This window comes from Ruditapes philippinarum, unplaced genomic scaffold (assembly GCF_026571515.1).
Source record: "Ruditapes philippinarum isolate M1 unplaced genomic scaffold, ASM2657151v2 ctg4295_1_1_1_1, whole genome shotgun sequence".
Lineage (NCBI taxonomy): Eukaryota > Metazoa > Mollusca > Bivalvia > Venerida > Veneridae > Ruditapes > Ruditapes philippinarum.
The window spans coordinates 100,325-165,964 of record NW_026854072.1 but is presented as its reverse complement, the minus strand read 5'-3'; the positions used below and the strand labels follow the sequence as shown (position 1 = coordinate 165,964).

The 65,640-nt window shown below is 31.9% G+C and overlaps 1 protein-coding gene across 3 annotated transcripts; it reads right to left on the bottom strand.

Moving 5' to 3' along the window:
• Positions 1-11,418: 11,418 nt before the first annotated feature.
• On the bottom strand, positions 11,419-37,665 carry LOC132738859 (uncharacterized). 3 transcript variants are annotated; one of them, XM_060726467.1, is made up of 12 exons: positions 37,527-37,665; positions 30,833-31,208; positions 30,036-30,350; positions 29,490-29,580; positions 28,037-28,179; positions 19,272-19,352; positions 18,376-18,432; positions 16,893-16,922; positions 15,700-15,729; positions 14,979-15,023; positions 14,286-14,482; positions 11,419-13,651 (listed from the first exon to the last, which is right to left on the bottom strand). In XM_060726467.1, the coding sequence occupies exons 2-12, from the start codon at positions 31,161-31,163 to the stop codon at positions 13,577-13,579; spliced, it is 1,395 nt and encodes a 464-aa protein (XP_060582450.1). In that variant the 5' UTR covers positions 31,164-31,208; positions 37,527-37,665; the 3' UTR covers positions 11,419-13,576. The 3 variants fall into 3 exon arrangements, with proteins under 3 accessions (XP_060582450.1, XP_060582448.1, XP_060582449.1); XM_060726465.1 differs by lacking the exon at positions 37,527-37,665 and adding an exon at positions 35,619-35,750; XM_060726466.1 differs by lacking the exons at positions 16,893-16,922; positions 37,527-37,665 and adding an exon at positions 35,619-35,750.
• Between the last annotated feature and the right edge of the window lie 27,975 nt (positions 37,666-65,640).

Sequence of the window (65,640 nt, the reverse complement as noted above, 5' to 3'; positions counted from 1 at the left end):
GAATTTTGATCGTCGTCATCATCATCAAAACTTTTGTCATCATCATGACGATGATGATGATAATGGCGTTAATGGTGACGATGATGATGATGGTGTTAATGGTGACGATGATGATGTAATTGATGATGATGACAATGGTGATGATGATTGGGGTTTGATGATTGTGATGATGATAACTGCGATGTTTATCGGCCGATGATAATGATTATAATGATGATGATGAAAAAAGTTTTTTATTATGTTGACGCCAATGATTACCGGCCGCCGATGATGATGATGATGATGATGCTGATGATGATGATGATGATGATGATGACGATGATGATTATTTTCATGATGGTATTGATGACGTTGATGCAAATTGTAGTTATGATGATGATGATGATGATGATGATGACGACGATGATGATGACGATGACGATGATGATGGTGATGATGGTGATGATGATGATGATAATGATGATGATGATGATGATGATGATGATGATGATGATGATGATGAGTTGACGATGATGATTATTTTCATGATGGTATTGATGACGTTGATGCAAATTGTAGTTATGATGATGATGATGATGATGGTGGTTATGATGATGGTGATGATGATGATGATGATGATTGTGATGATAATGATGATGATGGTGATGATGATGAGATAACGATGATGATGATGACGATGATGAGTGTGTACCATATTCGGAACGAATGTGGTACATTTTTCATCCGAATATGGTACAAGTTTGTACCATATTTGGTCAGGCATTTTACCCCAAAACTGCAGATACGTATATGGTACAATTAGACAGTTGTACCATATTCGGCCGAATATGGTACAAATTTGTACCATATTCGTTTTTGTACCAAATACGGTCCGACAGGCTTAATTATTTTGAAAAATGACCCTGTATTAAAAGTTTCTGATTTCATTATTATTTTTGAATTTGCACATAATTCTTTGTATATTTTTATTATACATTGGACTCGTTTAAATAAAGAATTCGTATTGTATTTATAATTTTAATGCGTTGTTCCTAATCGATAATAAATAATTTTTCAGGGATGCGGCCATGAAACTGTGGAACTGACCACGGACATGTTTTAAAGCAGCATGCCTCCAGATTCATGCTAATTTTCATGAAAATTTTGAAAATTAATTTAAAAGTAAAATATTGTGACTTGAAGAAAAAAAGTAATTTACACATTGCAAACGGCACTAACAATTCTCGTTAATTGCCAAATACACGTCAAATAATGCAAAAATAGCCTTTAATATTGATGTTATTTTCAACAAATATATCAAAATATGCATAATATCTTCTCATATCATTTAAATTTCTCATTTAAGGATCTCATGTACCCTTGTAGTTGCTCGTGCGTGACATGCGATCACGTGAGGAAGCTGATAATTTAATGTGGCATGCACTAGGTCAGTTGATTTCATTTTCGGTGCCTGTATTTAAACAGAAAAACAGACCTTAGGTCTACCTCCACCAGTTTTCGACCACTTGTGGGGAAATTGGGAACTATTGGCTAGTGATCCAGGAAGGCCGGTTAGGTGGATTGTCTACCGAGATAGGACAAAAAAATGTGTTAAAATTGACTTTAAAGCTGCATGCCTCCAGATGAGCCAACATATTTCAAGGAAATCAAACTTGAGAAAAACTCTTTAAGATATTAAGAGAAGTAAAATGAGTTAAGATTCAAGTTTTAATGTTCATGTTATATGCGATTAAAGACCGATTTTGCAGTATTTATCATCACATGTCTACTGCGTGACTAACGCAGCAAAGGTTATTTTTGCATTATTTGACATGATTTTGGTAATTTACGTAAAATGTAAGTGCCTTTTGCAATGTGTAAATTACTTTTTTGTTCACGTCACGATATATTACTTTTAAAATCATTTTCAAAATTTTCATAACAATAAGCATGCATCAGGAGGCATGCTGCTTTAAAACCAGAAACCCAAGCAAGTAATAGAACTAGAATAGCTGGGTAGTTGCTACATTAAAATTAAAATGTCTGCATGACTTATACGTCAACAAAATTATGATTTATAAATATGTATATATGTATCTATTTTTGTCTAGTTAATTACATGTGATGCACTCATGGGTTGTTAGCCATTTATAACATCAAAGGACACACGTAATAGTAACAAATATTAAAACATCACTGAAATGAAATTATCAAAATATTTACGTTCTGAATAAACAAACTATGGTTAATAAGTATCGATAGTGTGACGATATATGATTGTACTAATTTGCTTTATCAAAACATTAAAGTATATTTTATTCATAAACTCAATCATGCATCTACCTGAAAACGTGCGCATACGTTTTGAATATGTTAATAATTAATTATTCACGAGTACGTCAGCAGGTAGTGCGAATGTACTGCCTATTTGAAATGTCATTTCACGACCCTATTCTTCAAATAGCATGGTGCGTAATTTTATGTATTTTCTCTCCGAGGGCGCCGGACGAAATACACGATAATACCTGTTACCACTCTGTAGTACTTTCGATCTGCGGAGCGCAAGGCAGAAACACGATAATACAGCAAAGTCACCACGTGTTTTCGCCTGTCGACCCATGGGTCGAAAATACAAAACTCGAAAATACGACAAAATAAATACTTTGTCATATTTTCGCTCCGCAGGGCGGCTGAAGACTTTGTGGTGATTTTGTGTTTTCGTCTTGCATCCAGCGGAGCGAAAGTACGACAAAGTCGTCACTTTATATTCTGTCGTGTTTTCGCCCGTCGCCCCGCTAAGCGAAAATATAACATGACACAAATTAGCCACCGTATATTGCTAAGATTATTAAAATATAACATTCTAATAATATTTTGTTTGCTGCTAATCAAATCTCTTCTACAAGTTGTATGAGAATATGCTATGTTTGTTATAGCTGTATTCAAGATGAATTAAGGAGAAGAATTCTAATAGACTTGTCTTTCATTCTCATCCTTTTCCATTGTGTAAAAATGTTTTGTTTGTTATATATTTGTATGTACTTTATACAATGTATATACTTTCGGGAAAAAATATGTTTAAACTAATATGAATTTCATTCGGTGTTTGTCAATGTTAATATAGAGACTGTCTTGATAAGGTTAATTTTAAATAGATAAAGAATATATTAAAATGAGTTAAACTTTAATAAATAAACAATTTTATTAAACTTGTATCTACATAAAAATTTATGCAGAGAAAATTCTCAAGATTGTTTTTACTTCCATTTTTTGGTTTTTCTTTTCTTTTCATAAATTAAAATGAATGAATGAATGAATGAATGAATGAATGAAAAATATGAGTGATAATGCCATGTTAAGATGCTTCAAATATAAGTTAAATGTATAAACAGGTATTTATTTCAATTCGTCATATGATTCAAATCTGTCTTAAAGAAGCCCAAACTGGAATGAACTTTATATACAAATTTGTAGACAGGAGATGAGGTTAACAATACACTTGATAGTTTATGTGCGCATTTAAAGCTGCATGCCTCGAGATGAGCCAAAGTATGTAAAAAAAGCAAATTTCAGGAAAAAATGTACTAAGAAAAGAAAAATGATTAAAAATTCAAGTGATAATCGATAGGCTATATGCGATAATTGACTAATGATATGTATTTATAACCATATTTATACTGTGTGACTAACACATTATACTGTGTGACTAACACAGTAATGGTCATTTTTGTATATTTTGACCTCGTTTTGGAAATTTACGTGGACAGAACGTGCCGTTTGCATTGTTGAAATTATTTTCATTGTTCATTTTATTTTTATGAAAATCTGTATGAATCTGGAGTCATGCTGCTTTAATTAATTGTGACATGCCGGTTGTAAAACAGATAAAGGATTCAATCCCCATCACGGGCAAGCCATTGTTTCCTCGAGCAAGCAACATCACACTTATTGCTCAGTACTGGTTGGTTCGAGAAACGGATTCGAGAATATATCTAATAAGCTTATAGCTTCCTGTATCACACAAATAAAAAACAAAACCACAAAAATAATAATAATAATAAATGCTTAAAATTTCTTAATGCGTTTAAAAAGTAAAGACGTGGTTAGAGATATAATTTTAAAAATAGTTTAGATAATTGTTGCCTTATCACCATGGCTTGAATGATTGCTATGAATTCACTATTGTGAACAATTTAAATAGCGGAATAAAAAAAGGAATATAAATAATTTATGAAAACACGTAACATAAAAAAACTGCTTTTGTTCGATGATGATTTAATGTAAACGGATCGTTTGATGTGGATTTATAAATTATGCATATGATTTTGCGAAATGCGATAATAACTTTGGTATTCTTATCTATTATATATAACAAAGTTAGAGCCCTGTGAAAAATTATTACCGTGACGACATTTTTAAAATGAAAAATTACTGATATTAAAAATTCTGAAAAAAAATTTATTGGCAACGCATTGAGTAAAATATATCAAATAAAATGTAATGTTTGGAAATAATTTTAAATTCATGTAGCAAATGGCGGTGTGTTTGGTTTTTAAGAAAGAACAAAACCAATCCAACGGATATATAAAGGTTATAAAATGTATTTAGCACAGGTGAAAACAAAACACACTTTGAATATGATGGTGGCACTTTGTTCCGGGCACTATTCTAGTCAATTAAATATGAGGTGAATAATCTTGTGCTGATAATTCTAAAGTTAGTTGAGTTTAAATTACAGTGACTCTATAAAGATTATATGCGACATTGCTTAAAGTAAAGGCAGAGCTTTTGTAATGGTCAGACACAAGTATTCCCGACAAGTAAAAGTAATGTGGCATTTTTGCTGAAAGTTATGGTAGATCAATTATGGTAAGGCACGAATATACTCTGTAAATATTATTTTGCGATTTTTGCTGAAATTAATGGTAGTGAAATTGAAATGGTATATTATGTTTATATTCAGTTTTTTTAAAGTTATATAACGTACGGAAGTACCTACTTCGTATTCAACATCCCGGAATAACACAAATAGAACGTATTGGTGAAGCTATTGTTATTTTGCAACTCGAGTAAACATGTATAAACTCGACTTTGACATAGTTAATAGGCGACTTTGTTAAAAAAAAATCCCAGCAGAAAGTTTGATATGATAGGATATGATTGTACAAGTATATTAAACGGCAGTGGACAACTAAATTAAAAAAAAGTATAACATTAAAAAAGTCATAAAAATATGAAATATAAAGTGCATTGCATTTTAGGTAAGAAACCGATTTACCAATCGTAAGAACGGATTGTATGGAAATTGGGCATTAAAATACAAGAAAGGCGCAGTTTAAGAAATGAAACTGCATACAAACTACATGTATATGCCATCCTAGGAATTATTTTCATAACACATCCTTTTAAATATAGGTATGTACGTAACATAAACGCAGAATTACCTTACTTATAACCATCATATTATTTAATTTGACTCAAATCTAATCAATTAGTTGTTTTAACTTTATATTTATATACAAAGATTTGTAATATCTTATTGTTAATAATTTATGAAAGAAACTGTCACTTTTGATTAAAAATTTTATTATCATGCATCTTTCATATATTTTTTCTAAAATTATTTACTCCTAATTTACATCTACAAACCAAATCATTTGGCACAGAAGTAAAAAAGCGTGTTATGTGTAATTAGCAACACATCATTTTGCCAAAAGATGTCGCATCAAATCCTCGCAAATCTGAGTTTATTATCCAATGTTCCAAAACATCAGAATTTCCTAGCGTTAGCGAATGTGACACGTGATGGTGGTATATATTTGGTATTTGCTAACCTTTAAACTTCTGAATCTGTACACAGTTTTTAAATAGCATATTATAACGTGAAGGGGTTTTGTTATTTGAATATACGAAACCACTTAATTATCTCGTGCGCACGACATAGTATCTCGTAGCAGCAATTAGTAACTCGTGCGCACCATAAAGTATCTCGTGCGCTCCATTTCATGATCTCGTGCGCACGAGGTAAAAAAACAAACTTACTCATGTCACTTCTGTGCTACTGTAGTTATTGCGTTCGTTACGCAGATGAAATATAGTAATAATTAATCGCAAATATCATGTAAAGTATAACCTAAATCTTTTTACTTAAAATTTTAGCACATTTTTCCTAAAGTTTGATTTTCTTAATTTTGTTTGAAGCTTTAAACAGAGATATCATTTTAATTGTTTTATTTAATAAAACGTTTTATCCCTTGGTTCCCTTTGTTGCTTAGGTAAAGAAAAAGAGCAAAAATAGCTATGGAACATTTGTAAAATGAATTATCGGACAACTGAAAAGGATAAAAAATGGTTCTTGAAATAAATTTGCAAATAGGCGAAAGTATGAAAAGTTTGCATGAATATTTGTTGTTTTAGTAACACATTTTGTTTAAATGTATCTTGCCATATTTTGCTAGAGTTGACAACTTTTTGAAACACTTTCTCAATAAAACCAAGTTTGTAGTTGAAGAATTGGTTTTATTCACTTAATTATAAACACTTAAAAATCAAATTTATCTTTGTACTTTACAATTTAATTTTTATTTTTTCCTTTCGTGAATAGACGCCCTTATTCAGTAAAGATATGATAAGATAACATAACATAAGAAAAAGGTATAGATAACATTAGATAAGATAACATAAGATAACATTAAATAAGAAAACATAAGATAAGATTTCACAAGAAAAGATATAGATAAGATAAGCAATATTTGCTCTCAGGCTTTTATGAAACTAGTTCTTTGCATAGAATTTTACTGTATAAGGAATTTAACTCTTGCCAGAATACGAGAAATGTCAAGTAAGAGTGAATGATATTTGTTTTTCCAAATTGTTTGCGCACTATGGTAAAACGTTCTTTAATTGTAAGTTTTACGTGGGATTTTGATGTGTTAAGTATTAATTTCAAAATTTTAAGAGTAACATAATACATGTATTAATAAAAGTAATAAAGAAGTCTACTCCCAGTAAATTTTCTTGATAATTTAAACAAGTTTTTACTCTTTTCTTTTTTGTACTTTTTATTCTACTATATATCTTTATAGTGTTTGGTTTATGTTTGGGTAGAATAATGCACGGGACACGAGATTTTCATGAGTTCTTTCGCGGTTTTAAATCATTCGAGGTTTTTAAAGCACGGTTCACGAAATTTCTTTAATTTCATAAATTGTATATTCATGAGGAGACGGTTGATACATGTTATATATATAATAATAGAATGTTTTATAAATGAATATTTCAAGTTAGCAAACAAAGACTGGATATAACATTGCGACTGATCAATAATTGTATTGGTTCGGGAGGATTTGTCAAATTGATTTATTTTTCTTAAAATGTATCCGGTTGTGCACTAATTCTTTAAAATAAAAAGAATATTCCGAAAGCAGGGGCCGAGAGAGCCTGTTTGCTGGCCAGAGCTTTGGATTCCCCCTACCTCCCATCTTTTAAACAATAAATGATTCAAATAATAAAAATAAAAATAAAAATAAAAATAAATAATAATAATAATAATAATAATAATAATAATAATAATAATAAATAATAAGAGTTGGGGTTTGGACAGCCGGCTCGCAGCATATGATTAACCTGTGTTTCGGAATCAGTATTCTTAAATGGTTGTTTTTCGTTTTGTATATTTGTTCGGCTGGATTAAAAAATAAAATTAAAAATAAAAATAAAACCACTTCAATTTCACAGTATTGATCCATTGATTTCAAATTCATCAGATGAAGTATGTTTATAGTATAATTATAATCAACATTGTTGCTATTACAGAAGTAAAGGAATGCTATGTACTAATAAAGGCGTTCTTTTGATGTAACACTATGAATAAATGTGCAATAAGATTTTAAACCCAGTGAACTGTTTTAATTTCTATTCAATTGTGGAGATAAGCAACATGTAACGCGCGCTATGTAAGTATATTACTAACATCATTCTTCCAATCAAGTTTATAAATCAATAAAAGGTTTAAACTTTTGTTATTTGGGATATGTCGTCACGTCATAAAGAGGGTATGACATTCGTTGCATGGGGCTAACATAATATTCTAAATATCTTGAACTCGTGCCATAAAAGTTTTTATCAAATATGTGCGATTGAAACTTCAAATACTTAAATAGGAACACCTCATTGTTCAAACATTCATAACGTAATCAAAACTGTTTGATAGTGACTTCAATAATAGCTTTATTTCTCACTTTATTTTTAGAACACATGTTTTCATTACCACAAATATCTCAATTGAAACATTACCATGTACATATACACTATACTAGAATGTTACGTTTCCGCGCTGACTAACGAGCTCTGATTGTAACATTATTCTACATATAATCTGGCCCATCATCAGAGAAAGTGACGCCAACTTATGTCAAATGTATTTACCAGCGTTTTCCTACATTTCATAATATAGAGTAAATGCTGTAAAATCTCTATGAAAATGATAAACAAAAAAAGCGACCACTGGTAAATGTAGGTATTTTCTAGTGTATGTTGACATATGTTTTTATAGTAGACATTTATCAGTCGAAAGGTGTTACCCTGTTTAAATCAAAAGAAAATATATAGGTCAAGGTTGGTTCATCAGGAAAAAACGCTTTTAACGAAAATTTGTATATTCTATATACATAAACAATAAATCACCGCTTTGACTTACGACCATGCTACGTCGGCATCTGGCGGCCATGTTTTTTTAGACTTGCACTAAGTGCCGTTAGTTACCGTCCACGGACCCATTATAATTCTCAAAATCAGATCAGTAGGCTAGCTAGGTAACGGCGGACTCCGGATAAAGATCTTTTTTACGAAAATCCGTCTAGTTTTATGAAAATTCATATAGTTTATCAATGATTGACCAATAAATAGATAGAAAATGGTGCTTTGTACCGACAACTTTTTGAAAGCGTTTATATAAAGAAAAGAAAATCACCGCGAAGGTTAAGATGCCTATGGTACGCATGTTGAGGCCGCCACGTATCGCCCTCAATGGAATCAACTACCTCCAGACAATGTTGTTTTTTTTACAAAAAATCTAAAAGTTTATACAAAGTAATGAGTAGATCGTCGCGCAGGCTGAGGACAGTTTAAGCTGCTGCACTGTCTAATACGCAAAAAAATAATCGGGCCAATAGGAAAATTGGACATTTTGTTACGAAAGTTGCTACTGTTTATACTCGTATACTGTAAAAGTTGGGCATTTTGTCATTGTCTTTCAGTACGAAAAATAAATATTGCTGAAAATAGATTTCACACAAACCTGAAATTGCAACCTGATCGATCCAAACCTTTCGCATTATGCCGCTCGACATAGATTGTGTAAGAAAAAATAATTCTTTTTTGTTATTAAAAGTTTTCTTCAGGCCATCTTTCAGATCACACTTGTACAATAGACGTCCTGGAGTTTAAGTATTTGTACAACTGAGATTTATTTCACCCAAACTGTCTGTCACAAAGTGAAAGTACGTTTGTAAAATCTTGCATTATATTTTCACGCCGAACCTCATTTTACTCTATATTCATTGATGTGAGATTGCATCATCTTTTGTTCAATTTAAAGTTTTCGGGTGAAATTATTATTTAGAGTATTTTTATGGTTTGCATAAATTTCCATGTCTCAATTTAAACATTTTGCCGTTTATTTCACAAAAATCCTTTCAGTAATAAGAAAGTTACATTTTTGTTTTATGAACCAGATATATGTATTATGTCTGTATTTGAAGGACGGGCCTTTATTTTACATAACTATTTTTCCCGCCGTCCCAGCTTTATTTCGTGCAAATCGATTTTTTCATGTTTTGCACGATCTGTTTTCCCGCTCAGTACTCAGTAGTTTGCTATATAATGACTAAATTTTAAGTGATATATTGCAATGCACAGGTCACTATGACGGTGACAGACACATTATATTTGTCATAAAATTACAGCTTGTACAAGGTAAATTTAATTTTCTAGTGATTTTGTTTCATAAATTTTTGCTATTTCGTAAAATACTATTTTCTATTAGAATTATAGTTTATTTGATTCAGGTTTAGTTATTTGACAGTAATTTATTGTTTTCTAAATTTTCTAAATTTTTGCAGATTAAATTTTAAAAGCTCTTTTTATTCTAGTGTTTAGCTATTGCAAATTTATACCGAGACATGTTAATTGATGGATGTTAATTGAAGTTTTAATCATATTGTAATTGTATAGGAGCCATGAATATTTTACATAGGCACTCGGTTCCAAAACCTTTTATGATTTTAATTTATTTTTAAAAAATTTTCATATCATGTATATAAAATACTACTTTATATACATGATATGAAAATTTTTTAAAAATAAATTAAAATCATAAAAGGTTTTGGAACCGAGTGCCTATGATATTTTATAGATATATATATATATATATATCTATTCATAAATAATTTATTATGGTTCTACCGTATTTGTGTAACTTTATGTAAATGCTGCAGTATCGTAATGATTTGTTTCAATCAATTTAATTTACGTTATCGTCTTACTTCATTTCATTTATCATCAGTTTTTGTTATAAGTAAATACAACGTATCAAAACTAACGTATCTCTAGAGAAGGATCTTCAGGGGCATGATTTTGGAAGACGTTTATTTATTGGTGGTTATTATGTGGCATATATTTGAATATATTTGAAACGCAGTATTATGCGGATGTGATTGAATTTTTGTTCCACGGAATGTATGGTGTACTATAGTGGACATTTTGTTTATTCAAAGAAGCACGTTATTTTATTGGAAACCGACAAAGGTCGAGTCTTTTCCAAGGGACTTTATTATACCCTTATGTTTGATTATCATGGAACTTACCATGTTTTATACTTTGTAGCTTCTTATTTGAGGACACACCCGAAGATGACACGGGCCCTCCACACGTATGTCCATGGCTAAAGGGTGACGCATGTCCTTGTTCAGGATCCTATCAACTGTGCCAACACTGTAGGAAGTACAGTTACGCTTGATAAGATTTTATACAAGACACCCGCCATTGTGACTAATTTTGTTCAACAACGCCACCACTTTATTGAAACATCATGACAGAAACTTTACGGGAGAAATAGACTGAGATACGTTGATAGTGTTTGTTTGCGCAGTGACTTTTCATATATAATCATTTTTCATTTATAAATATTCATTTCTGTAAATAAATTTGTATATATTTTTCTGTTCTGAGTTGTTGGTTGTTTAGATAGCAATTGTGGTCGGCCTGGTATCCCATCGTAGTCCCTATTGTGACACTGTCAATTGTAGTGTTATGATTTATCATGGGGTTATAATAGTTAAAAAATGAAAAGGAAATTTAATGTATAAACCTACAAGGTGTATGTTTAAATGCGATAATATAAAACACAAGTACATTTTATTTTGACCATTCTTTATTGGGCTCTAAAATGAATATTGAGCAAACTTGATAACCAAATGGTTGTATCCCTGCTTAAAGTAAACAATTGATCTATGAAAAGCTTATATATTATCATATAATTGGATAAACCATTCCATAGCATCCAGTTTAACAAACATATGGGACAAACATGATATAATATATCAATAACAGAAATATTATGAAAGCAATGGCAAGACTGTTACCGAACACACAGGTTTATATTCTTCAGTTCAAACTGAACTCGCTTGAAATGTAAGCTACATTGCTAAATGCTTGACAAATCAAGTTGATTTTGTTAAACTAGGGTCAAGTATAATTTGTCAAAATGATCAAAGTTACTAGGACTATTCAGTACTAGAAAAATAGTCAGATAATTTAACATATACGCATTGGAATTGAAATGTTACACATCGTTTAGCATGTCTAACCTGCCGAAACAGGTGTGATTGATTAAAAAGAGTAATTGACTTCCAATATATTTGAAAGAGTCGAATGAGTCAACATAAAATGACTTAAGTACTTTCATAAAGCAAATCAATTGTTAAAAGCTATATTTTTAAATACATGAATGTTTACATTTATATGTAAGTATAATAAACCAAAGCAAATGCATTGTGTGTCTTATTTTAAATGCTTGGATGAATTGTTAATCTCCAAAAAAAAAGTTAATCTTACATAAATCATCATCATCATAATTATCATCATACTATGAATTATAATTGTTATTATACATAACTTAGAACACAATTTAATTTCTAGCTGCTGAACAACTTTAAGAAAAAATAATAATAATAAGAATAATAACAACAACAACAACAAAAACAACAACATTACATTGCTAAAACAAGCAACCTTATTTAGCACATTTCACAATTAATAAAAAAAATTAGGAATATTGCATTGCTGTCGTGAAGTTGTATTTCCACATTGTAACTTAAGGGAAATAACCCATCATAATAGCACTCGTGCAATAATTCCTGTATTTATCGTACAAGCGCCAAGTTGTAATTAAATCTCAGTAAAGTCAAATGATCTATTTCGCTCCGTTACTCTACAAAAGCGAAAGGTAGCAGAGCGTAAGTTAAGGTATTGTTCTAATGCCTTTGTAGTGTTATTACAACGGCAGTTTCGATAGTTTTATCTTTCATAACAATTGTCATAAATAGGGATCCTAAACGTGTTTTACAATATTTAAATGTTTACTAGTTTATAGGTTGGTAAAAAAAAATCTGACGATAGTAGAAAATTGACAGAGAGTTTATAAAAAAATAGAAAAAAGTTGTGCGTTGTTTGGTAACAGATGCCTGTTAGATAACTGATGCCTGTTTGGTAACTGATTTATCTGTTAGACGAATATGTCATGTAACATATACAAATGAACATTTAAACATAATTTTAAAGTTTCGGTTTAATAAATTAATAGATTCATTAATGCAAACATGTAAATGCACTTCTTTGTTGAAAATTTGATTTTCTATGTAAGAAATTAATAAAGGGACTGTTCTATCTACATTCAATTTTGTATAAAAGGGACTCCACTGAAGTTTTTTGACATAACCTGACTGGTAAATCATTTTTCGGAGATTTGTTTAGCACACTTATTGGTGAAGATCTGGACAATAACTAGTGTGCAATTTTCAGGTCATTCCCTCAACCGGTTGTTTCAGAAAAATCACTTTTATAGAGAAAAATGAAAGGAAAAATGAAAACTGATGAATCGCTTTTCACTCAAATCCCGCTTAGCATCACGTAAAATCGATATTCAATACTCATAGCTTATTTCTTTATTATCCGTTGCAGATTTTTCCATTTTAAGCGATTCTCTTAATATTTGCAAGATTTTCAAATGTCATGTTTTTAAGCTTTTGAACCTCAGTGGAGTTCCTTTCATGATAGTGACAAAAAAATGTCTAACATAAAATGCAATAACATGGTATATACTACTCAAACTCTTCATATCACACACAAATGAAAAGACTCTATCGTTTCAAATTAAATTGAAACTTCTATTTGATATTGAATTGAACACTTCTCTCATAATCGGAACAGGTTGCAAGAGTATAGCATATATGAACAGATTTGCAATCGACAACTTTTATCTTATAAACCACCATAAAATGCTTGTACATAACTGAACCAGACTGTCACCGTGTCCTTTTCAGTTGCACTGTCGTACTGTCTTTCTTGCTGTTGTTTCATCCTCTATATCAATACCACTGTCATCTTGTGGAATCTAAATGATAGATATTATAATATTATGTTAAACAAAGCACATATTTGCAATGGTATTGCCACATACAGATTTCACTATTTCATGACGAGATTCTCAATATTAAGTAATTATTTTGAATTGGACAATACAGATATTGTAAGAAATCTTACGAACTAACCAGTAGTATACTAAGGCAAGATAAACAATTACTAATATGATGTTGCTTTTTTTAGGTTCCCGTGCTGTCGTTACCAACTACATAGGCCCAATTACTTATAACTAACAATAAGTTCGATGCAATTTAAGTAAATTAGTACAAAAACAATCAAAATTGAGTGTTAAATCACCATTTTCTAGAAGGCCGTGTCATAGTTATACTAAAATAAACTTGCATTTGTGTGAAATAGCTAGTAATACAATTGCTGTTTCTAACGCGTACAAATCCTTTGTCTTTTTAAAAGAAACAAAGGGAACGCAAAATTTTATTCCCACAATCAGTAACGTAGCGAAGCATGAGGTAGTTATCGTAATGTGTAACGATGATTTCGAAAGGTACTATCCCCCGTTAATATGAAAAACGTTCGAGCTCAATCTAAAAGGATCGATGAAAATGTTTCAAATTTCGCAAGTTGCAGGTTCTTTGATTCTAAGTTACCTTTAGAAGCTGCATCATTGGCTCTTCATCTGAATGTTCGTGTGCAGGCCTGTCACTCGCTTTTGAATGTGTTTTCATGATATCCCCTTGCTTCGGAAGAAGTCTTTCAAGACTTGGATGCATTATATTTACATTAATTTCTTTACCTCGAATACGTATTGGATTGTTTTCAGTTTTATTATTATTTATGACCATATCTGTGAATATATGATATATTTTAACATTATTATGAAAATAAAATGCTTTTTGGAAATTCTGGATAGAAAAACAAAGCATAAACAGTATATTTGTCAAGTTTTAAAAAGAGAATTAAAAAAGATAAGAAAACCTTCCCGTAAAGTAATAAAACAAGAACAACATTAAAATGTATTTCATGCTATATGATTTATGTGACAGTCTTCAAATGATACATGACTAAGACATAGAAGTTATTGCAGTAAACAGTGTATCTCCATAAAATATATGTCATTGTGGGGAAAGATATATTTTTGCGGAAAATCAGTTATTGTAGGTTGAAGGACACATTAGTTACTGTGGTGAATAAGTTATTAGTTATTGTGGTGAATAATACATCTTTATGAACTATAAATCATTCCGGGATATATATCATTAAATTTGTTGATTTAAATAGATTATATGGATTTTATAAATGCATGTGCTTGTAATCAAGTATTTAATGAAAAAGTTGATTACTTTTCTCGTATGCTGGGTGTCGTTGATCCGTTGTTTGATCCCCACCTATAAAGGTACAAAAATGTTTGTATTTTACTACAATTACACCTTTATTTCATAGAACTTCGATTTCCAAGAGTCATAATGATTGTCAATTGAATATTTCAGAATAAAATACAAAATATGAATTAGTCTATTTGTTAAAAGACACATTTTGGATACAGCGTTTAATAAAAAAGGGCGAGTGAACAATACCACTGAAATGGTAACCGCTATGACAGTAAAGCAACAAACAGAAACTTGACAAATAAACCGGGAAAGACACAGAATAATGGATGTTAAAATAGCATTTTTGCTTTATGGCTGCGTCGTTGATTTTTATGACGTTAGCAGTCAATTGGCAGTAAAAATGAAAAGTAACGGAGTCGCAAATTCGGCACGGTTGTGTAATAAATAACAAATACATACCAGGTTACATGAATAATAGAAAAAAATATCAAAAAGAGATATACAACATAAGAGATATACTACAAGTTATAACAACATTAGAAACAGCCGTCCCACAACGTCAAACTTTATATATCATATTTATTCTGGTACTATTCGTGCCATTAATTTAAACTGAACAAAATTAACTGCTTTATCGACAATAACAGAGAATTAATCCGTAAATTCATTTATTTAAAAAAAATATATACTTTTTCAATAATAATATAATAATAAAAACGCTGAGATATATCACCTTGTGCTTCAGGGTCTTGTCGAGGAGAATCTAAAAAAATAAATAAATAAATAAATAAGTTAAATTCTTCACTGGCATAACATACATGTACTTTTCCATGCAAAAGTCGTGGTGAAACTTACACCAAATTTTTACATTATTCACACTGTATTTGGGGCGTCAATTTTCTGTTAGTATTGATTTTATCGATTCAAGCTATGCATACATATGAAGTAATATATGTAACACTAAAGTTTTTTTCCTTTGTTCGACGTAAGTGACTGGCCTTTTTTACACTCTCATTCACATGTTACATCGAACTTGCTGAGCCTTAAAGTAAAAAAAATGGCTTAAAACTTAATGTACACCCCCTTTTAACAATAGTCGTTGCGTGTTGTTGGTCCATTGTTTGATCCCCATTTATAAAGGTACAAAAATGTCTTTATTTCATAGAACTTCGATTTACAAGTTGAGAAAACTAACATTACAATATTAGATTATTAAGAACATTAAGTCATATTTGTGCTATTTCAAGTCCGATTCGGGTCATTTTTCAGAATTGAAATAATTATTCTGGAAAACGAATTGAGACAATAAACTAACATTTTGCACACACGTTATTAGTCTTCAACTATATCAAATGGAACATTAATCTAGAAAAAATATTTCCAGTCATGTCATGTGCAAAGACACCAGGGTAGTCCGTTTTGTACAAGCTTCAATTATCTAATCTTACTTGTTATCTTTACAATTAAAATCGATACCATTTGTATGCGTGAAATAATTTTTTAGTTTAAAATAATATTTATTGCAACTATTCTATTGATTATTTTTTGAGTGTATGTTCAATACTGAATGTATTGCATGAGTTGAATAAAATAATGTTATGCTCGTGCAATACCATTTTTACGGAGCCGCAAAATTGGCACGGGTGTGTGATAAATAACAAAAAAAATGTCAGGTAAAATGAATAATCCAAAAAAGAGATATATAGTGCAAACTTTATAACAACATAAGAAACAGCCCTCCAAAAACGTCGAACATTTATATATCATATTTATTCTGGTAATTTTATGCAATTATTTTTTACTGAACAAAATTAATTGTTTTATAGAAAACTTTGAAAGGCTTTTTAAAAGAATTTATAAATTAAATTCATTTATTTAAAAAATATACTTATTCAATAATAATAAAAACAGAGAGAAAGAGATCACCTTTTGCTTCAGGGTCTTGTCGAGGAGAACCTATTAGAATAAATACAAGAAAATAAATTAATAAATACATTCTTGAAATAGTGTTTATATTAGCACTCACTGGCATAACATACATGTACTTTTCCATGCAAAAGTCGTGGTGAAACTTACACCAAATTTTACATTATTCACACTGTATTCCGGGCGTCAATTTTCTGTTAGCATTGATTTTATCGATTCAAGCTATGCATACATATGACGTAATATATATAACACTAAGTCTTTTTCCTTTGTCGCAAGTGACTGAAAGTTTTTATACTCTCGCTTTCATGTGTTATCTCGAACTTGCTGAACCTTAAAGTTAAAATCTTAAATCTTAATGTACACCCCAACCTCACAAATAAAAAAAACCAAATTTACAGAAAAAGAACACACACGCACGCACACACGCACAAACGCACACACGCGCGCACACACATACACACACACACACATTCTTCTAACTTTAAACCTTACCCTAACACTATACTTACCCTAACCATAAACTAAATTTATGTCTATACCATGCTAGTTTTCTAAACCTTCAATGATACACGGAATGAATGTTAAAATGCCAAGGTACAACTTTTTTAACCTTATAATGTAGGTGAAACGTCACTTTGCATGTGTTAAGTTAACACACCCACTTCGAAATGTCAGATAAACAAACGCACACACACACGCGCACCCACGCACGCGTTCTAACAGCAACAACAGCAGCAATGGTCGAATATAGGATATCAATGTTCACCAGTTTCATAACCAACTTTCTTCTAAATGCCATGGCTGCAAATATTCCCGGTACCCAAAATAACATAACGCGAAATGGTAGATTGACCCTTTTCAAACTCGGCTTTAAAGAACAATTCAAAGTGATATCTCGAAAAGGTAAGATCAAATATAGGTTAGTTCAATAATGACGTTTTGTTAAAGAGTAGAATAAAATGAGAATATTATTTAACTCACCAATCACAAGAAATTTGATAATGAAGCTACATGAGAATAATAATAAATAATCAAATAACTCAAAATACAGTAGAAAAGAATATTTTTTGCTATAAAAGCTTATACAACCTCCGTGTATAACCAGTTACTAAAGGATATACAATAACGCGTGAATTGTGCAACATAAATGAAGAATAGTGAAAAAGAGCAACAAGGTAATTAATTGAGCAAATATTATTCATAATAATTCAAAATTGAAAGATACCAATTAGCACATATGGTTCTAAAAATATTTTCTTGAAACCGTTTGCATATATTACATAATGGCGCGCTCTATACTGTATTTTTTGTGGGGAATAAATCGAGTCAAAATATGCATATGCGTTTTATACAATGTTTTGCGGATAAGTAAAAATACTTTTTTAAGAATGAAACAAAACAACAGAAACAAGGAACACCAATGGAGTATAAGTTTGCTATTCTTTGTAAGAAATAGCACTATCAATGATAAATAACTTACCTTCCTTTCCCTTGCGATGGCGTTGAATGGCTACGTATACGACACTACCGACAATACCTGTTGAAATTGGAACAGGCTTTAAATTTAATCACTATATCTCTTATCATAATAACATTTTCAAAGTTAGTTCATGTAGAATGAGGTAAAATCGATATATTTAGAAGAAAATCATATGTTCGATTATTTATCTTTTTAAGTCGGGTTTAAATAAAAAAAATAAAAATTTGTAGCATGGTCAAGATTCAAAACGTTAAGAAGTCATTCAATTAAGTCCTAAATTTAAAGTGTTCTTTTATATCGTGACTTGACCTTCTTTTAGAATAAATTATTATTTAAATTAACCATTAAATGATTTAAAATATGAAGAATCAATTTAATTTTAATAATGCGTTTATATGCTCTTATATCTTATATAAACTATTTCGAAGTGTAAAACAAGGCTCCTAGTGTCATGATGTTATTTGATGATTATTCTTTAGTTTATTGAATTTGGTTTGAATCCCGCTAGAAACTTTGAACTCTTATATTCGAAAAGCTATCGAACATGTTTATATAAAGTCTAAGATTCCATTCTAAAACATGCATTACACCTGAAGTAATAGACGAAGTGGCACCATAAAGATTCCTCCAACAGTAATTATTATACGACACCATCCGTATAAATTGGAATCGATTCAATTTAACATAAGATAAACCAAAGAAAGATCACAACCCATGTTTTATAACATAAACATATTTATTTCGTGGTCTTTAAATACGTTTTGTCTCAACAAATCTCGTTAGAACCAAGTCTGCGTTTCATAGAAAATCCTTTGTTTATCCTAAATTCCATGACATAAGACCAAAATTCAGAATCTGAGTCTAAAACAAAGATTAAAGGTAAACTTAATGGATACCTGATATAATAGCTACAACAGCCACGACAGCAAGTATTGTTACTGTTACGCCAGATTCTGATGAATGGTTAATGTTAATTTCTGCAATATAAGAGAAAAATATAAATTTACCATTCTTCACTATTGGTTACAAAGAAATATTTAATCCGATTTCCCGGTAAAGGATTTTACATTGTATTGTGATTCTCTCTAAACATTTAAAGCGATTTATTATACCGTATGGCTTCTTTTCATGTAACGGCCGATAACTGTTCTTATCTTTTAGCATTTTTTCTACTATGATTATCCCCCTTGACTTAATCCGTAAGTATTTCATCTCGTGTGACAGACTAACACTATTATTTAAAAAAGTGATATATGTATGTTCTTTTATATGAAATATTAAGCTAATCTACCTTTTTCTTCTATATACCCATTAGACAAGTAAAACAGCCTTTATAGAAAATCTAACTAGAAACTTCTACAACCAAACAAAATTACAACACGATACCGCTAAATTATCTGTAACATTTGTCTTTATACACGTTAAAAATATTATATCCAGTTAAATGGTATCTTTGTCAATTTTCTTTTCTTTTTTTTTCAACGTTTTTATCAGTATCGTATATTGCTTTTCTATTTGATTTTACGAAGTAGAAACTGACAACAGAAGTAAGAAGGATACTTTTTAGTCAAATACTGTTTATAATAATTAACCAGTTTTATTTAGAAGTAGCTTATGCAAATTTTAGCATATGTAGAATGAATTGATGTAAGGAGAGGAAAACCGTTATAGATTCGCGGGTCTTATACTTGAGAAGGGATTGTGGGTTTCGAATCAGTGTTTGAATATCTATGATTGTGTTATATGCCCCGGTACATGTTTAAAGATGATTGTATTTGTGTCAGTTTCCAGAGGGTTATTTCCAAAGAGAAGTTTATTTTCACTATTTGTCGAAGTGTTGCTAGTATTTATTGACTTGTGTAAAGTGGACATGCTAGAAGAATGTGTATTGTGTCTTCAATTTAAAGTGACATTATGCTCATATTTTCATGGTCAAGTTGAGCTGAATTGACTTTATATTTGAAAAGAATGACTGTCAAAATGGTGTTTGACCAACAGTTGATATTGGAAAATGTTTAAGATAACATTACAAATCTGTCTAGTAAAATTTAAAAAGACTGCCCCACTCTTTTTATAAACTGAGCGTTAGAGGTAAATCCTAATGAATATGTACGGAAATTTCGTTTGGATCTGTGAGTTATTTATTGTATATGCGAACTTAACTATTGAATTAAAAGGAATTATGGCAAAATGAAACTTATTTTGACTTTTACCCGTTCACTCACTAAGCTCGTATATACCCTTGGATGGGCATAACGCCACTTTAATCCGAAATGCAAATTGGTCTTTCATTATTCTTTAAACTAGAACTATCAATAAATGTGATTAATACCCCCGCAGGACTGCTTCACAAATCAGGAAGTTACTAGTAACAGAATATCTTGCAAAAAAAAACTGAAATAGAGTTATGGTTGTGAGCAATTAAAGATAGTTGTGGTTCTTGTATGTTGCATTTCCTTTCAATGTGGTTGACCATTGATGAAGTTTATTTGAATTACTCTGTAATAAGTCCAAAAGAAGTTACGCTTGTCTTCTTTAGCACTGCACTGCCTCTCATTTCGCTTGACCATTGAATGAAGTTTCATTGAATTCTAAACATTAGGTTTTAGCTCACCTGAGCTTGCTCAGGGTGAGCTTTTAGGATCGGTGAATGTCCGTCGTCCGTCGTAAGTCCAGAATTGCTTGTGAACACTCTAGCGGTCGCATTTTTGCCTCAATCATCATCAAACTTGGTCAGGATGCTTATCTAGTTGAAAGCTCGGATGAGTTCGAACATGGCTCATCTCGAATGAAAAACTAGGTCACAAGAGCTAAAAATAGAAAAAACCTTGTGAACACTCTAGAGGTCACATTTTTGACCCAATCATCATCAAACTTGGTCAGGATGTTAGTCTAGGTGATAGCTCGGATGTGTTTGAACATGGGTCATCTCGGATGAAAAAGTAGGTCACAGGAGCTATAAATAGAAAAACCTTGTGAATACTCTAGTGGTCACATTTTTGAACCAATCATCATCAAACTTGGTAAGAATGCTTGTCTAGTCAATTGCTTGGATAAGTTCGAACATGAGTCATCTCTGATGAAAAACTAGGTCACAGGAGCTAAAAATAGAAAAACCTTGTGAACACTCTAATGGTCACATTTTTGACCCAATCATCATCAAACTTTGTCAGGATGCTTGTTTAGATTATAGCTCAAATGAGTTTGAATATATGTCATCTCGGATGAAAAACTAGGTCACCGGAGCTATAAATAGAAAAACCTTGTTAACACTCTAGCGGTCACATTTTTGCATCAATCATCATCAAACTTGGTCAGGATGCTTATCTAGTTGATAGCTCAGATGAGTTGGAACATGGGTCATCTCAGATGAAAAAGTAGGTCACCGGAGCTAAAAATAGAAAGAAAAACCTTGTTAACACTCTAGCGGTCACATTTTTGCATCAGGCATCATCAAACTTGGTCAAGATGTTTGTCTAGGTGATAGCTCAGATGAGTTTGAACATGGGTCATCTCGGATGAAAAAGTAGGTCACCGGAGCTAAAAATAGAAAAACCTTGTTAACACTCTAGCGGTCACATTTTTGCATCAATCATCATCAAACTTGGTCAGGATGCTTATCTAGTTGATAGCTCGGATGACGTCGAACATGGGTCATCTAGGATGAAAAACTAGGTCACTGGAGCTAAAAATAGAAAAACCTTGTAAACACTCTAGTGGTCACAATTTTGACTCAATTGTCATCAAACTTGGTCAGGAAACTTGTCTAGGTCATTGCTGGGAATAAATCGAACATGGGACATCTCGGATGAAAAACTAGGTCACAGGAGCTAAAAATAGAAAAATCTTGTTAACACTCTAGTGGCTACTGTTGTGATCCAAATATTCTGTTTATTGGTCTGACAGTTTGTTTTGATGATTTCTAAGTCAAGATCGAACATGGGTCATCTTGGATGAAAAACTAGGTCACACCGCCCAAATATGGAAAAACCTTGTTAACATTCTAGTGGTCACATTTTCGACTCAATTATCATCAAACTTGGTCAGGATGCTTGTTGGATGAGTTCGAAATCGCATGTGAAACTAGGTCACCGGAGCTAAAAATAGAAAAATCTTGTTAACACTCTAGTTGCTACTGTTTTGATCCAAGTATCCTGGAAATTGGTCTGAAAGTTTGTTTTGATGATTTCTAGGTCAAGTTTGAATATGTGTCACCTGGGTAAAAAACTAGGTCGCACTGCTCAAATATGGATAATCCTTGTTAACACTGTAGTGGTCACATTTTTGACTCACCTGTCATGAGACTTGGTCAGAATGCTTGTCTAGGTAATTGTTTGGATGAGTTTGATAAGTCAGGTGAGCGATCTAGGGCCATCATGGCCCTCTTGTTTAGGTTATGCACCTGACAAGGAAAAGGAACAAAGGGCAATAACTACAAATACTGAAGATGGAATTATGTTTATTGAACACTGCACTTCCCCTCATTGCGCTTGACCATTGTATGAAGTTGTATTGAATTCAAAATACTGGTTTTCAAGTTATGCAATGGACAAAAAAGTAACAAAGGGCAATTACTGTAATTAGTCCAAAATAGTGTTATGGTTCTTCTGCACTGCACTTCATCTCACTGCCCTTGACCATTGTATGAAATTTCTTTGAATTCCAACCATTAATTTTCAACTTATGCAATAAAAAGTAACAAAGGACAAAAAACTATTAAATGAGTCAAAAGTTTTGGTTTCTGTGCACTGCGCTTTCTCTCAATATACTTGACCATTGTATGAAATTGTATTGAATTCCAACTGGTAGTTTTCAAGTTATGCTCTGGACAATTAAAAAAATAAAAAAATAAAAAAGGCCAATAACTCTATAATTACTCTGAATAGAGTTATGGTTCTTGTGCACTGCCTTTCCTCTTATTGTGCTTAACCATTGTATGAAGTTGTTTTGAATTCAAACCAGTACTTTACAAGTTATGCTCTAGACAAGGAAAAGTTTCAAAGGGCAATTACTCTGTAATTAGTGAAGATTGAGTTATGGTTCTTGTGTACTGCACTTCCTCTCAATGTGCTTGACCATTATATGAAGTAATATTGAATTCCAACCATTACTCTTCAAGTTATAGTTCGGACAAACATAAAAAATGGAAAAATAACAAAGGGCAATAACTCTGTAATTCATCTAGATAGAGTTACTGGTTCTTGTGCACTGCCTTTCCTCTTATTGTGTTGACCGACCAACCGACCACCGAGATATTCCTGTATAAAAAGAGATGTCCTTTGAGAGAACAACAGTGCACGCGTAATCTAGCGTGTAGGATTTAGGTTTTCTGTTGCCTTCGAAATAGAAAGTTGACACTTCTTTTATGTTTTTATTTAAAGCATTTTTTAAATGAGAGTAGGTCGGAGGCTAAAAAATTCCAAGCCTTGATTGTCTACAAAAGAAAGAAATGGGGGGAGTGGAAAGTAACAAAGGACATTTGTTATATCGTAAGATTTGCAAAGACCTTAAGGAGTATAATGACCAACAAATGCTGGGTCCATGTTTGGGAGATGTGAGGGAGCAAGAGTGTTAACCTTCCAAAAGAAAAGAAACAAAAACAATGTTTTCCCAAACAGTATAAGCATAATTAAAGATTGGACGTATGAAAGAAAAGTTATTATTGTAGATAGCTTTCTCTCAAGGATGAGTTTGAAAGTTCTGAGAATAATGTTTTGTTGTTCATGCTTTGAATGTAGTTTGTCCAACAACTGTTATCCTGAGAAGGTAAATTCTAAGTGCTTGTAAATGTTGACTAGTTACTTTATGCATTGTTAAGAAGGATGGGTGGATGAACTGGTTTGTTTTGTTTACCTGTGCTACTAAGATTACATTGTTTAGAGGAACTGAAGGAAACAAGAGCCATGTCCCACCGAAAGTGTTTGCTCATTGGAAGAATGTATATGTAGTAGAGCAGAATAATTCAATTTTAAAATCTTTGGTAATGAAAACTGATGGCTGAAGTGATAACAGATTCGAAACTTATGTGAATACTGATGGCCGAAAATAACAAAGGGCAATAACTGAAAAATAATGCAGGGTAGGTTATCATTCTTATGTGCTGTACCCCTCCTCAGTAAAATCTATTCACCTGCACTCTTCCTCAATGAGATCCATCCACCTATGAAGTTTCAAGTTGATACCTCAAATACTTTTTGAGATAAGCTCCGGACAAAAAAGTATGAAAAGAATAAAAGGCAATAACTGAAAAATTATATAGGGAAGAGCTATCATTCTTGCACACAGCATTCCTCCTCAATAGGATCTATCCACCTATGACATTTCATGCTGACATCTCAATCACTTTTGAGATATGCTCCACTCAGGTGAAAAATTAAGTATGAAAAATAACAAAGGGCAATAATTCAAAAATTATGAAAGGTAGAGTTATAATTCTTATGCACTGCACACCTCCTGAGTAAGATCTATGCACCTATGAAGTTTCATGTTGATATCTCAAATACTTTTTGAGTTATGCTCTGGACAAAAATTAATTTTGAAAAATTACAAAGGGCAATAACTCAAAAATTATGCAGGGTAGAGTTATCAGTCTTGTGCACTGCACTCCTCCTCAATGAGATCCACCCACCTATGAAGTTTCAAGTTGATACCTCAAATACTTTTGGAGAGAAGCTCCGGACAAAATAGTATGAAAAATAACAAAGGACAATAACACAAAAAATGTATAGGGAAGAGTCATAATTCTTGTGCACAGCATTCCTCCTCAATATAATCTATCCACCTATGACATTTCATGTTGACATCTCAAACACTTTTTGAGTTATACTCCATTCAGGTGAAAAATTAAGTATAAAAAATAACAAAGGGCAATAACTCAAAAATTATGAAAAGTAGAGTTATCATTCTTGTGCAATGCACACCTCCTGAGTGAGATCTATGCACCTATGAAGTTTCATGTTCATATCTAAAATACTTTTTGAGTTATGCTCTGGACAAAAATTAATTTTGAAAAATTAGAAAGGGCAATAATTCAAAAATTATGAACGGTAGAGTTATCATTCTTATGCACTGCACACCTCCGGAGTGAGATCTATGCACCTATGAAGTTTCATGTTGATATCTCAAAGGCTTTTTGAGTTATGATCTGGACAAAATTAATTTTGAAAAAATTACAAAGGGCAATAACTCAAAAATTATGTAGGGTAGATATATCATTCTTGTGCACTGCACTCTTCCTCAATGAGATCCATCCACCTTTGATGCCTCAAATACTTTTGGAGAGAAGCTCCGGACAAAATAGTATGAAAATGAACAAAGGGCAATAACTCAAAAATTATATAGCAAAGAGTTATCGTTCTTGGGCACAGCATTCCTCCTCAATAAGATCTATCCACCTACAACATTTCATGTTGACATCTCAAACACTTTTTGAGTTATGCTCCACTCAGGTGAAAAATTAAGTATGAAAAATAACAAAGGGCAATAACTGAAAAAATATGAAAGGTAGAGTTATCATTCTTGTGCAATGCACACCTCCTGGGTGAGATATATATACCTATGAAGTTTCATGTTGATATCTCAAATACTTTTTGAGTAATGCTCTGGACAAAATCAATTTTGAAAAATAACAAAGGGCAATAACTCAAAAATTATACACATACAGGGTTGAGTTATCATTCTTGTGCACTGAACTCCTCCTCAATAAGGTCTATTTACCTATGAAGTTTCAAGTTGATACCTTAAATACTTTTTGAGATATGCTCCGGACAAAACTGTCGGACGGAAGGACGGACGGACGGAAGAACGGACGGAAGGACGGTCGGAGACTATTTTTATATCCCACGCCGCCTTTTCGGCGGGGGATTACAAGCCATTGTTGTGCCCACGAATTGATTATTTCAAGAACCTTGTTAAGCGGATTGAAGTAGTGACATAATTTTCGACACTGCTATACAAAGTTGTATTATCGACGAAGAGACCTATATGATGATATGCCATAAACGATCTCGTATACAATTTTGATGATATGATAAACAGATCTTACATTTGGTGTCAGTTATTAAAGACTTACATTATCTAAAGTCGTCGCAGAGATGTTACAAGGCAAAGTTATAATTGTGTTAGATTTGTTTCATTTGATACCTTATGAAATGACAACTTTTGTAAGATTCTACATATAAAGTACAGTTGTCTCTTAGTAACTTAACCCCGCTTTACTCGAACAATTTTTATCGGTTCAGTAAACAGTGTATGTTTTATAAAATATTATAACAAAGAAATATTCTAACTAGGAAGCTAAAGTGAATAGGTCTATAATTGGTACATATTCACAAATCTTCAAATATTGATAAAAAAAACAATAGAGATGAACATTTGGATATTGTTACAAAAAGTTGCTTGCAATAAAATTCTTGATAAAGTTATTAGTTATTTAGAATGAAAATTTTTATTTTATGAAAAATAATATTTGTTCTAGAACATTTTATTATCTGCTATATTAATATAAGTATGTAGTTTATCATGTATCTCACACTTGCAAACAACTTCCAAAATAATTTTTCGTGGTTTGTTGTTATGTCTTATACAAATACTTTCAACGTAATTCTTTACTGTATTTCAGATCTTCCGTTTTAGACCTATTCACTTTAAGAAATTAAATTAACCCATTTAGACATCTAGCCATACCCTTTAAGTGTGGAGAAGTTATCCTTCACATATAAGTTGTAAGATCACAGTGTTAGAAGTTATCTTTTTACCAGAAACATAAAAAGCATTATTGTATTCTTTAATATTTACCGAAGAAAACCATAGAGCAACTAATGTTAAATGTTATGTAGATATTTTTATTATTTTATAAACTCCCTTTAGTTACACGTTTAATCATATATTAAGACATATAACTACTTTTATCATATTTTAAGACATATAACTACCACGACTATGTGTGAAAAGAGAAGCAAATAAAAGATATCAAACATGAATTATTGTTAAACATTACCTTATCTTACTTCAATTATTTAAAATGTCAATGATTTTGACACTTGATCTGAAAACACAGATACTTTCACATCAATTATACTTTCGACCTGACATTAAACATTTAAGCATTATTGCAAGAACACGCTAAGCTTAAATGTTTTGTTTAACGAAATTGTAAAACAAAATTATTTCACCATTGTATGAAAGGATTGTGGTAAAAGGAGTGATTTATTTTCGTAATTGCAATTTGGTTTCATAACTTCAGCATGATGATTGTTTTTCAAAATAACGTTATTTACTTGATAACCAAAAGTAGGCAATTTGCCAACGCGTAATCTACTACTGAGACCTTGACCATTTAGCAAGGAACCTATATGGTGCATGCAACATATTGCCTACTTATGGCAGTCATGTATATTAATACACTTTGAAATCCCACCATGCATGTAGAAGTTATTGACATAACACAAACTCATTTTATTGACAAATACACTGTAGCACTTGCTAAATATCTTGCTAGCACCTGGTATAGCACACAGCCAGCACGGGTTGGAGCGAATTTTGTATCATAGTGACATCGATAGTAAGGGGTATATTTGCATAAGCAAATCAATTAAAATATGTCTATGCTTAAACAAATAATAATAGGTATAAAAAATTATAATTAATATAAATACATCACCTGTTTTTTCTTTAAAGTTGTTTTGAATTGCTTCAGACTTCTCCTCATTTGCTGATACGAAAGACACTTCCTCTTTCTTAGGTGTTATTTCTGTATAAGTTTTGACTATAGTATTCGTCGCTGAAAATGCATGGTCAGTCATCCTGAAAAAGGGAAAAAAACGCCCAAATTGTCAGAATTGAAAATATTGTGGTGTGGTAATTGCATGTTTACGTTCACTACCAACCCCAGCGCTGGCTTAAGCAGATTAAACATGAACAGAAGTCAAGTCTTTGAGAGTTTCTAATCAATTAATGATACCAATCTGATTGGAATCAGCTCTAAATAACGATCCGCTTTTAGATCTGAGCGTGACCATATACGAAGTTATTTCTGGTGACAATTCACACAGCCAATCATCGGTGAGCTTTCATAATTTTAAAAAGCGATGTGGTTTATAATTTTAATACTGGGAAAACAAATACTTAGTACGTAATTTTCACAATTTCGAGAACAAACATGGCGTTGTCCATATAGCCCGACAGGTAATCTGGCAAAACAATCTTTCCAATTAATAATTGACTTTATTTTTTCAAGTAATTGTTAAAAGTTACTTCAAATATTTTTTTCTTACAAATCAACAATTTGTTTAACTGCCACGTATACTTCTTATATTACCTATGTAAAAAGCCGGTTTGATTGCATGGCTAAAAATAGTTTTCTCGGGGAAATCCGACTTATAAAGAAGTGAAACAAATACCGTCGTCTTCAGATCAACATAAAAGAAATAAGTAGATCTGAACATAAGTGAGATTGTTAATGATACATACACTACCTTTATTTCATAAGTTGATATACACTTTTTAATAAATATTTCAATTGTACATATATGCGAAATTTATAATTAATAGCTAAGACTTTTACTCGTACGAAAGAAAAACATTATTTATATAAAAGGGATTAGGAAATGTTTTGGGAAGACATTTGTTTTAGCCATGTTTGTTATAGATAGTTTGCCATAACCATTTCTTTCTCTATATGATATATTTGTATATATATGATTAGGCATTTCTATGTTTAAATATTACGAAAAAATTTAATTCGGACCTTGCACTTTGATATTTCGCCACACCCGTCTCTTTTGTCTTAATCAAAATTAAGTAAAAACACATAAATCTAAATACAAAGCAATAATCTCATAACAAAAAGACACAAAACAAAAATCAATACTGGTGTATACATGTCGGAATTTAAATTAAACGCATAGTAATACAAACTATTATAACAGATATTTTTCACCTTTTATCAAATAATACAATAGGAATGTGAACAAACACTTGTATATAACCTTGCAAAACACCAATCCTTAAAACCACAACTATGTAAGAAAACTTCCCACATGTTACGTGTTCTATGTGAAATTTACGCAGAAGGATTAGTTATTTTTGCGACTTGGTTTTCTAATTCCACTTACGTGACAGCATTTTTCTCTTTCGGCTTGCACATTAGTGAATCATTCCAATCCCTTTCGTCGGTAGATTCACATTTCTCTACGCACGAACAGTCTGAGACAGAGAAACAAAATACTAAGTACTGAACTCATATTTAATCAATAGAACGAACATACCTCGGCTTCATTATACAGTGTATTTTCAATCCGTTAAAAGGGGGAAAAACAAATATGTACAACTAATTAAAGAATTATTGAAGACATTTTAATAGAGAACAACTTTCATTGTCATTGTTTTTTTAAACATTGTCCTACACTTGTTTAAGTCACGTTCACATATCTATAGAAATGAGTTATTATTTCAAGTGTGTCTGTTATTATAATAATCTCGAATTTTCTTACATGAAAGAATTCAAAGTCCTTGTAGGGATTTGAACCCACAGCGATAAGGGAAAAATAGTTTGAAATAAACGAATTTAAACAATCGGCCCCTTTTTCCTTATGTAAAAATACATGTACATTGCATGCCTATTGCTATAGATGTTCAGAATAAATTTTTAATAAACATACCTGGCATTAACTCTTCACCTTTTTCACAACGTATTCCAAGGTCATCATCTGCAACAACGCACTCGTCTTCACTTGACCCGATCTCAAAATACGTTGTGCGATTTGCATTGCAATAGCCTTCCTCGGCGTGGCAGCGTGCCAAAGCTCGTTTTCCGTCTGTCTCTGTTGTCGCCCGAACAATAATAGAGTCGTCCTTGACACAAGGGCTAAAACAATTGACCCCATTCACTTGGGCATATCCGGGCTGACACGCAATGCTACAGACATGAACTTGATTCAAATCGTTTGGAATAATCACAGCTATGCTTCTTTTTCCTGTAATATAAAAAGTACAGACATGTGATTTAAATCTTGTGTTATTTAATTGCAACATAAGTAACAGCAGTATTTAGATGCACGCATCCCTAACAAACCCAGCAACAAATGACCTCCAGCAAGGAGTCTAGCAAGGCATTAAACATAAGTCGGAGCAATAAACAAGTCTTGCATGCAGGAATACATAGTGGCGATTACTTGAAACGGCCAGTATCAAAGGCACTATTTGAAAGTTTAACCAGTTACTGGTGCAGAAAACCTTAGTGTTAGCCCCAGGATGTTCCTATTAAACGTGACAGTGTAAATAATATTCATGAATCCGAGCAAAATTAAAAGCTGTTATAGTTACAACAGGCGAAATAAGTAAATTACAGAAATGATCATGTTGACTTCTTTCCTTTCAAACATTTTGATATAAAGATAAATCAGACAGAAATAACATACAAGAGAACTTAATATGTAAAGAGGTAGATTCTACTCACGTTTATCACACTTGTCAGCTTTCCCACATATATGAACGGTGTTGTCGTTAGGTTTGTCCAAACAATAGTAATGTTTCCTCCGACATACGTCTTTGTAACACTGTAAATGGTAATCGTTATGCAAACCCTCGTTGATATGACATTTTGTTAAATTACTATATGAACACTCTTCTGGTTGCACCATCCTTTCAAATGTATAGTTTGAAAATATTTCAACATCTAAGGGCAACTCAGAGCTACTGAACACTTGTTGAGTATTTAAATCTGAACTCACAGCTATTGTCAGCAGTTGCTGAACAATAATTATCGCAATAAAAATGAATCCACTCATATTTCTAATAGCTATCACGGAGTGATCTTCAATTGGTATGCTTAACTGAAATAAAAAACAAAAACAACATTAGGTTCTTTTTTATCTCAAATGTATTGTTTTATTAAGATTATTAATTTATGAAGATTTTAACTTCTTTTCATAACTACATGAACTATATATGTTCAATAATTCATATTAAAGTCATTAAACGTAATGTAATTGCATGTAGGTACTAACTTTTATGTCTTCATTCTGACAAATAATGTAAAATGAAATATGCAATACTATATAAAAACAGGCTGGAACTAATAATTTAGGACATTTTTTATTATTCAGTAAAATCTAGGCCATAATACATGTATAACCATATTATTTCATAAAATAATAAATTATCTTTTTTCATAATTAATGATAATATTTAGACCATTGTAATACTTTAACTTTTAAGACTATCGAAGTCTCACGCCGGTTAGCTAAAATTTCTCGTATTTACACCTTTGAATAAACATAGCCTTTCAAATCAAGATAAGACACAATGGCGGCTTTTTTCGTCTGAATGGAAAGGCTCCAATTACTTGTCCCGATATATTTTACTTAGGTAAAGTCCCCGAAATTTCTCAAAACAATTTTATTTTTAGTGTAATGTCACAGTATAGAAAGCTTCTCACTTTCTGTATATCGCTTGCTTTTTTTGCTTTGTAGCAGTCGGTATAGTTATAGTGATTTAATGCTTTGTATGAAATTAAAAAAAAAGTCCCTTTGTTTTCTTTTTGCTACCTTTTTGTCTGTCATGTGTTACTTTCTCCTGGAGATAAACATCTTAGATGGTCAAAATACGTTATTAAAAACATTATTAAACATGCTTTGTCTTTCTAAAGAAGTAAACTGTTATTTATTTTAAGAATTTCTTAGGCTTTATGTGCCTTAAACTATTTCCTAAACGGGTGGTTTATGTTTTAAACTCTTTAGTTAGGTATTAAATTTCTTTTGAGATCAGTGCAAATGATTTGGTTCAAAACACCACTTTGAAACTGGGGTGAATATAATATATAGCTATAACTGTTGCCTTTTATCAAAACCGTATCATGTTTTTTTAATGTTTTCTTTCAAAACATTGTGTGCACTGAGAATAAACTTTATGTAGCCGCCGTTAACACTAAAAAATCAGAAGAGCTTTTTACAGAAAAACGGAAACCCTAAAGAACGCCCAAAACGGCGAAATTGTAAAATGCTGCATGATCGGTTTTATTGTGCATGTAAATGGATTGTACTGGAAATTGCAAGCTACCGTCCCCTAGCACCGCTTAATTTAAACATAAAAATGGTGCCATTTCGAGTTTAAAAACAGATGTGCTTAAGGGCGGATATAACCGACTTGTTTGCAGTCAAACATTTGGCAATAAGGTGAGACAAAAGTCCCAGGTTATAAAAAAAATAATGATACAAACTCAAATCCAAGGTATTTGATTGATAAGAAACCAACACAGAATGTATATTGGCCAATGAAATTCCTAAGTTTCAAGACAGAACTCAGATTTATAACCTCGAGGCTAGGTGTCAATCTTTGACAAACGAATCAATCGTCCGGATATCAGCCAAAATCCAACGGTGATTTTAAGATGTTAAGCCTGCGTCACATTACACTCCGATTAGGTTTACGATGGGGTACCGATGTCGGAACGGGCTGAAATTGACAATTTTTAAAGGTCTCCGGCAAGTGACCCTCAGGTGTCAAGTCACCGGTAGGGCACCGTACAGGTAATCGGAGAATTTTTGTGAAGGGTTATTATTAGCAGACACGGTAAAATACCCTCCAATACCCGATCGGACAACTTTGGTTATCGGTTACATACCGGTGAAAACTTTTACCTCCTGGGCGCCAATTTTTCTTCCATTTTCCGAGCGGTATGTGAGCGGTGACCGAAGGCGTCTCGACAGGTTACTGACCAGGGCCCGGACGGATGCAGAACGTTGCACGTATAGTCCTAAGGTGTCCGTAAGGATAGCGTTAGGGTTATTAAACGGACCTTACGGAGGTAAAGCCTTGGACTGTGAATTAGGCGATCAGTGTTCAATTCTTGGACAAGGGTGAAGGTCACTTTCGTTGAATAGAAGTTATCGGTATCAGTACCGAAAGTGAAAGAGATTATTACTGTTTAACTGTTTGACAGACTGTCCAGGAACGATGCAGTGGCTGAACTGTGCTCTGGTATGTATATTCAAGTTGGCTTACTGCCATAGTCATCAGGGTAAATCATAGATACCACTATCATCCTCTCATTAACTAGTGTGCAGAGCTGAATCAGTTAAAACGCTAGAAATGTAATCTGGACATTGTGGATTAGATTTCCGGGATGACCAACTGAAATTACTAAGAATCTTTTGGACGAGACTTTAAAGCATAGTCCCGTGTATGTATGCATAAACACTTGAATAGGTGAAGAAAAAGGAAAGATTGTTTGGTGTACTGCTTTGCTCCTTGGCGGTGGTCATCCTGTGTTGCTGTATAGTGTCGTGGTTGCGTTCAGTGAACGCCGCCTTCCTTATTTATCTTGTTTTTCATATTTTTTCTTAAATTGTGGCATCCTGCTACATTTTTGTATCTGTATCTTACACTTTCCTCCAAAATCTAAAAAGACTAATACTCTTCTGGCGGGCAACCGATGGCAAGTATTAAGAAACTCAATAACACACACATATTCTCTCAGTTTTCACAAGTCTTCCCGTACATTTAATCAATGATGTTATATTTTCGATCCCTTAAGATCGTTCAGCACGACATTATTGTTGTGTATACATGTTATGTGGTACTTTAAGTTTCTTCTATTTGGTCTTTTTCAACTTGGGTGGTTCCAGTATTCCTACTTGAATACTGTATAATCACCCATAGGATATGTTGCCTGTTACTAAATTTGTCTTTTGACGTCATATCCGTCATATGCAAGCTTCATAACCTCAGATCCCCTTTCAAAATTTCATTTTATTTAGTTCCGCTCATTGTTTTCTCGTTTAGGGCACAAGCATTCCTTTACTTGGGGACCATACGCCGCTTTTCATGGAATGGCACTACTGTGTCATATTGAAGGTTCCATGATAATCGCCATATGAACACATCTGCGGATGTTTCTAAATTCAAAATTTCACCATTTTCGTGTTTAATGTTGAATTCTGCTTAAGCCGGTAACTTGCACTTTCCATTACCGTCCATGAACAGGCTCAGTCAAACCGAGCCTGCAACCTTTTACAATTTTGTTGTGTTGGGCTTTCTTTAGGGATTCTGTATTTCTCTATTTCACACAGGTCAGAGGTTTCATTGAACGCCGCCTTTCCTTGTTGATCTTGTTTATCATATTTTCTTAAAGTTTTTCAAGTTTCATTTACAATATTTTATGGAAAACTATGACTTCAGAGTGTAATATACCATCCAAAACAGAAAGCAAAGACGGGGTGGTGGAGAAATAAGAGTGGAAGAAGGCAATGAAAATGCCATCAAAAGAGGGGGTGTGAAAACCAGAAAAAGGATACCCATACATTTTAACCCGTTGAAGCCGCCGAATACGCAATTTTCCATTTACCTTTTAAAACCGTACGATTGTTGCAAACAGGCCAGATAACGGAAGGCAATTGGAAATTTATCGTACGGTAGTCTGTCGGTTACCTTTAGTATATCGACCGGTGTCTAGAAAGAAGATGCCAAGGGTTTTCACTGGGTGACCGGACGAGTACCCTTCGGAATACCTAATGGACTACAGAGGGAGGATGACCGCCCACTTCTTCTAGGACATGATTGAAATCTCAAATCATCAACGATGTCCCATCGATCCCTCTATATCAGCCGGTCCCGCTTGTAATGTGGCGTAGGCATTAGTTGTCAGATGTAGCAATCGGTCTCTTACAATGATTTCTGTATTAACTATCTCTATCGCAATTTGTTTAAAATCAGAATATTTCCTTTCATTTGTTTTAATGCTTTAAACTTTTAATAAGCCCAATTGCCACGGAAACAGTATCGTGCAATATTTAAGAAATGTATTTCGCTCTTTTTTTGTAAAAAAAATGGACATTGTTTATCTAAAACCATTAACTGTTTTGATTTCTCAATTGCTTTTATTTCCTTTTAAAATATTATGACTTACCCAGCCACCTGTATTTAAATGTTGAATTGAATAAACAAAATTTAAATTGAGTAAAACTTGAATCAAATTCGTTTAATAAATGTAATATAAAACACCAATACAATTCATATGAATGAAATTATTCTCAATTTCGTATGTCGAATGAAATTAAATCCAATCTTATTCCTTGCTCACCTCTTACTTTTAACACATTCAGTAATGCTGTAATTAATAAATACGAAAGGGAATAACATTTTTGATAAAAAATGTCTGGAATCACTTTCATCATTGTGTGATCGTTTACTAAGTAAGTCCTTTAATCAATGTAAGTGTAAGTGACAAAATCTATAACAAGTACCTTGTCGAAGTTAAACAGATGCAATCCCAACATGTATTATTACATCTATATAATTATATCATATCGTTTTGTATCGAAATTCATTTCAACACCGTCAAAAACAGTCGAATATAACAATCTTTTAAAGTGGAAATTTATTTAGAGGAAGGGAAAACATTAGACATTGCTTATATACTAATCTTTCGAATTGAAGGACTGATAACTATGAAAGTTTGTAAAACACGTCACCGTCAAATTCATGGGAATACCCGGTATTTTCGAAACGCAGTAACAGGACAATTTTATTAGAATGGGATTCCAGTCCTCGGACTCTTTCAAAATATATTCTGATCTAAGCAGATGTTAATACGTGTACGATCATTGATGTTTGATAATTCATTTATTTCCGTGTGATTAGGAGGAAGATTATAAACTTACGATTCCGTTAAGAAATTAATATATGTACGGAAAACAAGAATATTCAACAGTGTACAAACATGTTATTGAGGACAAAAATATTTATCTATAAAAGATTAATTAATAATAATATTATATAAAACAGATTTATTTATTATTCTTAATCTTAGATATTATATAAAATTTAAGCTATAATTTTAACTGAAATATTCAAGTTTATGTCAGACGACACTGTTAATTATTTCAACTTAATATCGAATGTCACGCAGAATTGTTAGGATTGTCTAACAGCCGACCCGAATGACGTATTGAAAAATAATATCTATTTGTAAGCCAAAGAAAAAAAATGAAGTATATATCATTTATTATTAAAAGCTAAACTCCTTTATATATCATGATGACATAGTTTTTTATCCATATATAGTACTGCACAACAGTACTCATGCTCAGTCTCAGGGATGTATTTAGAACCGTATACATGTATATACGGAGCTACAAAACCCTCCCCGTGTATTTCTTACAGGAACTGTACGAGATAAATAGTCCACTGGCATTTTTTTAATTCGATAAACACAACTTGACATTTTATATTAATATTTAATTTATCCCGAAAACTATTATTAAGGAAGAACGTTCTTGGTACTGAAGCTGAATCTGTGCAGGAAAGTGGCTAAGACTGAAACGATAAGGTCTACTGTTAAGCCTTGTGAACGATCACTATGGGTATGAAGGGTCCTGTCTTATTTGCTGGGTATAAGCGGTTTTACAGTGGAAAACCGGGTGGTTTCCTATGCAGAAATCCTCGATTAAAAAACAAAGTAATACACCTTCAATGGGCACTAAACATGACAATTTAACACACAAGGCGATGCCCGCCCCGCTTCTTCTCCTTACTTATTTTTTTTCGCTTTAAATGTTTCTATTCTCATTCTTAAATCATGCAAAGTTTAATTAATTTCTATAATACTGTATATATTGCTGTAGTATACGCCATTAAATCATTTTAGCTATTTAAATGAACTATTCATAGACATTACTTTATAATACGTCAAAATACGCTTAAAGTTTTATATTACTCCTTCATTTGTGTGTCCTTTAGTGACGTGTAGAAACCTTGTGGCAAGGTGACAACAATCCGAAAAAAAACTTGTCAAACCAGTTATTAAAGTATCTATTTTTAGTAAATTTAATGTACCAAAAATTTCTCTGATGAAATACGATTAAGGTACCAACGCCCACTTATGACTTCAACTAATTTGTCAATGTAATTTAAACGATCGACTGTTATAATGCATATTTGACCAACAGTTGATATTGTAAAATGTTTGAAATGTTAATTCGATATAAATCTACCAAGTATATAAAAAGACTGATCCACTTTTTAAAAAAGATTAAATATCGAAAATGCTCATGAACCAAATGCACGTTCTGCAAGAAACGATTAAAGACGCACGTCAGCGTATAAGTATATTAATTTCGAGCTATTCATGAAACAAAGTAAAGAGAAAATACCTTTTAACACATTAATTTAACTATTACATCCGAAAAATCATGTTTAAATAATTCTATTTAATTAAATTCCGTACACAGTCGATAAAGAAATGGCCGTCAGACAGCGCGCAAAATCTGATTAGCTTATTACACAAATGGCGGTAGACAGTGCGCAAAATCGGATTGGCTAATTGAATGTAAGCGCTTAATATTTATAAGTTTCAAACAAAATATTTTGAACCAAATATTTGCCCATGTTCCGTCAGCATGTACGAATATATTTTTCCGTTCTTATTTGGAATTAAGCTGTAAACAAGCATCGCGGATTTGCAAAAATAGAGTGTTGTTTGTATTTAATCTTAAATTCATAATTACATTGTTTGAAATTATTTGTTAATGATTTTGAGTATGGAATTGGTAGAGAAGGTGATAAACTTTTCATTAAAAGCTTTAAAGGCAAGACAATTGACGTTTATTTTTTTATAAGCTTTGCGTTTATTAGCAATAACTATTTGACGTCGGGCTTGACCATCATCAACTTTAAAAAGCCGTAACGTCTGATATATTGAACTACACTACATCCATACTGTTCATGAAAGAAAAACTAACAAAGCTTGAACACCAACTCTCATTAACACAGACTCTCAGTCGTGGTAAGCCTACATTTAAAGTTAGATAATTTAAGTCATTTCTAAGTACGTTTGAGTGCTTACTTCGGAGTAAGGAAAATATTTTTGTTCTTAAATACAGGGCCGTTCTGAAATAAAGCATTTTCTTAATTTGAAGAAGTACTAACATTTGTTATTTCAACTGATAAATCTATTTTGTTTGCTACTGGAAATGAGTGTTACCCCTGCCCGATTCCAAAAAAACTAAACTGATATATATCTGGTGCAAAAAAAGCTCAAACTCACCTGTTATATATCAGTTGAGTTTTTTTTTCATTTGAATCAACGAAAAAAAAAAACAGCTTTAACAATAGTCTGTTATATATCAATACGGTTTTCAAATCCTCATCGAAAGTGTACTGAATATAATGGGTTAGAGAGAACAAAGAAAATAATCTAAACCATGCGATAATAACAATTACAAAAGTTATTAAATTTGATAATACCATATCCTATAGTTTTTAAATTGCATGGAAAATTAAGTATAGAAGTGACAGACCTGTGAACTTATTCCAACATATACACATGTGTTATCGCTAATAGTTTTGGATTTATAGAGGATATTTGTTTGTTTGTGTGTAAGATAAAATTTTATTTCATCGAGTGGGCTTTAAAAACAGTATTCTCACGAGTGGCGTAGCCACGAGTGAGAATACTGTTTTTAAAGTTCACGATATGAAATTACATCTTACACAACAAACAAACAAATTTTCTATTTATTTTATGCTTAAAACAAGTTAAAACGAAATTTCCATAATGTATTTTTTTTACATAATTTATTTTCCTCGTCAATAGGTATATGCAGGTCGAGGACATCCTGCTCTATACCGTACATTATATTTGTGTATATAAAAACATATAAAACATATGAAATAATATAACAGTAACAAACATATAATGTATTGCAGGCGTTATGACCAATATACAATTACAACCATATTTACCAATGTTACATATAATCATATGTTATTTATTATTCAGTTAACAAGGAACTAAATTATATATTTGTTTTTATATGAAAAAAAGAAAAAAAATAGTGAAAGAAAAACAGGTTTTGCAAGTAATATATTTTTGATCATTTATACTTCTGGCTATCGTTTTCAGCTTTACAAACATATGAAAGGTTAACTATAGCTCTATCTTTTAACAAAAAAGAATCCAGGTCTTATTGAAGGTATCTAAATCATTTTGGTAAATTGCTTTCTCTCTCAAAATTATAAATTGGTATTTAATGTAGTATTTGGTACTTGTTCTTTTACTCTACAGTTGTAAATATATCTTTTCAGAAAAAGGAAAATCGTATTTATTGCAGTTGAATTACTATCTTTCAAACCAAGGACAAAATTACAACAGTTGAGCAAAGATCTAAAAATGCCGTACTTTTCAAAAACAGAACATATTAAATTGTTTATTATCGGACAAAACCAAAACATGTGTTCTAAAGTTCCTTTTCATTTTTACAAAAACTACAGAGTTCGTTATCGTTTAATTTCATTTTAAAAAGTAATTAATTAGTTGCTATTATTCTATGATTAATTCTGTACTGAAACCATTGTAGGCCTGAATCATTTGATATTTTAAAAGGTAAAGAAAAAATGTAACTCCAATCATCTTCACTTAATGTTACATTGAGCTTTTCACACCATTTTGATATACAAGTAGGTATTATCTTGGTTTTAATAAATGCCTCATACATAGGATGTGTACCCTTAGTAAATTTTAAAATAACTTTTAAAAAAGGTGGTATAAAAGGTCTATGTAGGACATTGCATGTTCTATCATAAGATGAAAGGAAACTGGATACACTATTTACAATACCAAAGTTAATGTATAAAGTTAGAATTTATGTTATATTTGTCATTAAATTCATTTAAAACTTATAAAATTGTCCATTTGATTTCAAAAGATCACCTATGACATTTACAACTGCATTAAACCAGTTTTTAAAGAACACTGGTTGATTGCCAATAGTTATTAAAGGGTTATAGAAAATTGGATGAGAATATAAACTCATTTTCATTTGTTTCTACAATTTTACAGAACATATAATATGCATTCAAAGTGTCCTTCCAAAATCATTATTTTCTCACTAACCTTTTTTTTCTAAATACCCTATACCACAATTAATTAATTTCTCTATATCAAAAATTGAGCATGCCAAACCTATCCACTTACCATTATTAACTAAAATTCTTCTTATCCAAGATATCTTTAAAGAGTAAATATATGCCTCAACGTCTATCATTCCTAGACCACCTTTATCAATACTTTGTCTAAAGACATCTTGCTTAATTTTACATTGACCATGCCGGACAAATTCTCTGAAAGTTTCAGTTAACTCTTTAATTATATAAGGACTTGGATTTGGCAGAGTTGTAAGTAAGTGTGTGAATATTGATAACAATAAAGATTTAACGACTACGATTCTAGATCTTCCGATTGGAGTTAAATTTCTTCGTTTCCAATTGGATAGTACTTTCCGCATTTTATTCATTTCTTCATCATAATTAATTGTCACCATTTTCTTAAGTTCTACATTTAATTTTATACCTAACATATCAAAAGAAGACTGGTTCCAAGATAATTTCCATTTAGTTTTAATGCTATTTGTACTATATTTAAGTTTACCAATCCAAACAATCTTGGTTTTATCAAAATTAACCTTAAGACCTGAAAATAAAGAAAAATCTGCAAGTGTGTTTAGGACTTCATTTAAAGACTCATCAGTGTCATTAAGTACAAAAGTTGTATTGTCTGCAAATTGAGATAATTTATGTTCAATACCATTTATTTTAATACACAGGCGCTAGTCACATAATCAAATATTTTACATAATCGGTCTATATATGTATATAAAGATATAAGGCCCCCAACGAAACAAAAACATCATGCGAAACAAACAAGATCAATGCTGAAAGAAACGACCAGATCACGGTTATCTCTTTCTGGTCGCCATCTGAAAGGATTAATTCAAGCGTTAAAGCTTTTTATTTCATTAAAATTCTTCAAATAGCAAAGAAATGAGTAAAGTTTCAGAACAATGCCAATATTTTCAATCCATGTCGTTTTCGACGTCCAAATCTATTCATGTATACAAACACGATTTCTGGTCGATTTCTACGAAATAAATAGAAAACATCTAAAAATGTCCTCATAAAATTCATAAACAAAAACTCTTTTTCTATCAATCTGCGAAGTCTAAATTGAACTAGAGCCCTCTTTGTACTCAAATATTTAAAAAATATTGGTTGTAGAAGCGGGGGTCAAGTAAAGTGCGCCATTTGTAATTTGAAGTGACAGATAAATGAAGCAAAAGAAATAGTATTATACGATTGGTCAATAGTATTCCGGTAATTATCTTAACCAATCAAATCCTTATATTATATTCAGATCGGAACAGTAATATACATGCGCTATACATGGCGATAAAAATACTGGGTCACAGAGCGAGATCCTTGTGTATTTTTTAATGAAATACGTATGAAGAGGGCATTTGATCAGTGACGACTTCGCAGATCGATAGGAAAAGAGTTTGTTTATGGAACGTACGTGGAAATTCTAGCCGTTTTTTGTTTTTTCCGTAAAAATCGATCAGAAATCGTGTTTGTATACATAAATGGACTGGACGTCGAAAACGACATGAATTGAAAATAATGGCATTTTGAGAAACATTTCCCAATTTCTTTGCTATTTGAGGGATTTTAATGAAATAAAAAGCGTTGGCACTTGGATTGATCCTTTCAGATGGCGACCAGAAGGAGATAACCGTGATCTGATCGTTTATTGCAGCAGTGTTCTTGTTTGTTCTGCATGATGTTTTTGTTTCGTTGGGGGCCTTATATCTTTATATACATATATAGACCGATTATGTAAAATATTTGATTATGTGACTAGCGCCTGTGTTTTAATACCTTTGATTTTTTCATTTGATCTAATTTTTATGGGTAATATTTCTGCACATAAGATAAAAATGTAACAACTTAAAGGGTCTCCTTGACGACAGCCCCTTTGAATTTTAATAAAGTCAGAAACTGTGAACTTATTGCAACATATACACATGTGTTATCGCTAATATTTTTGGATTTATAGAGGATATTTGTTTGTTTGTGTGTAAGATAAAATTTTATTTCATCGAGTGGGCTTTAAAAACAGTATTCTCACGAGTGGCGTAGCCACGAGTGAGAATACTGTTTTTAAAGTTCACGATATGAAATTACATCTTACACAACAAACAAACAATTTTTCTATTTATTTTATGCTTAAAACAAGTTAAAACGAAATTTCCATAATATTAACGTTTATATTAAAATATGTTTTCCCCATTGAGAGCCCGATTTAGTCGGAATTTCTCATTATATACAAGAAGTATTGAGCTGAAAAATAAGTTCTACAATCAACGTTAAATGACGGTGATATTATTCATTTTATTAAAAAATATGAATGATCGCTGGTTTTAATAATAAAAACAAACATTTCTTGTAGGAGAAAAAGTCCAACTTTCCATCCATTTTTCTGTTACTTACTGCGAATTTATATTAGACCTGGCTTTGTGAAATGTAAGCGGCAGCCTTTTTTTAAAGTTGTGCATTTCACGGGAGGAAAATAATTGTGTTTGATTCAGAGGGATATCATTTGGATTTGTTAGTCATACACCTTTTTAAAAGAAAGAAAACTTTGAGGATTGTAACAGACAAAAACTAAGTGTTGACAGATGTGAAAATGAAAAACTTCAAAGGCTGGCTCAGGAATGCTGGGTTGTTTACTTATTCTTCGGGATGATGGCTGTCATTGCTTTACAAGTTTTCATAAAGCATACGGCAGTTATTGCTCGTAGGATACCTAAATATACCCAAATGTCATCAAGAGCAGTTTTGCATGTAAAAGGAGTGTATTTTCAGACTGTAAAAATGAAACCAAAAATTTAGAGACGAAATTTGGTGATTGGAATTTGAATGAATAGAAGTAAGTTTATTACTTTTGACATTTAAGTTATTTATCAATTTCAGGCTTGCTTTTGTTTAAACAGCCTGACATTGTCAGAATTGTCAGCAAAAATAAAATCGAGGTACCGCATGGGGAAAATCTTAAAAAGTAGTTTTGTCATTGAAAAGTGTGAAATTATATTTTGATAATTTTCACTGTGAAATTATCAAATATATTTTTCAAGGATAAATCAGTAATCCACTGAAAAGCATGAAATAAATCACTGTCGAAATTCATGCATGTGAAGTGACGTGGAGGTTCATTTTATAGCAATGAGTTTTGAACTTTGATCTGTGAATTTTTCCATCGTAAAAGGTGTGTTAACATAATATGAAAGCTATATTTTCTGCCTCATTATTAAAATTGCATCAAAGGTTTCTATAAACAAACTGTGAGCAAGGAAATTTTACTTTTATACATGTGACCTTTTCACAGAAAATGAACTAGATTTAAGATAGCCTCCGTCCCTAAAACATCTTACAAATAAAGAAAATCATTAATCCCTACAGAGCGCCCAAAACGAAAAAAAAATGAAATATTGCAGGCTCGGTTTGATTGAACCTGTTCATAAACGGTACTGAGAAGTACAAGCTATCGTCCGCTAACCACTCTCCCTCTCACATCCCTCTAACCTCCCCCCCCCCCAAGCGCCCACTTAATCAGAATTCAACATTAAAACATAAACAATGGTGACATATTGAACGCTTAAGTATTTATGGGAGTGTATAACCGTCCTGTTGGCAGCCAAACAACAAGGTCAGACCAAGTGACTTAGCCAATTTAATGAAATCATACCTACAAAACTGAAATATTTGGTGACTATTCAAATTATAGTGTCAATTTTATGTAAATTGTATTTTATTTAGAGAATGCCAACTATTCTTTTCATAAAACTTGTTAAAAATACGTATTGAAATGTACTTTTTATGTGTTTTACTTATATTTCATTAAACAAGAGGGCCATGATGGCCCTTGATCGCTCACCTGACACAACCGCATCCAAGCATTGTCTTAAACAAGCATCATGGCCAAGTTTGATGACAACTGAGTCAAACATGTGACCTCTAGTGTGTTGTAAATTTTTTTCCATATTTGGGCAATGTGACCTAATTTTTGACCGGACACGACCCATATTCAAACTTGACCTAGAAACCATCAAAACAACCTTCCTGACAAATTCCAGGAAATTTGGATCAAAACTGCAGCCGCTAGAGAATTAAAAATATTTTTCTATTTTTAGCTCCTGTGACTTAGTTTTTGACCGGACATGACCAATCTTAGCACTTGACCAAGAAATCATCAAACCAACCTTTCTGACAAATTTCCAGAATTTTTGAATCAATAATGCAGCCACTAGAGTGATTACAAGCTTTTTCTATTTTTAGCTCCTGTGACCTAGTTTTTGACCGAAGATAACCCATCTTCGAACTTGACCTAGAAATCATCAAAACAACCTTCCTGACAAATTTCCAGAATATTTAGATGAAAACTGCAGCCACTAGAGTGTTCACAAGCTTTTTCTATTTTTATCCCATGTGACCTAGTTTTTGACCGGAGATGACCCATCTTCGAACTTGACCTAGATATAATCAAAGCAAGTTTCCTGACAAATTTCCAGAATATTTGGATGAAAACTGCAGCCACTAGAGTGTTAAAAAGATTTTTCTATTTTTAGCTCCTTTGACCTAGTTTTTGACCGAAGATGACCCATCTTCAAACTTAACCTAGAAACTATCAAAACAACCTTCCTGACAAATTTCCAGAATATTTGGATGAAAATTGCAGCCTCTAGAGTGTTAACAAGCTTTTTCTAATTTTAGCTCCTGTGACCTAGTTTTTGACCCGAGATAACCCATGTTCAAACTCGATCTGTATCTCATTGGGACAAACATTCTGACAAAGTTTGATGATGATCCAATCAAAAGTGTGACTGTTTACAACCCAATTGTTAGAGTGTAAACAAGCTTTATCTATTTTTAGCTCCTGTGACCTAGTTTTTGACCGGAGATGACCCATCTTCGAACTTGATCTAGATATCATCAAAACAACCTCCCTGACAAATTTCCAGAATATTTGGATGAAAACTGCAGCCGCTAGCGTGTTAACAAGCTTTTTCTATTTTTAGTTACTGTGACCTAGTTTTTGACCCGAGATAACCCATCTTCAAACTCGATCTGTATATCATTAAAACAAACATTCTGACAAATTTTGATGATGATCCAATCAAAAGTGTGACTGTTAGACTGTTAACAACCCAATTGTTGACGATGCACGACGCACGACGACGGACGCCAGACATAGCCCCATCACTATACCTCACATTGGCCACTTCGTGGTCAGGTGAGCTAAAAATTCAAAATATTCAGAAATTAAATATATTTATAATGTACATTTATTCCTGAACGAGTTCCCATATGTATCTATATTTAATAAAAACATATTGTGGGTCTAAAATATAACAATACACAAGAAGCGATATGAATGCGCTTAAAAAATGGGAGAAAACTCCAAAAATAAATTAATTACACCAAAAAATAAATAAAAACAAAATATAATGGCACCTCAGGTAAACATGTAACACTAATTCCCGTATTCAATTGATATATATCGCAATTCGTTAAAAATCTGAACATGAACGTCTGTTTAAAGCTAAATGGTGTTAGACTTTTTTTAGCATAGTTCAAATATCCTGTTTTGTTAGTTTGTCTTATTTCTTTTGTTTTAAGCTTTATATCCTTACATAGCCCCATTGCAACATATACAGTGTTGCATACAAAGATTTGAATTATTTTAGAAATGTTTTATGCTCGTTTTTGTAAGAATGATTATTTGCTAAACAATGCCATTCAAATTGGATATTAAATGTTTAATCAAATTAAAACTGAATAAAATATTAACTTAATTAATTTGAATAATTACAGTTTCAAATTAACTAACTCACATTATTTACATTTTAAGTAAATTACTGTTTTACCTTTTTTCTAAAAAGAAAACAAAAATAACGTATTACTAAGTTATTGAATAGAAAACAACAAAAATCAAAAAAAAATATATTGTCTCCTTACAGCAGTAACGAGTTAACTCCTACTGTAATTTAATAGAAGTTAAATCGTTATTGCACTAAGGTGATGATAAACTGCTCAGTTCAATGACTTAAATAATTGTGTGATCGTTCAGCCAATATAAGTATCAGTTACAAATTCTTTAATATCAAGTATACAAAAGTAACGTATAAAATTGAAAAAAAAAACAGCAAAAAACAAACTATAATTTCAAAGTGATCAATGGCTTGGAAATTATTTTAATAATTATTAAAACATTTTCGATCTATTTGTCAATATTGTATTAAACACTAGTTAAAATTTATAATCGAGGTAAATACTAATTTGTTAAGATCAAAGTCTGGTGCATAAGAATTTTAAGTTCATTTAAAACCCGCGTATACTGTTAAAGTTATAACTTGATTAGTCCGTTGTAATTTTATGTCTTAAAGTTTTCTGTCTGTTTATGGCGAAATACGAGAAGTTATAAGATTGTGCGAATTTTAATGACCTGTGAAAATTCCTAAACTGTTTGCTGGCGGCTCCTTATCATATAAATAGAATGAAAACAAAATAAGATCATTTTACCGTTAATTACACACCTGCTCTATTGTAATATTTTCGGATAGACCTGTTTAAACAAAAGGAAGTCCGTTATGAGGTCTATCTTTTGCACGTGCACAGGTCTGTTCTAGTCAGGCAGACCCGGTCATGAAAAACAAGTGAAAATAGACCTGCCTATGCGCAGAAAAAGAAAACATGAAATATAATCAAAAATTGAAAATGAAAATAAATGTATATATGATATATAATCGTCTTAATATTTCTGTCTAACGAAAGCTGGATACATTTTTTACACAAGATAATGTTTATGGAACTTAGCAATTATTCTAACATTCCTTTATTATTATATTATTCCTATATGGATAGCATATTAAAAATTAGGACACATTTAACATTTATTAAATCGCGTCTTCCCCCCCCCCACCCCCAAGTAATAGTAATCTAAGCGGTTCTTATCCAAAACTTGCTTATAGCTGGGACATACGATAACGTATGTCCCAGCTTATAGTGACATGCATATAAAAGTACTAAAAGTGGATTGGTCTACAAAGGGCAAATCTCCCATTAGTATTTCAAATATCGATAGAAACGATAGAAATGTATTATTCGGATATTATTTTTAAAAAATCCTTTAAAAAAAGAAATGTTAATAAAGTTATAAGTGATTTAGCATAACAATTTAAATGATGAGCGATCATATTTTATTCTAGAACACTTTATAATATCTGCTATATAAAATACTATTTCGGATCATGTATCTACATAAATTAATAAAATTAAAAAAAACTTTTATAATTATGCGCTGCGTTAAAAAATTATCTTTGTGCATTACATCAAATGTTTCGGATCAGCCATTGCTCAAGCCAATACTTTGACGATGTGTAAGTTGGATATCGGCCTCTTACATCGATCTTTCTGTTTAGGAAAGACCTGGTCACGAATTTCTTGAAACACCTCGAGCGCTACGCGCTCTCGGTGTCACATGAAATTCGTGGCCAGGTCTTTCCTAAACAGAAAGACCTCGTACTCGGTCGATATCCTATACATTATGTCTGCACAGTTATGGTAAGTATGTGATTTCTGTAATGTATGGCAGATAGAGAAATTTATAAAAAAATGCAGATTGAATATTTAAATTACATATTTAGATTGAAACATCTGTTTCTTGCATACATGTAAAACAATGCATCAAATAATTAAATAATTGCGAATTTCATGTTTTGACAAACCTTACCTTTAGTTCTATAGCTAATATTATTCAGTTTCCAATATTTTCTGTGTCTATATCTCCTTCCGTCAGATTGCTTTGAAACTTTTTTTTCGCGAAGATACTCAATATACCATTGGGTTACATAAAAAACCCTTAATGATATGAATCTCATTTATGTTTTTGAATATGTTTTCTACCTACACTCTAATGGACCAATTGACGAATTAAAAAGAGTAATACGGGTACTTACTGGAAAATCCTTGAAACGAGTGTTATTTCATACTGTGGTATTCTGAAAAAAATATTTCTTTCTAATATAGACTACCTTTTATTTATAACATTGAACATAAAAATTATGACTGTTATTTTATTTACCTACATATTTAGTTTATTTTATCTATATAACGTTATATAAAATCACGATACCTTTAACTTCTTCCAAGTCAAACAATGTATCAATTGTTATTGGTAATTATTATCGCACTAATTTACACTAAAAACCGGCTTAAGCCAGCTTTGACTACTTTCTTAAAACATCTATTTCCAGTTACATGCAATTTCTATAAATATCTATATTTGAATAAAAAGTAATTGACTTTAAATTCCTCTACATACACTTAGTGTTTGAAATTATTTGTTGTCCAATGAGATGGCAGTGTTTTTTCAAATTTTGAAAGAATTTATTTTAGTAATGAGCATTAAACAACCAGTACTACTAACCAGGTCAATCGAATGAACTGATTAACCGACGCTATTCCGCATGACTTGTGTGCTTTGTTTTTTTTGTGTACATTCAGAGAACACGTATCTTATAATATCGTGGACATTTTTTTCATAGAAATGCATAGGATTAAAGAGAAAGTAGCCGTGAATATTAAATTACCTTTTCCCTCCAGAAACAAAAATTATATGTAATAGATGAACAGTTTTTTTAATCCGAAATTTCAATCTGAACGTTTTAACTGAAAACATTACTGGTTTTCTAGCATTTTGTTTTCTATGCAATACAGCAGTTTTAATATTATAGTACAGAGATTTACATGTATATGTTTTGACGTTTTGCATGTTGTTTAAAGTGATATTATGCCCTTCCAAGGGTATACAGTAAGTGAACGGGTGAATATCAAAATAAGTTTTCATTTTGCCATAATTCCTTTCAATTTGATAATAAGGTTCGCATAAACAATAAATAACACACAGATCCAAATGAAATTTCTGTAAAGATCTATTAGAATTTATCTATAACGCTTAGTTTATAAAAAGAGTGGGACAATCTTTTTAAATTTAAGGCGTACTTAAAATTGTATCCTATTTTTATATAAGAGATTTTCAGCTTTTATTGATAACGATAGCCGGAGACGAACAACGGATCGATTTTTGGGAGGTTATCTCAAACTTTTTATTACTCTATTAAATAATTACACAGTAAGTCCTATAACCTTCTTACGACTGGTAAGGTAAGTACAAATATATACAATTTTTGGAAGAACATTCCATTTGTGTCTCCATACACTTGAAATTGAACTGTAACGTTTAATTTCAGCCATAGCGTGTTCAACACATACACGGTATTTCATTGTAATTTTGTTAGGTTTAAGGCACTTTCTTCGTTGACGCTCTTGTTTCCGGCGTATTTGTGCTGACGTACATGGTGTCATATTATATTGTCATTATTCGGATAAATTTTATCGGCAAGTAAAAAACGCAATTTTCTGGAATTGGTAAAGCTGTGCCAATCTGAGGTAACATATGATACTGCTGGGCATCGTTTTGATTACCAAGAAACCCACTTTGCATATATATTATAGTACCATGACAATCAACTATTATTTGTGAATGACTTGCATGGTACTGTCGATGTCCCGAATAAACCTGTTCCTGTGGTTCATTCATAGGCCTATTGATTTCATGAGAAGTTCCATCAATAGCTCCTACGGCTATTGGAATTCTATTCCAAGTTCCTCTCATAGAAAACCACTCACGATCCAGTGGCCAAACGACGAATGTTTTTAGTCGTAAATAGAAAATTGGGATAAGCAACCTTATTTTCATTGTCACACTTGGCACTGATATGTTGAACAATGATGACAACATCATAAAAGTCGGGTATGTTCGAAACCACATAAGCACAAGAAGAACTCTGTTTCTTGCAGAAAGTTTATGAGGCCTGTATGATGTAATACGAAGAGTATGTAACAAATCTAAAAATGTCTCAGGAGTTTCCCCTGTCACTTGGAAGAACTGGTATCGATGGGAAGAGATTAAAGAAAACACATTTCTGCCGCAATAAATGTCTTCAACGATTCCAAAAAGTCTATGCCTTATATTAAGTATCGGGTTAGGCGGCGGTCGAATGAGTTCTAAAATCATGCAAATGAGTTCAAAATAATTGGTGATGTCTGGGGGAGACTTAACCAAAGCTGGTAAAATGTAACTTATTGTTCTGATTGATTCACTGTCCATTGTTCCCTAAAATAAGAGAAAAACCTCCCTTCAATATATTTTTACATTTATTTTCATTTGATATAATTGAAATATTAGCGTGAAACAAGTATAAATGTGCATCATAAATTATTATTATCTTTTTGTACTGTTATATTGTACAATTTATCTGTCATATATAGCAAAAATTCCAGCACGGAATTCACGTGGGTTATGTTACACAAATGTTTGTCGATGTAAAATGGATGGTGGAAGTAATGTTGGTAAGTACTGCCTTTTATTGTCTTTAAATTATTTAACATTTCTTTATTTTTTAAATAATTTATATAAAAACACATACCTATATAATTTATGGTACTTCGATGTAAATCGTTAGTGTTGAAATTACAAAGGGAATTCAACGGATAGTTACAGGTATAAATTCACGCCTGAAATAATTTAAGGCCATATACTAGTATATTATATGTTTTCTAGTTTCTTTGCTGCGTGTGTGACTTCTTTCCTTTTTATTTTGTTCATTTGTTCAGAGAGAGAAATCATTTATTGTGATTCATCAAATAGTGTTATTAATTCTAATAATTTAAAATACAATGTATAAAAAAAGACTATTTTTTTCACCAGGCACACTGCTTCAAAGACGTAGAAAGCCCGTAAAAATTGGCAAGGAGGAAACTCTTTTGATTTTGAGGGCTTATTGTTCACATCTTACAAATTGGTCTGATGTCCTAGATGAAGTGCGACAGAATCTTGATCAATTACCCGAAGATGCAAGAGCTCTTTACCATAGTGGCAATCTTAGACAGCTCAGAGATAGAATGTCGGGAAAACTGTCCAAATAACGAAGATGAGACTGGAAAGCATTCAAGATTCAGACATTCGGTACGATTTTTGAATAAGCTACCCCCCCCCCCCACTCCGTAAATAAAAAAAATCAACAATAACATTAAAGCTGTAATTTTCAAAATTTAATTCATATTTTGCTTCTTATAGCGTTTTACACTTCTACTTTAAATCAGTAAGTTACTGTTATCTAACATGCGATTTAAACGTCTTTAAATATAATATTTTCTCGTTTCGGTTATCTTTTTAGAGGCGAAGCAATGCAGATAGATGCTATGGAGCGCCGTCTTCAGAATACAGGGGTTGACACAAGACAAAACGAGGCCAGTCAAATAGAAAGTCAGACAAACCAGGAAAGTCAGCCAGGAACATTAGCTGATTTGAGGGAAAGCATTTCAAATGCACTTACATCGTCGCAAGAAGAAGATCCTACGCCGCCACGCACACAGAGACGGAGAAGAAGAAAGAGGCCGCTGGCCGACATTATTCGTGAAAATCAGTTGTTAAACAACGACTTTATTAAGAATAAAGTCCCAAGATTGCTCCGTCAGCTTGGTGTGGAGACATCTTCGGATGACTCAAACTAGTTTTTCAAAAAGTACTTGTGAACGCTTTTTTGTAAAAGAAATAAATACAATCATTAAATTTTGCTCGGCCTTCTGTTTTCTTTAAAAAAAATCATTTTGAAACGCCCCCTTAGAAATAGCCGTCTCCGTCTTCGTTTGTCGGCATCGGCTCAAGCTAAAAATCTCTAATATTATTAATAAGTAAACATTTTCCAATATCAACGGTTCGTTAAACACCATTTAATTTTTGACAGTCAACCTTTTGAAATATAAAGTCAATTCAGCTCAACTTGACTTTGAAAATATGAGCATTATGCCACTTTAAAGTTTCCTTAAAGAACTTGTTACATTTGAAAATAAACAACACCTGGGGAATTCTAGCTTGAATGCCCATGTGTAATAACTGAGACCCCATTTCAGGTAAATCAATATTTTGAACACGGCATGGAAAAGGTAGGGAAGTTCAATTTTTTTGATAAAATTAGCATTACTTACTGGTACCGAATTATATTCACAATAAAAATGGCCGCAAAGCTGCTATGAGATTTTGAATAAAAATGAGAAAAGGTGTGACATCCAGGCTTATTTTCCAATTAATAATTAAAGTAAAAGAGCAACATTGACTGGACAGGTACCTAACTTTGTTCTAACAAATTACTCGTCCGTAGACTTTATTTGTTAAAGCAGTAAACACAATCCTTCGTCATGAATGCGAATTCCAATGCCCTTATAAACATCATAACTATAAACATTTAACATAGTCCTTAACCTTCACGAATTCTACTTTGCATACTTGGCGGTAAAAATCAGACGTCGCCGATATTGACAGGCATGATTTTTGTGTCGAGGTGTCAATCAATATCGCGTGACGAAAGAGGGCGGAGACCTGTTGAGAGTGTACAAAAATGATTTAAAACACTAAGCCGGTTAAAATTTATTAGTACGCATTTACAAAAATAAATTAGTCGCGCGGCTGCGCCGCGCCTGACCAATTTATTTTTGTTAAAACGTACTAATAAACTTTAACCTATACGTAGCGGTGGCCTAGTGGTTAAGGTGTCTGCCTCTCAACCCAGAGATCATGGGTTCGAGCCCTACTCGGGTCACGACCATGTTTCTTCATATGACACCAGTACTGGTTGTTCCCAGGAAGCGGACTCGAAAGCGAATGATATAATTTGCAATAACTTGTTTCGCAATGGAGTATAAATAAATATGTTTAAACTAAACAAATTTCTACGTACTTGGCCACTTTATTAAGTATACAATATTTGCAACTGACTTCATGCATTTGACTATAAATAGTCTAAAAGTCCTTAGATAATAATTATATAAACGGATAAAAGGTAAAAGGTAAAAAAAATCAAAACATGCCGCATTAACATATGTGAGATGATATTTAAGCTTCATTTAACAAATATCTTAAATTATATAAATGTGCAATGTAAAAAGTAATGTAAAATTCAACACAGTTTTGGTAATGTTTTAAAACTTATATTGACGTTTACATTTTACATGAATGGTGTCAAAAATATTTTTCTCAAGTTTTACATAATCTAGAATATGATGATAGAAACATTTCATGCAAATAAGAAATGGTGTCTCCGATACCGTTTTCGAGTTATCTGACCTTGATATATTTCAAACGCAGGTAGTTCACAATCAAGATTAGCAAGACAAAGAGAGGTTTTTTGTGGTTTTTCTTTTCTTGAAAATATTTCATCAAAAAATGGCCTAAGTTTTTAAGATTTTCAGTGTCCAAACTTAAGATGAATTTGCAAATAATAAATGAAATTAATTCCTGTGTGACCAGTGATACAATGCAAACATTAACAAGGTATGTCAGGCTTATGTAACAGTGATCTGCCCTTGAAATGACTTAAATATCAAATAGGGCATATAGCTTGAGATTGAGATAATCCCCATCTTATTAAAAAGGGGTTTATACCCAATAGGAGCCCCATGGGCTACATAACACCCAATGGAAGAATGGAAAAACCCAATGGGAGGCTCAACTTTGAATGCTCGCCCAGCGTTTAATTTTTGTGCAATCTTTATATTAACGTCCAATAATCGTCTATTTCCTTCCAAATTACTGTTTGATTTACATTTTTTTAATTGAAACTATATTCAAAAGGGTAGTTGAATTTGCGAAAATTCCGGATTTTCAAACTTACTCAGGAGGCTGTTGATTGAGATTGATTACCCCCAAGTTTTCTGCTTAAAATGTTTCTTATATCAACTTCTAAATTGTGCAGAGTTCATATAAATTCTATACAGTTTCCATTATGCCTTTATGCATGTATTTAACTGTAGCTAACACCTTCAAAACAATAATAGATGTTAAATTATTATAACACCTTATTTATGAAGCAGATTAAGCATTTTTATATTTCACTGTAAACCAGTGGATTGCAAAATGTTGATAAGAAAGAGTGATAAGTTATTAATATAGGAATCATTTGGCCATTGCTCAGTAAAATGACACACACTTTGTTTTTAGTAATAATATTTTTTGTTAACCTTTGATATGGATGAGATTTCACGATATTCAACTTCATGCACGTTCAAAGCGCAAACAAAGCAAATATATGCGTTGAATTCTAAAAATAAAACGTCCAAGGCAAAATCGAATACTCGACCGAGATAAGAAATTATTCGAGTAATTGACATTGACATTAACTACTCGTGCACGGGTTTATTTTCTATGTATGTTATTCCAGTACTGTCACTTAGGTATTACTTCACGGTAATCTTAAAGAATAGTAAAAATTAAGTTAAAAAAAAATAATATTAATAATAACAATAACAATAATAATAATAATAATAATAATAATAATAATAAATAAATAATAATACTTATAACAATGATAATGATAAATAATAATAATAATAATAATAATAATGATAATAGTAATTATACGAAGAAGAAGAAGAAGAAGAAGAAAATAATGATAAGAATTGGAATTTTGAATAAAAAATTGATATAAATAAAATAATAATAATAAATAATAAAAGTAATAATTATGTTATTCATGAAAATAATTTAATAATAATAATAATAATAATGATAATAATAATAATAATAATTATAATAATAATTTTTTATTTTATTATTATTATTATTATTTTTATTATTATTATCATTATTAAAAGCAGGTGAAGAAGAAAAAAATGATAAGAATGGAAATTTTGAATAAAAAATGATATAAATGAAATAATAATAAGGATATTAAATAATAAAAGTAATTATAATGTTAATTATGAAAATGATTTAATAATAATAATAATAATAATATTAATAAATCCAATTATTATTATTATTATTATTATTATTATTATTATTATTATTATTATTATTATAAGAAGAAGAAAAAAAAATGATAAGAATAGAAATTTTGAATAAAAAAATGATATAAATAAAATATTAATAAGGATAAATAATAAAAGTAATTATAATGTTAATTATGAAAATGATTTAATAATAATAATAATAATAATAATAACAATAATGGTAATATAAATAATAATAATAATAATTATAAACTTAAAATGATATGAATAAAATTGTTCAATAATTATTATCAATATTATTATTAAAATGATGATGAAAATAAGATAATAGTAGTGCTGTTTATAGAAATAATGATAATTATAATGATAAAAAAATATAAAATAATTTATACATTTAAGAAATAACTAAAAAATTGTATGAGACTTACCTTTTATAAAGCTGCTTTAGAAGAAAGTATGCCTGAAATTAATATAAATTCACGACTTACTTTTTCGTTAAAGTTAACACTGAAATATTTAGTTTTCAAATTGCTTTTTTAAACAATGACGTACATGTATCAATAATGAGATCTTACGATAGCCTTAACACTTATCTCACTTGAGGTATTCTATTGTCATTCTGAGGTATGTAAACACTTTAAATTTAATGTTTAAATTGTCAATAGCCATATCGTTAAGAGCGTTTTAATTTATGACCTTGAAAATCTCATGATTTACATAACAATCGTTACAAATTACTATCGCAAAACAGTTTTAATTATATATATATATGTCCTACTCAAAGTCTAAACATTAGCCAGTAATGAAATTTGAATAAATATCATTATTTTTTGTGCAATCAGTTTGTCTTTTTCCTCGTAAGGTAGAGCAAGTTATCCACGTGAAAATATTTCAGACGATGTTTATAGGCCGACAATAGACGTCTCAATAAATTATTTAAAGCAGCACGCCTCCAGATTTATGTTAATTTTCATGATATTTTTAAAAATGTATTCAAAAGTAAAATATTGTGAAGTGAACAAAGAAAGTAATTTACACATTGCACACAGCATTTTAAATCCACGTAAATTACACATATGGTCAACATATGCCAAAAAAAACAGCCCTTACTGCGTTAGTAACGCAGTAGAAATATGTTGATAGAATACTGCAAAATCAGTCTTAAACCGCTCTTAACATGTAAAATATCATTTGTATCTTGAATGTTTTACCTTGCTTAAGATTTTAGTACATTTTTCTCATTTTTGATTATCTTGAACTTTTTTGACTCATCTGGAGGCGTGCAGCTTTAAGTACAATAATGAACTTTGCTAAAACATGAACAATAATATCTTATCTGAAAAGAAACGAATAAATGCCCTTAGCGGAATTTGAGCTTGTTTCATGAACTTTTTACATGAGGTTAAGAGAACAAGATAAAGTCGGTTGTCATTCTCATCAAAAAGTCAATATCGACTTAACTACAGCTACAAATATATTTTATTTTATTTTAGTCTCATCTGTGTACAATTAAATATATTTCAAAATAAAAGATAAACATTACATTGTACATAGCCATTCTTTAAGTAGAATTACAGGAGACTTATGATATTTTACATATTTTACAATTAAAACCATATTCTGTTATGTTATGGGCATATGTATGTGTATATATGAAATATATGCACATATATATGCAAATATATTACACATTAAAATCAAATGCATATTAAAACATCACATAATAACCACTGTAAAATCTGCCAATAGTAACAGCTCTAATAAAAGCTCTCTATTAAAAGGTAACAACTTAAATGAAAGCTCACTAAAAAAAAAAGTGTGCATCTTTATAATATTATTTGTCTAGAGGTTATCTTTGATTATGGAGTGGTCTAATTGGCAGAATTTACCTTGCTAATACAGAATGCAACTCTGTATACATTAAAACATGATAGTTCATATTTAAACTGATATAAACATGATAAAATACAGTCCAATTTTGTTAAGAAATAAAATATGTCATATCAAGTCAGTTGTGAAGACAATTATTACAATAGTTTTACATACAAACATCCGACTTTCACTGAATGATAAGAAGAATAAAAAAAATTAAAAATATGAGAGTTTGTTAAAATATCATTTAAAATTTGACTGGAGGCAAACCAATAATTTTAAGTTTAAATTTTATAATTCTAAGTCTATATTGTGTTAACATTGCTATTATACAGAGTGTTATTTTGAAGTTTTAATATATTGCAGCAGGTTTTTGCTAATGTACGTATCATTTCTGGGTGGGTAAACAAAAATAGAAACTTATCAATATCATTAAGTAATTCAAAATTTGTATTTAATATAACTGCCTTTTCTAAAAGTAAATTCCTATCAACAGAGTAAGTTGGACATTTCAATAACACATGGATTTCGTTTTCCACCAAGTCTTTGCAAAATGGACACACTCTTTCAGATTCAGGTAATCTTTAATAACGACCAGTTTCTAGTCGAAGTGGTGCTACGCCACATCTAAATTTTGCTAACGCAGATCTATGTGCATATGGTAATTGTAATTTACAATACGTTTCAACTTCATAATTAGCTTTTAAAAGTTTGTATGTCCTTAATTTATTACGACCTGTCCCATTAACACTTGACACTCGATCAATATCTGTTCTCCATTGCAAAATATGAGCATCAATAATAGCATCTGTCATATCAGATACGAGATATTTACGATGGAAAGGTGGTTGAATATAGGATGCTAAATTATAAGAAACTAACTTATTCTTTACCAAGAATGGCCAATTTTTACACCTATTACTGCTTTTAGACAAAGCCCAATCAAAAATTCTCTTATAGGTTCTACGAATATCATAATTACAACATCGGTACCAGTGATTACATATAGCTTTCCACTGGTCAACAGTAATTGGATTCCAACCCATATCTCCTTGTATAGCTGCATTTGGTGTATATTTACCAGTGCCAAGGTAGAATCTCATTGCTCTATGATGTATTGCTGTAATACAAGAGAAAGACTTGATCCCCCATATAGCCGCCCCATAAGTAATAACAGGGAGTACATATGAATAATACCATTTGGTATAGACTTCATAGGGTAGACCACCTTGATTTTTGTATTTAGCAATGAGAAGCCCCAAGGTACGACCAGCACTTTGTGCTACTGTTTTTGCAGTGATATTATAATCAAGATGTTCTGTTAATAAAATACAAAGATACATAGATACTTATTAGAAAACTCTATAACAGAATTACCACACTTAAAAATGAAATCTGAATGTTGAAAAGAATTTGGTCTAAAATGCACAACATTACTTTTAGAAGCATTCACAAACATTCAATACATACAAATGTAATTATATTTCCAACAAATCTGTGCTCGCAGCTATGCATGACCGGAAAAGTGAACATACATAAACGCATATTGAAACATTATAAAGCATGTGCGATAATCTACTCATTTTATTTCATAGGAATAAAATACAGTAACCAAATAACATTATAATTATGATTGCTAAAGCTCGCCAAGATACACTTTCTCGCTCACCGGATAAACATTCTCCATCTCGACATTAACCATGTATTTTCTATTTACTTTGTAAAAATATGTTCATATAGAATGATGTAACACATATCACTAAAATAATAAACAATGTGTCTATCTATAAAGTTTGATATAACCACGGCTGTAATTAAAGACGTGATATAACTGTACATAATGGAAATTGTTTCCTTCTTATGTTTACAATAATAATAATTGAATCATAGTTTGGGGACCTTTCTGTTGAAAAAATGTCAGAGTTAAATCGTATACATATACATGCACAGTGCGGTAACTGGAGTGAAGGTATCAGTTACCCGCACTCCAGATAATGCCCGTTGATTGGTTCATTTTTGCTGGGTCGGCAGTGAAAGGAAAAGGGGCAGAAATATCATATTCAAATGCACGTTAATTGGTTAATTTTTTCAGGGGTTTCATATTGTGACAGCAGGGAACGTGTTTTTGTTTGACTATGATACTAAAGAGAAAGAACACCAAAACACTCGGCAATCTGATTTATACTCGGGGGCTACGTCCCCTCGTACAAATCAGATAGCCTCGTGTTTCGGTGCTCTTTCTACTACTAATACATGTACTACTGTACACACATATAGTTTCATATAAACATGTTGGGTCATTATACATAAAACGGTAACTTGATACATCTATTGTTTTAGATCACACAAAAATATTCTAATACAATTTTCCTTGTCAGAAATTCATGTGCATATTTTTATAATTTTAACCGGTCGATTATCAGGAGAAACAAGTTTAAGCGGGTAAAACTTTTTTCTTTCAAATGATTATTTATAGCCTTTATAATACTGCGTAGAACAATATTATTTAGATACATGTAACAACGCCTTAGTATACATGACTATATATAAGAAATAGGGCTCGCTTTTGTTTCTTTCTTATATATTTGTTTAATATTTACATTTGTATGTTTTATCAGCAAAGTGATTTTTGAAAAACCTTTTTTGAATGTAATGGGCTTCTATTTTTGAAGAATGTTTATAAAACTTTTATACACTTACAAACATGATTACAAATATTTAATCATTTTAACACGTGATATTGTTATTATTAATAAGATCATTACTTGGTTTAACACCCTTAAATGTCACCGCACCATTCATATCAATGACAGTTGAATATGTAAAATATTTGACCCATGGTAATTATTTCAACACCGTTTAAATGGTATACCCCATTATAGTTTGAATCTACTGAACTTATAAGTTTGTGTCAGATTTGAGTCAATGATTTCAAATAAGTTCTATAAGGTAAGAAGTATTTCAGTATATTGCCACAAAACAAACATAAAACAATTTAATTGTTATTTGCCTGTTTTTATTTTGAGGTATACATGCATGTGTTTATGTCACACACGTGCTACAGTCATTTTGTTTACGGTGAATAACCTACTTTTTGCGCTAGTCAAATTAATTGCTAATAAATATATAATTCTTCAGACACATGTTAAATTCCTCGCTAGAAAGTAGACGCGCCGGATTATGGAGGCTATTTGTTGCCTAAAATCCAGCCTTGTTGATCTGAGTAGAACAGTTTGTTTACGGACAAAATACAATTTATTTCTTTGTAACTATGTAAACTCCAATGTGAGTTTGCCAATTTAACATTGTTAACATGCATTTCAACAAAATACATTTTGTTAAACCACAAAACATTAACTGTTTTGCTGATAGTAGCAATACCAAGTGTTCATCTTAACATGCGGAATACTCATTGTTCGTGCATACGCCGACAAAATAGATGTTACTTTCTTAGCTTTACATTGTCGAACCATCATGATTCGGATCATCATAATCCAGCTTTACACGTTTTTCAATAGGAGATAAAATAAGCTCCGCACATTTTCCCGCCCACTACATTATCGTAAATAAACGTATTTATCCGCTCATTTTCGGTATTTACCGTCGGCGACAAGAAGGAAACAAGAACACGCACCGGCGTAGTTTCCGTTTACCACAACTTTTATGTGTTTAGTTATTCACCAAACATAATTCACTTGCATGATTGCCATTCTATGCCTTTTTACAATCATTATCAGCGGACTTTAAAGGATTATAGGCATATCAGTTTTAAAACGTTGTAAATACCACATTTCCTAGATAAAGAAACTAAAAAAAATAATAAAAAACAAAACACACCAGGTAACTTACTGCCTAATGTTAAATATATTTCAAGTAAAAACTATTGATAAGACTATATTCAACGACAAATAAATTTTACTGTGGGAATTCCAATTTGCATAGGAATGAATAACATTTGCAGTTAATCTGCTACTTTACCACTTTCAACTTTTCAAGTCAACATCTGATAGAGATTTTGATACGACTAAATACTTATACAGACCAGATTCTGGATGTTGTCTTTCCTAGAAGTAGCATTTACTATTACATTAGTAGCATTAATTCTAGCATATGACTTGACAAGAAAAAACTTTTAACAATAGTAAAATTAAAACCAAAGTTGTATGTACATTTTCTTACATAACTTTTTATTTTTACCATATAGTACTGGGATCATATATATTTACCGGACAATCAGTTCTACGAGATAGCTAAGTCGTGGCCACGAGATACTATGTCGTGGCCACGAGTTAGTCAGTCGTGGCCTCGAGATAGCTAAGTCGTGGCCACGAGATACTATGTCGTGGCCACGAGTTACTAAGTCGTGGCCACGAGATAGCTAAGTCCTGGCCACGAGATAAATAACCAACCAGATAACACCATTTATATGAATTTCCATAATTTACTAGACATGTGCTATAGTACAAGGATGCCCCTACTTCACCAGCCTGTAAAAGTGCCATTTATACTACTTATTGACTGGTAAATAATTTTACATTTAGCGTCACTGTGACCCTGATTTTTGACCCAATGACCTCGAAATTATTAGACGTCATCTACTGATCAGGTGCAATGATATTTCTGGGTTATATAAACCATGGCTTATCCCTTCTTAATTATTTATCAGACAAGGACTTTACCTTATAGGCTATCTACTGTCCATGGGCCATGTTCCTTCCAAATAAAATAAACCAGAACTTATTCCTTCCTCATGTTATCATAAAAACAAGGCTAACAGGCCATAGTACGTACAAACTGACCAATAAGATCACAAAAATGTCCCAACAAAGAGCTTTAGTCAAAGTAAATGTTTTTAAAGGTTACTTTCTAATATAATTCTAAAGACAAGTTCAAAGTGATTATCTTCAGTATTTTCAAAGCTTAATGTTGCATGTAAAAGTAAGTTGTTAAGTTAAAACAATTCATAATATATATAGTGTATTCTGATTGGGTAATTAACTTGTGGCCACGACTTACTAACTCGTGGCCACGACTTAGTAACTCGTGGCCACGACATAGTATCTCGTGGCCACGAGTTAGCTATCTCGTGGCCACGACTTAGTAACTCGTGGTCACGACATAGTATCTCGTGGCCACGACTTAGCTTTCTCGTGGCCACGACTTATTAACTCGTGGCCACGACTTAGTTACTCGTGGCCACCACATAGTATCTCGTGGCCACGACTTAGCTATCTCGTTGCCACGACTTAGTAACTCGTGGCCACGACATAATATCTCGTGGCCACGAGATAAATAAAAACACACACATGTCACCTTTGTGCCACCGTATAATTCATCAACTTTAGTTTTTGCATATTATTATGCTCATTATCAGTATAAACGTTGTTACATTATATCTTAACCAGTTTTGCATTACTTGAATATCCTGTACTAGAATACGTTTTAACAAAATCAAAGGATGTTCAATATTTGAAATTTATAACAGTTTCTATATATATGTAATTTGAATTTTTTTTTTTATGCGTTTATTTAAGGTCGCCGCCGGAAAGCCCATATGGGCGACCGTACACTCAAGTCGGGTCATCCTAGAGCGTCCCGCCGAGATTTTTCGTCGATTTTTTTCCAGCTTTATTGGTGGAGGAAGACCCCAGGTGCCCCTTCGGGCATTATTTCAGGCACGAGCGGGCACCTGGGTAGAACCACCGACCTTCCGTAAGCCAGCTGGATGGCTTCCCCACATGAAAGATTTCGACCCGAGTGAGGATCGAACCCACAGTGGTGAGGGACCTGTGATCTCAAGTCAGCGACTTTAACCACTCGGCCACGGAGGCCCCAATGTAATTTGAAATATTTTTGTACACTCTTTATATTCTGCTTTCGTGAAAATTGGCTCCGCCTATTTGTCTATTTTTGTGATAATTCCATATATGGAAGTTGCAAAATCGTTTACAAAATTTAATGTTAATCGAGGAAAGTGCCGTGTTGTCAACCTGAGTGTGTCAAGTTGATGCAGTTACATTCTCAACGTCATGATGCATAGCATTAAACGTATTGTGTACGTTCTATCGTTTACATTTCTACATGTCGCAAATTTGAAGTTATACATCAGATAAATTGTTATAGAAATGAGAGATTATATACACACATACCACAACATCGATATGCCAGTCCAATTACGGCACAGCGCCTGGGATCATAATTAAATAACTAGCACAACTGACGTAATCTGATGTAATGTTATGCACCCTGTTGATTTATGATATTATGGCCCTGTGCCGCATTATTGTATATACAACATATGATCCTGTTAATTGTCCCAGCGTCGCTTACAGATACAAATCTTTGTATTAATGAAATAAATTCTGGGTGACAGTAAAGATTATATGTAGTTTACATAAATACGTCTGCAAAATGTCTCTGGGTCAATTATACATATATATATAATAATATATATAATATTATAAATATATATTAAGCAATTTATTACGAAGCACAGATTAAGCACAAGCATTTTTAATAAAAATTGTGAAAATGTATGTACTTGGCAAAATAATTTTACTTTTATAATACTTTTATATATGTTTTTATAAGAATAGATTTGATATATCAACACTTATCTTATTTTCGTCTATTGTGAATCCTAATATTTGAAAAAAGTCATTGCCACGTGGTTTTCGATTTTTCAGGAACGTTTATATATAATATACATTCCTGGTTCTTTGTAAGATTTCTATCCCGCATAAAGAAATACAATCAATCTGAATGGTAATAAAAACGACAAAATCATGCATTAATCGCATATATCACGTAGATTTATTACATGAATTTTAAAATCTTAGTACATTTTTCGCAAGTGTGATTTTCTTGAGATGATTTCGTTTACCTGGAGGATTGCAGCTTTAAAATGATTTAATATGTTGAAACATATGCTTATTTATATGTCTGTATATGTGATTTTTTTGTAACGAAAGCTATTTAGATATATTGCCTGAATATTAGAGACTATTTGTAACTAGATTAAGAACTTCTGCACACAACCGAATAATACAAACTGGCAGATATGCTAGAAATAGAATACAATTACTGCAAATGTTGTTCTTTAAGAGACTTAGAAGTCGAATTTCATTTTTATCTTATATGCCCATGTTATACAAAAATATTCGTAACCTTTATATTAAAAGATATTATTTTGTTAACCAAAGTATGTGCAAATTTATTGCATTGCTGCAAAGAAATAACAGATGATAATGATGACGACGATGATGATGATGATAGACACAGCTTGTCTAGTACGATCCCGGCTTTTCGTAATGTGATCCTGCTTGGATCTCTATTTATCTATAATACAATCCCGGCTATTCTTCAAATGTGATATGGCAGACGGTCAATTCCCGATACTCTCTTTGTTTAATACGAGTCTGGCTTTTATGAATGTGACATGGCAGTGGACAAATCCCGGGATCTCTATATATCTAATACGACCCCGGCTTTTCTGAATGTGACATGGCAGTGGACAAATCCCGGGATCTCTATATATCTAATACTATCCCGGCTTTTCTGAATGTGACATGGCAGTGGACAAATCCCGGGATCTCTATATATCTAATACTATCTTGGCTTTTCTGAATGTCATATGGCAGACGGTCAATTCCCGGGATCTCTATATATCTAATACTATCCCGGCTTTTCTGAATGTCATATGGCAGACGGTCAATTCCCGGGATCTCTATATATCTAATACTATCCCTGCTTTTCTGAATGTCATATGGCAGACGGTCAATTCCCGGGATCTCCTATATATCTAATACTATCCCGGCTTTTCTGAATGTCATATGGCAGACGGTCAATTCCCGGGATTCTCTATATATCTAATACTATCCCGGCTTTTTCTGAATGTCATATGGCAGACGGTCAATTCCCGGGATCTCTATATATCTTAATACTATCCCGGCTTTTCTGAATGTCATATGGCAGACGGTCAATTCCCGGGATCTCTATATATCTAATACGATCCCTGTGCTTTTCTGAAATGTCATATGGCAGAGCGGTCAATTCCCGGGATCTCTATATATCTCTAATACTATCCGGGCTTTTTCTAAATGTCATATGGCAGACGGTCAATTCCCGGGATCTCTATATATCTAATACTATCCCTGCTTTTCTGAATGTCATATGGCAGACGGTCAATTCCCGGGATCTCTATATATCTAATACTATCCCGGCTTTTTCTGAATGTCATATGGCAGACGGTCAATTCCCCGGGATCTCTATATATCCAAATACTATCCCTGCTTTTCTGAATGTCAATATGGCAGACGGTCAAATCCCGGGATCTCTATATATCTAATACTATCTTGGCGTTTCTGAATGTCATATGGCAGACGGTCAATTCCGGGATCTCTATATATCTAATACTATCCCTGCTTTTCTGAATGTCATATGGCAGACGGTCAATTCCCGGGATCTCTATATATCTAATACTATCCCTGCTTTTCTGAATGTATATGGCAGACGGTAAACAATTCCCTCCGGGATCTCTATATATTCTAATACTATCCCGGCTTTCTGAATGTCATATGGGCAGGACGGTCAATTCCCCGGGGATCTCTATATTCCAATACTATCCCTGCTTTTAATGTCATTATGGCAGACGGT

Excerpts from the sequence above, each read along its gene's own strand:
- LOC132738859 (XM_060726465.1), bottom strand. The coding sequence starts at position 35,651 with ATGTTGGGATTGCATCTGTTTAACTTCGACAAG. Across the intron at positions 16,923-18,375 it reads CCATCGCAAGGGAAAGGAAG|GTTCTCCTCGACAAGACCCT; the intron begins GTAAGTTATTTA and ends TTATTCTAATAG. Across the intron at positions 15,730-16,892 it reads ACAAGACCCTGAAGCAAAAG|ATTCTCCTCGACAAGACCCT; the intron begins GTGATCTCTTTC and ends TTATTTTTTTAG.